The 71448-nt window shown below is 42.7% G+C and overlaps 2 protein-coding genes and 1 long non-coding RNA gene across 16 annotated transcripts; 2 read left to right on the forward strand and 1 right to left on the reverse strand.

Moving 5' to 3' along the window:
• The first annotated feature begins 3659 nt into the window (after nucleotides 1-3659).
• On the forward strand, nucleotides 3660-40617 carry LOC111092745. 4 transcript variants are annotated; one of them, XR_005380090.1, is made up of 5 exons: nucleotides 3660-3970; nucleotides 15757-16015; nucleotides 22603-25374; nucleotides 26858-29315; nucleotides 40457-40617. It is a non-coding gene; the product is annotated as an uncharacterized LOC111092745 (long non-coding RNA). The 4 variants fall into 4 exon arrangements; XR_005380091.1 differs by lacking the exon at nucleotides 22603-25374 and having other exon boundaries at nucleotides 3673-3970; XR_005380092.1 differs by lacking the exons at nucleotides 22603-25374; nucleotides 26858-29315; nucleotides 40457-40617 and adding an exon at nucleotides 20100-21932 and having other exon boundaries at nucleotides 3696-3970.
• Nucleotides 40618-50028: 9411 nt separating this feature from the next.
• On the forward strand, nucleotides 50029-65060 carry PCED1B (PC-esterase domain containing 1B). 11 transcript variants are annotated; one of them, XM_038577443.1, is made up of 5 exons: nucleotides 50030-50162; nucleotides 52595-52799; nucleotides 56861-57031; nucleotides 60126-60225; nucleotides 63451-65060. In XM_038577443.1, exon 5 carries the CDS (start codon nucleotides 63505-63507, stop codon nucleotides 64753-64755), a length of 1251 nt encoding a protein of 416 aa, XP_038433371.1. In that variant the 5' UTR covers nucleotides 50030-50162; nucleotides 52595-52799; nucleotides 56861-57031; nucleotides 60126-60225; nucleotides 63451-63504; the 3' UTR covers nucleotides 64756-65060. The 11 variants fall into 11 exon arrangements, with proteins under 11 accessions (XP_038433375.1, XP_038433380.1, XP_038433379.1 ...); XM_038577448.1 differs by lacking the exons at nucleotides 50030-50162; nucleotides 52595-52799 and adding exons at nucleotides 56301-56743; nucleotides 58601-58801 and having other exon boundaries at nucleotides 63448-65060; XM_038577446.1 differs by lacking the exons at nucleotides 50030-50162; nucleotides 52595-52799 and adding exons at nucleotides 56303-56743; nucleotides 58601-58801.
• Nucleotides 52297-63506, reverse strand: LOC119877669. Its single transcript, XM_038577920.1, has 5 exons — nucleotides 63125-63506; nucleotides 60589-60688; nucleotides 56515-56884; nucleotides 53673-53793; nucleotides 52297-52551 (listed from the first exon to the last, which is right to left on the reverse strand). The coding sequence occupies exons 1-5, from the start codon at nucleotides 63504-63506 to the stop codon at nucleotides 52352-52354; spliced, it is 1173 nt and encodes a 390-aa protein (XP_038433848.1). The 3' UTR covers nucleotides 52297-52351.
• Nucleotides 65061-71448: the final 6388 nt, after the last annotated feature.

Raw genomic sequence — 71448 nt, forward strand, 5'->3', positions numbered from 1 at the left:
ACATCCTTGACAGTTTGGGACAGTTGTTTTAACTTGCCAACCACAGGTACTAATTTCAGGCGTGAGAGTTTAAGACTGGTGGTCAATCCGGTAACTGCGCTATATGACTTGCCAATAAGCACCACACAAACACTCAACTTGAAACAGGAAGTTTAGCACTTATAGGAAGTTTTGGTTTATTTGCTTATCTATGTGCTTTTAACTATTTCTCCTGGAGGTCAGTGTGTCATTTAGGGGAGCAGCACCAACCTGTGTGTCTTCCAGCCGGCCCCCAGGTGGAGAAGTGACTTTCAGAAACCTGACTTCGCTGGTTACCGTGGTTCCAATCCATGGCAATGACATTTTAGCCCCCTTACCCATTGGGTCCCCAAGCAAGGGCCACCTAAGCTGCTTCATAATCTGGTTCTGCTTCTCACAAGAGCAAGTGCATCAGTCGTGTGTGTGTATGTGTGTGTGTGTTTGCACGAGCACCTTCCCACTTTCCCCCCCTCGCAGTAGGCCTGACATCTGTGATCAACATGTTTCCACAGGCCCAGAAAATTCCATTCATTACATTCCTGGTTCCATTTTAGAAACTGCTCTGAAAATCTCCCCGTCTGTTGTGTTCCGTTTGGGGGTAGCACGTGCGGCTGGGAGGACAGTCGAGGAGACCGGGAAAGGCGGCGCCAGATGGTATGGAGCACGTAGGGAGGCTGAGTACAGGGAGGCCTCGGACGTGTGTGTTCTTAGGAGCAGATGTGTGGCCAGGTTGCGGAGGCTCAGAAAGACCAGATGAGGCCTTGGCCACGGATCTTATCTTTTCTGTCTGAGATCTACCGAAGAGGAGCAGGCTAGGGCTCTTCCTTTTATCTGTTGGCTGGTGACCAAACTAAAAGCGCTCCCTGTGCCAGGAGAGACTACCCTATTTCGTTTGTTGTAAGGTGTCGCCCACTGTAAGATGCTCCAGTATTTTATGATCCAGTAAAAAAGAAAAACCATTGTCAGGTAGCCGTGACACAGGGCCTAGGATAAGACACATTCCAGTTTCAGAGATGTTAAAACCTGAAAAGCAGGGATGCCTGGATGGCTCAGTGGTTGAGCGGCTGCCTTTGGCTCAGGGTGTGATCCCGGGTTCCTGGGATCGAATCCCACATCGGGCTCCCTGCATGGAGCCTGCTTCTCCCTCTGCCTGTGTCTCTGCCTCTCTCTCTCTCTCTCTCTGTCTCTCATGAATAAGTTAATACAAATCTTAAAACAACAACAGCATGAAAGCAGTGTGTGGCTAAGGATGAATGACCTATGGTGACAGGGGTGCAGACTGTTTGCCTAGGCCACTTCAGGGCTTTATTGTTTGACTTAGCATGTGACTTTGTGTCCCTGAATAAATAATGACAGCTAGGAATTTCTGAATACCAGTATGTGCCTGTCCCATTTACCTTCTGGTCCTCTGGGCTACACTGGAGGGGGTGGATCCCATTTGACAGAGCAGGAAACTGAGCTAGTGAGGTTAGGTGAGGTGTGGAGGGGAAGCTGCTGGGGGGAGGAGGGAGGGGAGGGATTCCAGATTCAGTCCCAGCCTAGTCTCCGATCCACACGGAGAAGCTTGCAGTTCCTCTGAGGAGCTGTCACTTTGAAGAAGCTGCATGACTTGAGAGTGCCTTCGAGAAGGGTACCAAATCTAAATATTTGTGGATTTGTTTTAGAAACAAGTCCCACCCGCCACACAGCTGTCACACAGCAGTCATTGTGAGACTGCCGGGCTCTCTTGAAGCTCCAGTTAAAAGTGCAAGGAGGGGGTGGCGCGCGCCCCAGAGCAACCATTACTAGAGACACAATGGGGCTGATGCTTCTGGAAGCTGCAGAGTGCAGCGTCATTGTTTACCTCCTGTCAAGTCTTTATTCCTAAGGAGAAAGCCCTTTCAGGACTCTGCCTTGATAAGTAAGGCTTCTGGCCTTTTCAAGGGGCTGGGAGGTTAAAGCGTTTGAATTCTTCAAGCATATGCATAAAGCATTTCTAGCACATTCTTTAAAATATACCTTTCTCTCCCCCACCCCCTCCTCTTTCAGCTGGGATTTGAAGAAGCCTTCACCACACAGAATTTTAACTGATGGCAAAAATATAAAGCCTTGAGGTAATGTTTTATCACTGTTTATGATTGTAGCCAAAGAAGAGGCCTTGACAAGTGTTGGCTGCTGCTGGGTTGCCATGGCACTAATCAGTCAAGCAGGGATGGGATTTTGTAAAGCCTGCTTAACCCTTTTTCTTACCCATTAGTGCAACACTGAAAGAAAGACTCATTTCATGCAGTACTGGCAGATGAAGCAAATATGTCCCCTTGTAATGAAGCCTCGGCCCCGCTGCCCGGGTCATCCTGCCCCCTCTCCCCCTGGAGTTGCTCCAGCCCCGTGGGCGGCCACCTCTGGGGCCTCCGAGCACAGACACATGTGGCTTCCTCTGCCTGGAACACCCCTTTGCACCTGTCCTAGCCCCCAACTCCTATTTATGTTCTATTGAGTGAAGTAGCACCTCCTCCAGGTAGCCTTCCCATCCTTTCCTCCGCTCACTCTGGGTTAGAGACGCGTCCCAAGTGCTCTAATAACGCTCTGTATTTACCTCCACCTCAGCACACTTCACCTTGAGTATAATTATTTGAGACACTCCTGGTGAAGGGCATCTAGACTGGGTGTGGCCGTGTTTGAAGTTCTCCTTCACTACTTGAAAGTTGTGATCTTGGCCAAGTCACTGGACCTCTCTAAGCCTCAGCCTCCCCCTATGTGAAAGGAGGATAATAGTAGTGTTTACTTCCCAGAACAGTTGTGGGGGTTAAACGAGATAATCTAAACAAAATGCCTAGCACAAGGGGAAGTTGAGTAAACGGTAGAGTAGAAACTCATCTCCTCCACCAAAACTCCACCAGGGCAGGGGCCATGTCTTTAATTTTTGAATATTCAGGACCTGACATCGTAGGCGCTTCCTAAAAGTCGAACACAGAATGGTCAAGGCGTGAGTTTCTCTACGTAAATGAATGTTTCAAATAGCTACAGCTTACCCCTGAACACGCACAAAGAAAATCTTTTCTTGTTCCTTATTAAATTAATTCGCGTAGATTGGTGAAAATTTTGGAAAACACGGCATCGTAAAAAAAACAAAATAAAAACCATCTGCGATCCTACCATCCACTGTTAATATGTTAGCGTACGTCCTTCTCTTTAATGAGCGTGTATACGTTTATATTACATTGAAATATTCTAATTTAATTTTCAAAATATTTGTTGACTGGTTCTTTATTGATGGACAATTTTTCATAGCGCCGATCCTGCAGGGAACAGCCCTGTGTCATATGTCTTTGCAAACATACAGCACTGTCCTTAAAATGTTTTTCTTGAACTGTTTGTGCCTTCCAGCAGTGTATAAGCATATCCAGATCTTGTGCCCTTATGGCACTGGCTCTATCTTAAAAATATCCTTGCCAAATCCATAGAGGAAAAATATCTCATTCCCCCCACCCCTTCTATAAATTGATCACACAGCTCCTCATTTAGATCTGATGACTCAGCGTGGTCATTTCCAGCATCAAGTGCTCATCCCTCGGAATCTCCTTGCAATTCCTAGGGGCTAATGAGGTGTGTGAAGCTCTTTGTCCCTACATTGAATGGCCCCAGATGGCTGGGCTTTTCTTCTGCGATTTTAGTTTCTTCCTACACCGTAACCACCATATGTGACTTCTTGCTGCTTCCAACAGAACATCAACACTTCTAATTCTCTATTTTTGATTCATTGTGTTTAACAAGCATTCATTGGACGCTGACAGTGCAGGAGGTTTTTGGAAAGACTTTGAAGGAGAAGGGAATATAAATAGCAATAGAACATATTAAGTACCTACCCCAAAAGAGGAAATGGAGTTGTAAACAACTATACAATGGAGTCAACTGGAGAGAGACAAAGAGTCCTAAAATTAGGACTAAGGACAAAAGGCAACAAGATTCCAAGGTAGGATCCAGCATTTCTTGAAACATGCTTTCAAATGCTACCCTCAGGAAACTAGCACTGAGTAAAAACCCTTCTAACCTTTGGCATAGAAACTACATAAAAGTATTTAAATCCTGTGCTAAATGAGATTAGGTAAACTTGATTTGGGGCTCTGGGTGCTTCTGGGTGCTTCTTTAAGGACTCTAAACCTGTTGGCTCTGACTACAGGAGTGTCAGCTGGCTCTTCAGAGAACATTCTTGCGTCTTTCTTTGGTCTCAGCTGTTTCTTACCGGGGAGATTTGGTCCCAGGATATTCCAATCAAATGCTTCTGTGTAATAGAAATAGTGAGAAGGGTGATAATAATGTGGTTTCTTTGTAACTGAACAATCGGAGCTTCTTGCCTTTTTATCCTCTCTTTGAAAAAGATGCTTATACAGCAGTGATCCAACTGGCTGAGACGTAAATATTACTCAAAATCTAAGATATTTTATTTACATGTGGCCAAAATACACATTTTGAAAACTTTACCTAACATATATTTCCTGATGTCCACAGGGTGCCGGGCACTGCATATTGGACTATTGGTTTGCAAATTCGTAAACAGAATTGTTTTGTTCAATTTTCACCCGGATCTACTGGCATCACCTAAGGCCAAATGTGATCAGCAATAAGATGACTTTTTTTTTTTTCCTGTAGGACCTTCAGCCTATAGCATAGAACCAATCTCACCAGGGGAATATCTGATTTAGTGAAACATGTATTCCATTTCCCTATAACATATTATCCCATATAATGTTCTTGTGATTGCAAAGATGAAACAATTTTACAACCGATAATGAATGGTGGCCAATTTTTCTAGAATTGTGTTTCATCTTTGTCAGCTTCACGAAGGTGTTCACATTTTCACATACATATTTCCAAAGAGTGTCTGTGCTTTGGGAAAATGTTCTGATAACTAATCTGACATGTATCCTTTTCGCAACTCTAAGAGAGAACATAGATCCTTTATTGCCAGTTGTTTCAATAATTTTTCTACAATGAAAGGATTCATGAGGTTAAAAACTTCCATCCTGTATGACTAACTCCTTGATTTTCTAGCACCACTTAAAACTGGTAGGCAAAAGCTGACTTGTTTGACTTATGTCCCCACAAAACCTTGCTTCTTAAAAAAAAAAAAAACAAAAACTAACAGTTGTTCCAGATAGCTGACTCAGGGCTCTCCTTTAGAGCTGGTTATGGACATATGTATTATGCTGCTACTCAGCAATATCTTCAGGGGCTACTGAGGCATAATATTTGATTGGTCCTCTACTCAATTAAAAAGTTCAGTGTGGTTGGGCACCTGGTGGCTCAGTGGTTGAGCATCTGCCTTTGGTTCAAGTCATGATCCTGGGGTCCTAGGATCAAGTCCTGCATCAGGCTCCCCATAGGGAGCCTGCTTCTCCCTCTGCCTGTGCCTTTGCCTCTCTCTGTGTGTCTCTTATGAATAAATAAATAAAACCTTTTTAAAAAGTAAAAAAGTTCAATGTAGAGTATTAATTTGATTTTGTGTTAGTAAACAAAATTATAAATTCAGTGACAAAGGGAAATCCTATGGTAACAGCTGTACACATTAAGATCATTATCATAGCGTAACTTCTTTTTTTTTAAATATTTTATTTATTTATTGATGAGAGACACAGAGAGAGAGAGAAAGAGAGAAAGAGAGAGAGAGAGGGAGAGAGGCAGAGACACAGGCAGAGGAAGAAGCAGGCTCCATGCAGGGAGCCTGACATGGGACTTAATCCTGGGTCTCCAGGATCACGCCCTGGGCTGCAGGCAGCGCTAAACTACTGAGCCACCTAGGCTGCCCATAGCATAACTTCTTTAGGTTATATCTGAAAACTGTCCTTTACTCTCATCACCAGCAATTTCTTGCAACCCTTCCCTCCCACACACATGCACACACATAGATCTTACACACTAATATGGCTTCTTACAGGTCAAAGCCGCATCTATGGTTGAGCAACTAGCTGGGAAAACTCAAGGTTGACAAAATAATTTACTATTTGTTCCAGTGAATGCCTAAAGTCAGGAACCCTATTCCCCAGTCTCTAGGGGGCAGCAGAAACCCCACTTCCATAACAGGCGGTTAACAAATCCTGAAGGCCTAATCATGTTGACCAACACCCCCTCCCCCCGCCGCCACCCCCCACCCCAAATACACACCTGCTCTTTGTGATTCCACTTTTCTGGCTCCCACTGGGTCTCCACACCTCTGCGCAGGACAGCATTGAGCTCAGTCCTACATTCAAGCTCTTTTTCTCTAAAGCAGTAGTTACTCAAGAAAGTCTTAAGTTGTTACTGGCTTTAACTAGTGTCCAGCTTTTTTTTTTTTTTTAACACATTCCACTGAAAAAAAACCCTCCAACTAAGCCTGTTAGATACTTTTAGTTCACCTCAAAAACATGTCAATAGCAGTAGTCTATGGATTAACTCTAGTAGAATGGCAACTGGCCAGAGTCATGACAACAGGTGACTTGCAATCCATTCTAGGAAGAGCATTTGAAATAATGTTCTGCTCATCTCAATCATCCCTCCCATAAAATGAAAGAATCCAAGAGGGAAGTCTTGACAAACAAGTAGTGAGGATGAACTATAGTCAAACTTAAGAACATCACCCTTATCCCAAGGGTTAATTTTTCTGTCGGTGATGACTCTTATTTCCAGTGGGCATTCCTGGGATGTTCATGCTGAATTCCCTCACCAACCAACTGGGGATAGGAGGTGGAACTCAAACGGGCATTGTGGCTGCCTTTCTAAGTCACAGATGATTCATCAAAAGCCAACCATGCCACTTACCTGTGATTGGGCTGAGATGTTAGGTGAGGTTTGCTGGAGTTGTCTGGGGAAAGAGCCCGTTGTCTTTGCATCCTGCACATGAACAAGGATGAAGTTAGTGCCATAGAGGGCAGAAATAGAAAGAAGCTGGATTCCAGATGATATTGTTCAGCCCCTGAATCAACCACCCTTACAGGCTGCCTCGACGTAAAGTTATCTAAGAGAACGCACTTATTGTTTATGACATTTGGGGTTGGTATTCTGTTACTTGAAGCCATAGACATCTTACTTGAGACAGGAATCCGCACAGTGTTTTATAAGGTTTTCTCTCCACCAACAGTAGCAGAGCCCACAAGAGGGAGGCAGTGCTCTCCCAGGAAGAAGGAGGGGCCTTCCAGTTCCAACAAGCCCCCCAGGGGCAATATTGTCTGTTTGATCTGAGCAGGGAAAGTGGGTACCCTAAAACTCAGCCTGACCACCTGCCCTGGGGACACAGACTTTTTGATGAGGGAGGGGGCAAGGAGAAATAATTTTGAATCCAGCAAGTCTGTAAAGGCAGCTAAATGTGTATGTGTATTGGGGTTGGAGGATAAGACAGCTCTGGGTGAGCTTGAAGGGGAGCTGAACATTAAAGAGAGGAAAGATAATGAAGAGAGTTATGTGAGAGGATACTAAAGATTTCTTTTTCTTTTTTCTGCAAAAGTATGTTACATTTGGATCACCTGATTTATCTGTTTATTTTTAAAGATTAGCTAGAACTTAGTTCTGAATCCATCTGGTCCTGGTGATTTTTTTTTTTTTTTCAAATAATAAGACTTTTAAGCAGAGCACCAAAAGGAAGCCATCTTCATCCTGATGGTGCCCTTGGCCACTAGCCTTTCAGCCTCAGGATAGAACAGACTTGGCCCCTTTATTCAGCTCTCCTGAAAGGCCAGGGACACTAGTACACATCTCAGGAGCACCTCCATGAGCTAGTACTATCTCTCTTCTCTTTGGGTTGATTGATACTAGTCCCAGGGCTAGTTGAATTTGGATTAGTTGGGTTGATCGATACTAGTTCCAGGGCTCTTTGCAGCAGGTCTCCAGGCTCTGATTCAGTCTAGAGGGTAGAAGTCCTTCTCTATCTAACCCAGCTCAGGCCAAGGCCATGCTTCCACCCTCAAGCTTCAGCTTGCCTGCTAGCTGCAGGACCCAGTCCTCTCCGGGGGAGAAGCAGATGGATTGGTGTGGTGGAGAAAAGACAAGGGGCATCAACTTCCAAACTCATCAAATGTTTAAGAGGAGAAAAGCTGAAGCTGGAAGAAGTAGATCCTCTGGAAGACGAACATAGTCAGCCTTGAAGAAGGTGTAAAGTTAGGACAGGAGGAGGAGAAGGTTATTCCAGGTCAGAAGGTACATCCTACCTTAAGACATAAAACCAGGAAAGCCATATGGTAGGTAGCTTGGATGAAGTTTGGGGCTAATATAAAACTGATTGGATAAAATCAGAACTTGATCAAGGAAATCTATGAGTGCTAGATGGAGTTTGGTCCTGGAAGTGGTAGAGAACAAGATGACATAGTGAAACAGCATGAACTTTGTGGTCAGGAAGACCTGGGTATAAATCTCTGTTCTTCAAATGCTGACTTTGTGAACTTGGGCAAATTGCTTAAATTCTCTGACCCTCGTGGGGATAGCAATACTTTCTCAGAGCTCTTGCTAGGAGATCATGGCTGTAAAAGAGAAGGACTGGGATATCGTGAACTCTTTTTCCTCTTCTGGTGGTTTTAAGGAAGGAGGATACGGTCTCCTGAGACCCCAGAGGAAACAGAAATGTCACTGGGGGAATGAGGTTGAGGAAATGGCAAGAGGATATCAGTTTGAAACAGACAAGGCTGGGAAGGTACCAAACCGTACCTGTGTGTTTGTGGGGGCAGTTTTCTGGGAGACAAGTTGTTGAAAGAGCTGGTGGAGAAGACAAGACAATAGAAGAGGAAGAGGAACTAGGAGAGTGAAGTAAGAAGACTAAGATTTCCTCTGCATGTCTGACTCTGGGTCAGACACATAGAAGACACATCAAAGCATTGAATTGGATGATTTAAACTATGACAAGTCATAGAAAAAAGAAACTAGCCATCAGAAGAGTTGTGAATAGAGTTCCCCCAAAGCTAATACATAACTTACAGTACCCTTTGGGGAGTTCAGAATTATATATTATTTTTTTAGCTTTGTACACAAACACATAGATTTTTTTCCCCCTTGAACATGGGGTGGAGGAAGGAGAGACATATAATGTCTGTGATATTTATGATGGCATTTGAGGCATCCTGCCAAAGAAGATACACAATTACTAATTTTAGGATGAATGTGATTAATCTCTAAGATACTGGAAGAAAAATACAATGCCCAAATAAGAGACACTATTTTTTATCAGTTGTTTAACTATTATTCATCTAAAAGATTTCAGATCTTAGAAACATGATCATAAGAACCTCACAGATACTTCTCAGGTTTTTCGCATGTTTTGAAACACTGAGGAAACCATCTGCAGGAAATGTGGCAGATGCATTAAAGAATATTCTTATTAGGACAAATTAAAATAAATAGATGTGTGAAAAGTGTCTAGCATGATGTCCAGCAAACAATACAAACTCAATTAATGTTAGGGGAATCCAATTAAATCCTTTAATCCAAATTCAATCCAAAATACTGTCAGACAGACCTTTGCTGTAGAACAGATTTGGGTCCAAAAATGTGGCTGGAGTAAGCCTCAAAGGTAACCATGGCTATTGAAAGTTCCCAGAGACAGGTTGAGGATTATTTGAAATTCACTCCATTTTTCAATATTTAATATAGTGGGTTACAAGGAGAACATTTCTGTTGAGGTTTTCAAAAGTCCATTGATTACCTAACGGCACAGTTGACCAGAAGGCTGTTGGGATTAAGGTGCTATTTCTGGTCATAGAAGAGTGCAGTGATCCACAGAAGAGGGGGTTCTACACATACATTCCTTCCCTCTTAAATCTTGGGTGGCTATCAGATGTATTAATTAGAGATTTTTTTGTGTGTGTGGACGCATTCTCATTCATTGAATTCTCATTACTTCCCACATACTTGCAGACATTCTCTTACTTAATTCTCATAACAACCCTATGAGATAAGTATGATTATTTCATCTTCATTTTGCATATGGGAGAACACAGTCTGGGGTAAAACCAGCGCTGGGTGGGTAGACCAGCAGAATTTGAAATCAGATGGATCTCAGTTTAAATCTTGGCCCATGACTTTGGCATTTCCTACCCATGATGGGCCTCCATTTATTAATTCCAGCTTTGATAGAATAATTCTTAGAGAACTACAATCAGAGGTTCAGGTTAACAATTAGCTAACAAATATTTTTTAAATGACCGCTAAGAGCAGGTTGTGGACGTCAGATGCCCAACATGCAATGTTTGGGAATAACTGGCTCATATTTGTTTTATTCATCAGGATGTTTAACATTGTGAAGACCCCGTCTGAATTTACTCTGCACCATGGCACCAAGCCAGAACTAAATTTTTAGGAGTTAGTAATCCCTAATTGATTTGGTGACTTTCTCTTTGTTTCTTAACAAATCCCCTCCCACCACCTTCCCCCTCCATAATGTAGGTGTTTTATATCCTGTTTGCCTCCACCTGCACATATATGAAGGGAAAACTGAATAAACACATAGTTATATTTATCGTCTCCAGTGCACTTGCTTCCTTCTTGTACATCCAGGTTCCCATGTGGTAACATTTCTTAGCTAAGGTCATCTGGCAGTGAATTCTCTTAATTTCCCTTGATCTGAAAATGTTTCTCTTTCACCCTCATTTTTTAAGCACTTTAATCAAGAAACAGTTTACCTTCAGTTAAACGCACAAATTTCAATGTTCAGCTTGGTGAATTTTTATGTAGGTATATACTCATGCAACCACTATCCCAATAAAGATATAAAGATTTCTGTCACCCCTCCCCTGTGCCTCCTTGCAGTCAATTTCCTTTCCTGTCCCCCAAGACTCGGTAATCACTAATTCGTTGTCAGGCACTATAGTTTTGCCTTTTCCAAAATGTTGTATAAATAGACTCATAGAATACGTGCCCTTTTGAGTCTGGCTTTCTTCACACAGAATGCATTTGAGGTTCACCCAAGTCATTGCCTGGATCCATAATTCATTTCTTTTCATTGCTGAGTAGTATTCCATTGTATGGTAGGACCACGGTTTGTCTATCCACTCCCCCATAGGGACACCTGGGTTGTTTTCACTTTCTGGCAATTTTGGATAGAGCCAGAGTATAATAATTGGAAATGAGTTTTTGTCTGAATATGATTTTCAACTATCTGTTAAATAGAGGAACCCCAAGTTATAAACCGAGTGTGTGTTTAATATCATAAAAAGCTGCTTTTCAAAGTACCATCCCACCAAAAATGTGTGAGTTTTGGTTTCTTTTTATTTTTTATTTTATTTTATTTTATTTTATTTTATTTTATTTTATTTTGGTTTGGTTTCTTTGTAACCTAGTTCTTGGTATTAGCAGTTTCATTAACTGTTAGCCATTATCATTATGGCTTTTTTTTTATGTCATTATGGCTTTAATTTGCAATCCCTTAATCACTAACAATCTTGCGCTTCTTTGCATGTGATCATTTACCATCTATATATCACCTACGGTGAAGGGTCTTTAAATCTTTTTTCTACTTTTTTTTTCCTGGGTTGTTTGTTTCCTTATTGTGGAGCTTTGCAAGTTCTTCATATACTCTAGCTACAGGTATTTTATTAGATATGCATTGCCCTGCAATCGTTTTCTCTCCATCTGTAGCTAGTCTTCATTTTCTTAACACTGTCTTTCAAAGAGAAGCTTTCAGTTGTGGTAATGTCTAATTGATTATTTTCTGTTTTATGGTTTGTGCTTTTGTGCCATATCTAAGAAATCTTTGACTAACCCAAGGTCACAAGGAATTTTTCCTATGTTTTATTCTAGAACTTTTACAGTTTTACATTATATATTCAGGTCTATGGACTTTTTGAGTTCGTTTTTATATATGGTTCAAGGTACTGTTGATGTGTTCTCTCTTTCTTTTTTGCATATGAATGTCCAACACCTTTTATTCACTTCCTGAGTCCATTGGCTCCCTTGATTCTCTTAACATTTATTTCATGTTTATTATATCTTTCTAGAATCTTATTTCATATTCACTTTGGCTAACGACTGAGTTTTGAGCTTTAGTAATAAAACATTTGAATGATTCAGGAAGGAAGAATGAGAGGGAGGGAAGGAAGTAAAGAGCAAAACAAACAGAATGTCCATTGAAAATATTTGGGCTGTCAGTCGTGGTGTGCCTGAATGGAGAGAGCCTGCCGTCCTGCCTGGAGAAGTTGTAATCGGGTGCCTGTCTCAGAACCAGGGCCCTTGGACAACCCCCACTGCCTAAAGTGCTCCAAGGATAAAGGGTGTCAAGAGAGAAAAGTATGCTCTGAATGGGAGCTAGAGGCTATGAAAGAATCATTTCAGTTTTACCTAGTTATATCCAGGTTTGAATCATTGTTTTCAGTGTGAAATGCCAAGAACCCCCACACCTGAGTAGGTAATCTTTTGTTCTTGCTAAGATTCAAATTAATAAATGTGAATCAGGCACACGGATGTCAGTCTGGCAGCCTAGTAAAAACCCTGGGCAGGAAGGTTTCCTCCTCCTCTCCCTCCTCCTCCCTCTAGCAGGAAGGCAACATGAAGGAACAATTAGTCAACCACCCAAATAATTATTTGGGCTTCAGCTCCCAAAACTTGTGTGGTCAGAGTGGCTGCCTACAAAATGCAGAGATGTGGCACATCTGAACTATTATTGAGACTGTAAAATAGTTAATGGACACCCTGCCATTATTATACTCATCCTTGCAGATGGAGGTCCCTTTGTTCCCTATTGCTTCCTAGTTATCTTTGAATTCTGGAAGGACAGCATGTGAGATGACTCCACTTTATAGATTGTCTTTCACATTGTTGTTGTCTTACAGTTAAAGTCACAGAAAGTGCTAGTAGGATGAGATATTTGGGGGGTTTTTTGTTTGTTTTTTTAAGATTTTGTTTATTTATTCATGAGAGACACAAATAGAGAGAGAGGCAGAGACACAAGCAGGGTCCATGCAAGAAACCTGATGCAGAACTCGATCTCGGGACTCCAGGATCATGCCCTGAGCCAAAGGCAGACACTCAACCGCTGAGCCACCCAGGTGTCCCAGGATGAGATATTTGTATATATCTAACATACTGGTCCTGGCCATCGACATTCTTAATCAAATCGAATTCACACATTCTGTTGCGATTTGCACATGTGGTATGAAGTCCTCAGTCAACCAGTTGGTCTAGTTGCTCTAGGCAGACCTAGCTTCAGGTTGAACTGATACCATGCCAACCAGCTGGAAATTTGAAACAGAGAAGTTTAGTGAGGATCACATATATAAGAAACTTAAACGACTGCTAAAGCAATTCAGTAAGGTGCTGCATTTTCTAGGCTTTCATAAGACTTGATTCATATGGTGTCCTACTTGGCCATTTTCACACCCATTTCCCCCCCGGGCCACCAGACCCTTGTCTAGTTTATCCACACTTCATGACTATCTCTCAATCATCCTTGCATTTAGGAGAGTAACTAATTCAATATGTGTTCCATAAATATGTGTTGACTTTGGTTGAAAATTGTTTAATTTACTGAAGACATAGAAGGCAGTTTATCTTATGTTGTGGGTATTACAGAGCTTGAAGAGTTTGGCACTGTTGGTGTCGATGACATGATCAGCTGGCTGGAATTCAACCTGACGTCAGCCGGGTTGACATTTGGAATGTTAGGTCGCTAAAGCCACAAAGAAATTAATAGGAATACAGGCAAAGACCCATGTAAAATTTATTCGTAACTGGGTTTTCCTACGTCTAGGATGGATACCTGGTTTGCTAGGCGCTGTTTAAGTGCAAAAGATCCAGCAGTTTTCAGTGGCCCACACTCGGGGCAGGTGTGATGGTGGCGGCCTGAAATGCTAAGGCAATTTAAATGACAGGTGCCAAAAGCTTGAGATGTGGCTCAGGGAAGTAGCACACGCACTATACTCTGCTGCTGAAGCTTCAGGTAGGATGAAACATGAGTTTCCAGCACTACTTTCTAAGGGTACAGTTGGCAGATCGGGCATGTTCTGCAAGATGGGAACAGATGACGGTTAACCTGTGGCAGGCACAGGGCTCTGAATCATTTGGGAATCACTGAGTTCGGGGAGTGAGAGGGAGATTTACAACGTAGCTAGGAAAAGGTTTTCTGTATGGGCTTGGACTGAACTGTCTCTGTGAACCGATTTTTGCCCTTGGGAGGGAGGCATGTGGGCAATAATCTAGTAGAGCTCTGCTAAGTGCAGGGACTATCGGAGACTCGGGGAGCAAAGCATCCTGAACATCCGGCTTCCTGGTACTTCATCTACCTGGTGCCCTCTAATCACAGGCTTTCCCCAGGATTTTCTCCTGCACAGATGATGAGGCTCCTCCTTCTGCCTCAGTTTCGTGCCTCACACTGCCTGTTCCCACTCCAAAGCCGGCAGCCTAGACTGATTCTGCTGGGACTGGCTACTGACGTGGGGAACTCTTAGAAACCAGGGATGCAGGGACAGGAGAGCCGCAATCAGCCTTCCTTGGCTCGTGCTTCTGCTTTGGATGCTCCTCGTGCCCTCTTGTCTCTTGAAACCCTGCTCTCCCCGGATCTTGTGTGTGCTCGTCCTGTAGAAGCATCTCTGCCCTCTTCCCCCTCTTGCACGGACTCCTGACTCCTTCAGACTTCCACCTCCTCTGTTCTGGTAGGTTGCTCAATGGCATACTCCACCCACCGGGTTTGCCATCCATCAGCCCCATTTGCTCTCAGCTCATCCTCTTTTCCTGCATTTGCTTTTTCAGAGCTTTATCTAATTTGTACGATTGTAACAATTTTATAAGGAGAAAGAAAAGTAATTCATATATATACTTTGCACACCTGAGCATTAATCTTTTTTAAGTGGCTTCCTGGCCTGCCTGTCTCGTAGCATATTGGTTAAGTGCATAATCTCTGAGGTCAGACATGCACAGGTTCAAATCCTGGGCCCGCCACTAATAGACTGTATTAACTTGGGCAAGTTACTCAATATTGCTGAGCATTCGTTTCCTTGTCTGTAAAATGGGAATTATAACTATCTAATGCATAGATTAAATGAGATACTGTAAGTAAAGTTCTGGTAAAGTATGGTACATAGTAAGCCTAAGTGACATTTATTGTTACTTGTAACACTTCTAAATATATACCTGTTTATACCTTATATACAAAATTAGTATAACTAGATACTATAAGACTTATAAGTCTTTTAAAATATCCCTTTACCATCTCTGCTCAAATTTCTCCTATTCTGTATTTTTCGTGTTTAGTAGAGGATATTGAATCATAAATGATGAGAAATTGAATTGCTAGTTGAATAGAATATTTGCAGTTAACATATGGTATTGGCTTTATCTTAGAAAACTGGTCTTAGAAATTTAATTTTCCTTTTCTTTCTTATTTATTTATTTATTTATTTATTTATTTATTTATTTATAGCATTACATTATCCTCGAAGCAAAGTGGCCAAGTGCCCATAATATCTGGGCAACAAAACTAAGTTCAATGTAAAAGTATTTACTCACTCTGGGGCTCTCGTATTACTTGAGTTGGTAAATCAATATTAACTTGCACAATATCCTCACATCCATGAATTAAATTAGTTCAAGCCTTTTTTTTTTTCCAAAGGAGCCAAACCTCATAATTAATTTTATTTGGTCATTATCTAGAACATCGTAATAGTTTTTGGATGTCAGGCCAGACATTTCTTATGTATAGAAATCCCATTTGGGAATTTCAAAACCGGTTTGCTCCTTTTAATATTGGTGTGTCCTGGCTGATGGTTCTTATAATAATAATGTTATTGCTGAGCACTTTTTCTTCTTAAAAAGCATCTAGGTTTCAAACTGGCTAAAATCAGGAAAACTTGAGGAGGAGAAGTCAAAGTCATCCATGTTGGGATAGCAAGAAGATACAGTTGAGGAAGAGAAGTCAAAGCCATCCACGCTGGGATAGCAAGAAGATACAGTTGATGCTGAGTACAGAAGGGAGTGGAGGAGAGAAGACAAATAGGAGACCATCCCCTGGGAGCAGACTGAGCAGTCCCAGATGGAGCATCAGCTATGAACTCAGAGAAGCCTCTGAGCAGGGGTGAGAGGCTTAGCCTGCATGCTCTTCGGGGCTCTGGGGAAGAGGAAAAGGGATGCTACTAGGTACAAGACACCTAACAAACACAAATACGCATCTGGGGGGGGGGGGGCGTGAGGAAACTCTGTGTCCCTAGGAAAAATTTCCACAGAGACTCTTAATATTCAACAAGGGGATGTCTGACCCCTACACACTGGCAGTGCCCACCTAAATGATGTGCGGAGGAAATTATGTTGTGTGCACAGCCCAATGTTGTTAGATTTTTCGCCTACCTGCGGAAATGCGAGAAAAAGATTTCCTTCTGTAGGAGAGCAAGCAGCCAACTGATTGCTCATGGACCCACTCACCCCGTCTCCTCACTGTGTTCCCATCACCCTCACGTTAAATTCTCACGTGCATGAGGAGCTTCTGCTCCATGACTGAGTCTGGTTGGAGTGGGAGTGCCAAAGGTGAGGGTGTCTGTGCTCCAAATGATGCCTCAGCCCAGCCTCAGGAGGTTGGGGTGGCAACTGGAAAGTTAGGGAATGTTTCCAAAAGAATGTTTGAGACTCTGGCCAAGGAACGAGTGCCAGATCCTGACAGAAGTATTTCCATGAGACAACTGGGAAGATTATGAGTGAGGGTACAGTACAGAAGCTGGAGGAGTACAAAGTACCCTGGATATCGTCAGATCTGCACAAGGACCCACGTAAGCCAGCGTAGCAGGGAATTAGAGAAAGGGCCTTTCTTCTCTTCTCTGCACTAAACCCAGTACCACACTCACACCCAGGAACATGGCACCCTTGGCATGAACACTGACATCCTTAGCTCAGACCATGGCGGTTGGCAGTGGTAGGTAAGTCAAATGGCAGCCAGCAGAAAGACATGGTGGATGCCATGTGGTAACCATCTGACAGGTCTGTGAGCAAATGTGAAGCATCTCTTTGGGGAGTCCCCAAAACAAATAGGAGCCAGTTGGTGGTGGGGTGGGGAGAGATACTGAGTTACTATTTGAGGAAACAGAGTGTTGCCACAGGAAATCTCATAGGCTGGTGAGGCCAGGTAACACTGGGTTTATGGGTCCAAATATTGGAAAGGCAATCGTCACATATCCCATATAGCTCTTGCCATCATCTCAAAAAATAAAAAGAAGAAAAAAATAGAAAAGAGGAAGGCACCTCAAATCTGAATGAATTTGGTATAAGAGTGAATTTGGTATAAGAGTGAATCTCTTCATGCTGAATGATATAAAAATGCATTACATTTTTTTTATAAAGTGTTTACAAAAGCTCACAAAAGCAATAGCTAACCATTTTTAGTTTTGAAAAGTAAAGCAGGATTAATGATCCAAATTTGTATCTAGCTGATACAAATCACAAACGGAAGCACGGCCATAATTTGTTTTAAGAGGTGCCCGCTTACTAACCATACAGCCACAACCACAACTAATCTCCCATCTTCCCCTCTGTGCTTCTGATCCTCTACATCTCCGAAAGGTCACACAGGACCTTCTGTGCCAATGTTAGTCTCAATTAAGAGCAAGAAAATTAATACGGAGTTTAAATTGGGGTGACCTCTTCTCAAAGATGAAATAAGGGACTATCAAAGTTCATCAGAACATCTGGCGATGCTAGCTGAGGGAGAAATTTCCATAAGGTTTTATTATCAAATCAAAGTTTGTACCAATTAAAATAATTCATAACCTCCGAGTCAGCACTTTTATTCTTAAACTTGAGGCCTCAATTAATGGAAATTGGTGGACCATTCTGATGAAATAATATTTCTGGTTCATCAACCCTTTTTTTTTTAAAAAAAGCTCAGTACTTTGTCAGCATCTTTCTAAATACTTTATAAGTCAACTGTTCTGCTTTAAGAGGTCCAGTTCCTTTCCATATAACTGATACCGTGTCGATGATTACAAACATTATAATGCCTCTGCTTCGTAATTCGGAACTCTCACGTCTCATTTTTTCAGTATCATTCATTCATTCATTCATTCATCATTTTGACAAATATTACTGAGTGCCTACTATGTGCCAAGTGCTCTTCTAGAGGCTAAGGGTATAACAGAGAATGAAACAGGCAAAAATTGCTTCCATGGAGATTAACTTCTAGTATAATGTTCTATGTATAAGAAATAATAAGCTGGACTGACTTAGGTTATACTCGGGCATGCCCTTATACTTGGTTATTGATTAATCATGGAAGTCAACTAGCTTGATGTTATATGATGCTTTCTCCTGAAATATATATTTCCAATTTATTTTACATATAGTTTCAGGGAGTTGGGTCCTGGCTAGTGAAGGTATTTTCCATTGTATTTCTCTTAATTATGGGCAATAAGAGAGAAAAACCATGTATAGTAGAAAGAACACTGAATCTTTAAATCCTTTTAAATCTAGAACTATTTTCACCTCTTCAGTCTAAGCTATCTCCTCTACAGGAAAAAAAAATGTTTTAAGTAAAGCAGCTCCATTTTTTCCAGTGCTGAACAGAGGACGGAACATCATTACCAACCAATCACAACCCTTCTGCAATCTTAGTCCTGTCAAGGAACATCCTGTAATTCCCCACTCCCCCCTTCAAAATCAGAACTGAATCCAAGATCAGTGCAGAACTGGGGAGCTAATAATAGTCCACTCCCACTGATAACAGAAAGGCTGAGGTCTTCACAAACCTTTTCAAAGAACAGTTTGATGTAACTTTAAAGTCACAAATGGAAAAAAAATAAATAAATAAAGTCACAAATGGTTCTGCGTCTCCAAGCCATCATTTTGCAGAGGGCTGAGCTCAGAAATCTGAAAACTGAAAAGAGCCAGTGAAGCCTGAAGCTAGCTCATAAAAGAGCAGCTGAAATGACCGATAGCTTGGGAGGCGCTCCTGGTGAGGAGATGCTAGGATCAAAAATATTGTTCTGAGCTGGCCGGGTAATGGAGTGCATCTAGAGGAATTCGAAGATGCGTGGCAGCGAGGCAATGCAAGCAATAGACCGAAATGCTGAGAGAACTAAACTTATAATAATAGTGCATTGAGTGCTTGATGTGCATTATCCTTTTGAAGCCGTCCAATAATTCAGAAGGCAGAGATTATTGCTATTATTCCCACTGCACAGTTGAGGAAAACTGAGGTTTTCCTAACTTGCACAAGGCCCATAGCTAATAATGGAAGAACTGGGCTGTGAACCCAAGCTGACTCCAGAGTCCTCAGATCTTAATTGCTACACCATATAGCCTTAAGAGCAGAAATAGCCAGCTGTCCATAAGATATAAATAAATGAGGACATATAAACAAACAAGAATTCAAAACTCATCACCCCAAAGATTGTAAATGGAATAGAATGTCTTATTGAGATGGATGGGGTTCAGGTCTGCCTGAAAGCTAAAAGGGAAATAACTAAAATGGCTTAGCAGGGGTCTCTTTTTTTTCTGGTAATTATTGAAAGATGATTTTTACTTATTATACCATTTGGAGAACACAGGTGACAGGAGGAAAATTAACACTTTGATTAAATAACGTAACTGATATCCCGGAATGTTAAATACCTAATTAGAGAGTGAACTTTTGTCAATTAGGGAAAACTGGAGTACTTACAATTCAGGTACTTTAACATTATAATGTCAGGTAAGTGTTCTAGTCTGGGTGATTCTGTATGGGTAAAGAGGTAGGCAGAAAGCACGTAGAAAATTTTGGAACTATCTCTGCTATGTCTGAGGGTGGAATTCCCAAATATATTTTACCTTAATGCCTTAGAGAAAAGAGCCTTAAAGAAATTGGCATAAATCTTTTTGACATCTAAGATGATGATATGTGCTTGTGTTTCCTGTGATAAAGTTAATTTGTATGTTGGGGACCCACAAAATGGAGGCCACCCTAGTGCCCAGCTCATGTCACAGATCTAAACATAAGTCAGCCTGCATTTACGGGAAATACTTGTCAAGGGAACTGAACACACACCAATTACAGTCCTCCAGTCTAGCTTTTGATACCTTACTTATCCTAGAAAATAGGGCCTGCTAGCTTTCCAAAGAAATCCCCGACCTCCTGGACAAGAAGCAGGTGTGTGCCAGTAAACAACTGAGGGGAAGGAGGTTTGATTTATTATTTTCAGATTCCCAGGATGGAATTACTCCCACCATGTCGGATTTCAAGCTACCAAGGTGACATCAAGCCACCTCCTAGAAATTTAACCATCTGCTTCCACAAGCCAGTACCAGAGACTCTAGCACATCATCGGTTTTAGATCTTCAAGGCAAGTTTTAGATCTTCCAGCCAACATTCTTCTTGACATAGACTTTTGGATTTCACAAGCAAAAATAAAAAATTTTGAAAATTCAAGGAAGAATAAACTAAAACCGCTTCCTCCCCCTTATCCCCCTCTCTCCTTCCTTCCCTTCTTTGACAAGGACTAAAAAAGTCCTTGTCATACAAGACATTCATCATTTCATACAAGAAAGGATGTTTTAATAACAGAGTGAAAGCAACATAATTTTGGAATAAAGAATAGCCCTTTAAATTTAATGAATCTAGATCTACGGAAATTTTATTACCTTATTTTTCTAATTTTGTTATTATAAACTAGTGGAATTTGGGGATGTCCATTAGAATATTTTTGGCTACAAGTGACAAAAAAAAAAAAAAAAACTGGCAGTGGCTTAAATACCTCAGGTCATTCTCTTGCGTATCAAGAGGTCTAATGGTTAGTAGTTGCTGGCAGTAATTCAACTGCGCTGTGATACTGTCAGATACCTTCCCTCACTCCTGCTCCTCTTCCCATCATCTTCAGCCTACTTCTGTTTTCTCATGCTTGTAACCTCATAGTCATTAGATGGCTTCTGTACTTCCAGGAAGGCAAAAGGAAAAGTGCACAAGGCCTTGTTGGAGGTTGAATTTTGTCCCCCCAAAAAGGTATGTTGAGGTACCTATAAATGTGACCCTATTTTGGAAATAGTCTTTGCAAATATAATTGGTTAATATGAGGTCATACTGCATCAGGGCAGGCTCTGGACTGGTATCCTTTGAAGAAGAGAAAACAGACACAGAGGGTAGGACCCCTTGAGAAGGCACAGAGGAGACACAGAGGGAAAATGGCCACATGAAGACGGAGGCTGAAATTGGAGCGATACAGCTGGCCAGCCGAGCAACATCGAGGACTGCTGGCAACCATCAGAGGGAAAGAAGAGGCAAAGGATTCTTCCTTAGAGCTTTCAGAGGGAACAACACCTTGATGTCAGACGTTAACCTCAGAACTGTGAGGGAATAATTTATGTTGTTTCAGGGGCCCCAGTTTGTGGTACGTTATGGAAACTAACACGAGCCTCTCCAGTGAAAAGCCTATTCTTGGGAAGTACCCAGATTTCCCTGTAGAGCCCATTGGTGAGAACTGGGTCAGATACCCAAACTTAGAAAAATTAAGGGCCAAGAAGAGGACATTTCCATGACCTGTCCTGATTCATCCTTGAGCCTGGGTAGGGCATACTCTCCGTGATCCAGGGATCTCTCCCCACCATCTGAACACACTGGAAGAAGGGGAAATGGCCTCGAGGAGGCAATGGCCAGTGACTGTTATTCATGAAGATAGATTGTTTTTGCTGCTTTCTGGGCAACACGTTAAAAATGCTGCCTGATAGAACAGTGCTTGAGATTCACCCCAGAACAGATCTTCACATTCTCCAGAAGGACTCAGAGATTTAGGTGAAGATCCAGGTTGGTGGTTCCCGTGTAAGAATTTAGAAAAATGAGGGTATCTGAGAGATAGTATTCACAGGAAGAGACCACGTGATCTCATCTAAAACCAGGAGAGAAGTCATGGAAGCAGCCAGTGCCTGTTGATAGATGAATGGATAGAGATGGTATGTGTGTACAATGGAATATTATCTAGCCATAAAAAGGAAGGAAATCTTGCCATTTGCAATGACATGGATGGAGCTGGAATATAATGCTAAGTGAAATAAGCCAGTCAGAGAAAGACAAACACTATATGACTGCATTCATATGTGGAATTTAAGAAACAAAATAAATGATCATGATGGGGGAAGAGAGAGAGAGAGAGAGAGAGAGAGAAATCAAGAAACAGACTCAACTATAGAGGACAAACTGGTGGTTACCAGAGGGGAGATGGGTGGGGAGATGGGGGAAATAGGTGATGGGAATTAAGGAGGGCACTTGTGATGAGCACAGGGCAATGTATGGAAGTGCTGAATCACCAAATTGTATGCCTGAAACTAATATTACACTGTACATTAACTAACTGGAATTAAAATTAAAAACTTAATTTAAAGAAGTTTTACTTAGCTAATAATAGCTAAAGTATCATTTCAGATGAAGTAACAACCTTTGCAAGACTACTTGCAAAAATGGAGGTGGGAGGATGTCAAATATCCATTCAGTATGATCCAGCGTTCCTTAGCTAAAAATCCAGGGAAGAAAACAGCAAAATGTTAATAGTGATTACCCGCAGGTAGTGAGATTTTTTTTTGATGGCTTAGAGGTTTCCCTTTGATTTTTCTTTTTCAAATTTTCTACAATGAGCATGGACAATAATGACGATGATAGCGAACAGTTATTAAATGAACACGTGCTAAGAACGTTACTTGGATTTCTTTTTCTTTTAGTTTTCACAAGTCTTTGCAGTAGGCACTATCGTTCTCCCCATTGCACAGATGAGAAGACTGAGGCACGGAGACATCACTCAAAAAAGAAAGTGAGAGAGAGAGAGAGAAAACCAAGAGAGAGATGGCAAATTTAGAGGAAATGTAGTGTCAGAAAACTGGAAATCGGTGAAACGATCTAGTGCTGATGAAAATCCTCCATCCTAAAAAAAGTAAAAAAAAAAAAAAAAAAAAAAAGAAAGAAGGAAAATCCTCCATCCTTACTCCAAGGGAATTGTCACCCTAGTTTAACTATAGGCAGCAACACATAGTAAGACATGCATTTTGAATCTTCACTCAGTTACAGGCCTAAATAGTTGAACCTGGCACCAAATAGTAAATGTATCAGTGTTGTTCAACCTATTTTTTTTAATAGCTAAGACAGAGACTAAACATGCTCAAGGATTTAGCTCTAAAGATCAGAGGTGACAAGGCGAGTAGCTGCCCAAGCATCCCATCTGCTAGGCAACTCCGGCTCTGCACATTCTGGAATTCCTCTCCAACATTATAAAGTCATCGAATGCCTATCTGGGCACTACATTGTCTGGAGGCCAAGTCTTGTAAAGACTGTTAACTTGCACTGGAATCTTCCTAGACGTGCCAGTCAAAGCCCGTTCTGCTGCATCCTCTACTGGGACCTATCCTTTATCCCACCGGCTCCGAGAGTAGGGTTTTTACTGGCCCAGTGATCTAACTGCCTTTTCCTGACTGCACCAGTTCTTTGACCGTGGGTGCTTTATTCTCAGTTTGCTCTGCCCAGGAGTACCTCCTCTTCCTTGGGGTCCCCTCTGCTCCCCAGACATACATCTGTCATAGCCCCGAGGCCCACTGTGGCATTTATTACCTGTCTGTCTCACGTTACTAAGGACTTTGGAGGCCGCAGCCATGCCTTCCTTACCTTTATATTCCCAGCATCTGACACAGTTGAGGGCCTATTATATATTGGATGAATAAATAATTGAAGGCCAACCCCAAGGGAGGCGGATCACCTCATCCATGCCTCAGCTAAAGCACGGTGGCTTTCTGCAGCCATAACCTCAGGTGTACAGAAGCCAGACAAGGGAAAGAGTCCAGGAAGGGTGTGGGCCACACCGTGGAAAAGCACGAGACCTACCGGGAGCCATGGGCCCAGCATCCTTGGAAGTGGTCTGACTTATTTCTGCAAAAGTCAATGCTGAGAGGTTGTGATCTGTTTCTAAGGTGCGACTTCTGCTCTCCTGAGAAATTGAAAGGAACCTGAGCGGTGTCTTAGGATGTTTCAAGGCCACACTACTTCTCAGGGCTAAGCACTTCCTTTTTTGAACGCCCATGTGAACACTAGCAGTCGGAAGGCCGGGAGGGCAGAGCCTTGCAGCCATGAGCGTGGCGTGGAAGCTCAGGTCATCCAAGTAGAGATGCCACACAGGGGGCCTGTGGCCACAGGGCTCTGCTGTGGTGACACAGTGGCCAGAGGACCCAAGGGCTCTGGCTGCAAGTGAAGAGAAGTCCAGAGACTGTTGGAAACATGCTCATTTTCTGTGTTCCCCCTAAAACCAGACTTGCTGCTGGTATATGAACTATTTCCAGCCCGATTTACACAATTGCTGGACTCAGGAGTCCCAGAGTCCTGTTGCTTCTTACCTCGAAGTGCCCCTGCGTGGCATTTTGCCCTGTTTTCCTTTCTGCCATTTGTGAGGTCACCATGAACTTCCTGTCCACGTTTCCTCACACCCCAAGTGTGCAGGGGGGGCTCCTCCACCTGTGTTGAGACCACCTACCATTTCTCCTGATTCACCTGGCTGTGCTACTTCTTCATTTCTTGTACCTTATGTTCTGATCATGTTTATTTTCTTCCACTTTATTGTTCACATCATTGGTTTCCTACCTGGAAGTGACCCGAAGAAGCCCCCTCTGCAGAAGAGATGCGTTGTGTTTTCAGACCTTGAGAGGACTGCCGTGGCCCCGTGGGGGGCCTTTTGTGAACCGGAGAAAGACATTCCTTCTGGGCAGATGCAGCCCTGCACCAGGGTACAGGCTTAGTGAGCAGGGGGCAGAGTGATCTCAGGACCCACTCCAGTGTGCACTCTGGTGCCATGAACAACCTGCCCAACCGGAAGGCACAGTCCTGCTCAGAAGAGTCCGTAATCTTGCTTAAATAAATGGTGACAGTGACCGTTTTTTCTCATAATGAAAATATTCTTCAAAGGCCATTCGGCGGATGAGTGGCCTTGAACACACATTTATTTCTTCAAGCTTTCAGAACGTACAGGTCCTTAAACATTAACTCAAGGCTGCACGGTGGCTTTCTGCAGCCCTAACATCAAGTGCAAGCACCATGGACTTAGTTGCTAAGCCGTCTCTTCTCGGTGCTATATTGCCATCACGCATATTGTCTTCATCTCAGCAGACAATTGATGGGCGGAGATGATGAGCCAGACATTTTAATCCGTGTTCTCTTGTGTCTCTCCAGCTTGGCATTTTCGCTTCAACTAGCCTTATGACGAAGTGAGCGTCCTTGAAATTTCCAACCAGAAAGCTCCTGAGGTGTTTGGCAAGCCCTTGGCATAGCTTTGCCGCTGCTCCAGGCCTGGGAGCCACAGAAGAGAGCCCTTGGGTTGGCTCCTCCAGCCCCACCTGGCACTTGTCGTGGCCACTGGGCACCCTGCTCCCCGCCCACATGCCCGCTTCATGACCATGTGCTCGGAAACCCGCTTGAAGTGCACAGACTAGTTCAGTACCATTTGAGAGACTCTCCAGGTATAGACTCCACACGGAAAAAAACATGATAAGGCTTTATTCACATAGTATTTTGTCCTTTGGAAAATACTTTCCTATGCATTAGTTGAAGTGGTCGGGAGCTGGAATTATCATCCAAAAAAGCAGAAATGCATAAACTCAGACTACTTTCTTTCAAGCTGTCAGTCCCAGCCCACCCTTTTTTTTTTTTTTTTTTTAAAGATCTTATTTATTTATTCATGAGAGACACAGAGAGAGAGAGGCAGAGACACAGGCAGAGGGAGAAGCAGGCTCCATGCAGGAAGCCTGATGCGGAACTCGATCCTGGGACTCCAGGATCATGCCCTGGGCCGAAGGCAGGTGATAAACCACTGAGCCACCCAGGGATCCCCCCCAGTCCGCCCTTTTCTATGGCTCAGGTTGGTTCATAAAAGGCACAAGTGACAGCCCCGCCCCATGTGGCCTCATTTCAGTCTCCAAAATGGGTGCAGGTCTCACCCCGGTTTGTCTGTTCTGACCCACTTCTTCTGGGCCTGGAACTCACACCTGTGACCTCTGCACCTTCACTCTGACTCCCACCCTCCCCACAGGCTGAGGGTGCACTGCTTCCTCTCAATTCCCTTTGTACTAGAAACCTTTAGATCGATGCCAGTTTCCAAGGGAAACCTTCTTTACCCGCAGCCACCTAAATCCTGAGTCTGGGACGCATGAGTCATTCACACAGAATCTTTATCTTTTGGAAACAACAGTAATATTAACTAATGCTTATTCCTGTCTGTAGGCCAGGCATGGCACTCTGTGCTCCCATTTGATCTCACAACAAACACGGAAGGGTGCTACTAAGAGTAACAAGTGAGGAAGCTAGGCTAAATTTATGCCACTTTTATCAAAAAGACCTAGCTGGCCTCACAGCCATGTGCTGTCTGTTTTCAGGCTTGTTTCACCTCTCTATCTTCTGACAGCTTCACAATTCCGTATATTTCACTAAATCCATCTTCAGAGACGCACAGTTTTTGCTTAAATTCCCCAGGTTTCTCCCAAATTCCGTAGCCCAGCATTAACCATTCAACAACCTACCAGATCTCAGAGGGTCGCTGCCCCCAAATCCTCAGCTTGAGCTTCCCCAGACAAACCAGCATTGCTCACAGCCCAAGGCATTCCCTTTACTCTCACCCCAGGCAAAGTGGAGGAAAGCACATTTTCATTACAACCCAAAAGAAGAAACATTCACCCCAGGCCTGCAGCTCTCCACACAAGACTTGGAAATATTCATCAGCTAATCTTTGCCCTAAGCCACAGGTTTTCAGCCCTGGATGCATGTTCTAATCATAGGGAGCTCCCCTAAAGCTTGGATGCTTGGGCTCTCAGACTCAGGGTAACTGCTGCGGGATCTCTCTAGGTGGGTCCTGGGGGTAGCTGGTTTTCACTAGTTCCAGGTGATTGTGATGAGAACCCCTACTTGCCCTTCTTTTTATTAAGCCATATTCATTACCGTTTTCTACAGCTGACTCAGAACCATCCAGAGGCTACTTGGACCACCTAGCCCTGGCCAAAGAGATGGCTGTTCCTTCTCCATACCTCCTCATTACCTCCCGACCAACAGAACATCATCAATTTATGTTGTCTCCTCTGTGTGACTCTCTCCAATCTATCCCCAAATCACCGTGGAATATCCACACGTTGTTCTAGAACTACTGTTTTCTCATTGCATATAGATTTGCTCTACTTAAACGAACTGGTAACTATCTCGAAGACGTAGGCTATACTTTTTCTTCTTTGCCTCTTTCCGTGGTTCCGCAAATAGCTTCTAAACCACCACGGACAGTAAATGGATGCTGATTTTAAGAAAACCTATTCTTTTTGCTTTCATTTCCCTTTGTAATGAAAGTCGATTAAATAGACTGCAGAGAACAGGGTGTTTAGAGGCTGAAATAAGAGAAGTATGTAGCCTGGAAAAAACCTGAAGATGTCCAGTAAGCAAAAGTGAATCTATAAATACCGCAGAATGATGACCTGTTCAAGGGGGTAATTCTTCTAGCTATGAACTCACCGAAATGTTAAATGATCTCATTCAAAACTTCCCTTTGGGACAAGTTGCTGGAGTCCCCACCTTACCCAAAAGGCTCCAACACTCTCTTTAGAATCTCCAGTAGAAGAATTTGAATTGGATGAGGCCACAGGTCTACGTTCATGTTGGGGCATAAAATTGGTAGCCTGTATCCTAGTCTAGGCCCTGCTATGAACTAGCTGTGACCTTGATATGTCATTGAGGCCATCAGAGCTCACAGACTCCCAGAGTCTCTACAGTAATAATGTTAATAAAAATAGCTAACCCCGATGGAGTACTTGCAGCGTACCAGGTCCTGTGCTGAGCATTTTTCATGCATTATTTCACTTAGTCCTCACAACCGCTCCTGGAGATAGGTACTATCATTATCCCCAATTGAGGAAACCGAAGCTCACAGAGATTAATTTGTTCAGAATCATGGGGAAATGCATTTTGGTGAAACCATATTCAGTCAACCCGAGCTCAAATGCCCTTTTTCCTCACATGTGCAGCAGAGTGCATGATTCTGCACTCCTCGAACACTTCACGTGCACTGATATTTCAGTGCTTCTTCCCTTTGGTGTGTGTGGATTGTACCCCCAGCACCCTGAGAGTGCTTTGAACGCCTGGCTTGGCAATTAGAGACAATAAATGCGCCAATTTAGCGGTATAAACTCTTTAGTCCTCACAACATATCTGTACGTGGAACTATTCTTGCTTTTACAGATAAAGGCTCTGAGAGGCTAAGTAATGGCTCAACTTGGCATAGAAAATAAAAAAGCAGAGTCAGGTGTTGTATCCAGGGGTTAGAAGGTCCCTATTCTGTACTGGCATCACCATCCATTCAGTTGTCCAAGCCAATCCAGATACCCCTGTTAAATGAGCCAAACTAGGAGGCCATTCGATTGAAACAGCTCTGATGCCATGGCAGCCTAGGTAAGCAAACCATAACCTAAGCCCAGATTACAAAATTGAAATTAAGGATAGTTGATCACAATGGGCCAGCTGGGCTTTAAGCCAGAGCCCATCAGTGACATGTTCCCTTGGCTTCTACCTTTTTACTATAAGTTAAATCTCTATGGGAACTCCTGTTGGCAGAGTCCCCTTAACCACTTCTGATTTGACACCACCCCATGAGAACTGAGTTTTGCTCAAATAAACTCTTAACATTTTGGATGCTTCAGTTTATCTTTTAACACCAGGGAAATGTCCTCTGCAATTCTTCCTCGGCTGTGATTCTTGGGCTCTTCTCTACTCCATTCACCGTGTGGTTCATCATTTTGTCCCCCCCCCCCACTGTAATTCAGATTCCTGCCTCCACTTACCCAGATTACCATGACAGCTTGGAGGAGAAGACTGGCTGACCTCCAAAACAAAAAGATATAAAGAATTGGGAATGACTTTGATAAACTCTAAGCATTTCTTATTGTCTCTCTTAGAGACAAAGACACTTCCACACCCTCGGTCCTGAATCGCTTAAATCATGATTTACTGGGAAGTTAGAGTTGTATTTTCACCCACTGACATAAATTTTGGTATGAGGATCAGCACACTGCTCTAGTCCTATAAATCATAGGAGGCAGCCGGATAGTCTCCAGGATTCTAATCTCGTTTGCCCATCGCATTTCACCAGTTTATGTCATTGCCATTTAGGACCTAATTGTGATAACTGCACTTGTTTTCTGGAGTTGTGGTTGCTTTTAACCCATTTCATTGCTTGAGTTCCTACAAGGCTGGAGCCTTGTATTGCTCCACAGGTGGAATTCCTGGTGTCCTGCCTGCCTACCATTGAATAAATGCCACAAGGAGGTGCTTTGCCTGTGCTTTGCCACCCAGAAGGGGGACACTTGGTCACGCTGCCCTGAGACGTCCCTGCAGTGCTGACAGCTTGCCCTTTGCTGCCATCATCCCTCAGGTAACCTTCTCACATGGCCCTGAAACAGATCTGTCTCCCCGCTGCCTGCCTCATCTCAGAGGTGGGTCCCCTTCCAAGCATGAGAACAAGTTCAGATCCGTAAATGTCCCATTGATATCTACTTATTGCAAACACAAGAGAAACTTCTTCAGAGCAAAAGGAGTTGGTCATTCTTGGCAGACTGCTCAGACTGTTGCAACAATGAAGCTTCTCCGAATATTATGGTCTCCTGCTCTTCTGGGAACCGTGGAACAAAGTAGTCTAGTTAATATTCTCAGATGACCTGCCAGGAAGGAAGGTCACACTGGTAGGAGTTCCATACGCTATTTAAAGAACAGATGTTCCTTAGATGGGGGAGCAGGAATAGATGGCCAGGGTTTTAATGAGGCAGGGAAAGGTGTGATGTGGCAATATGAGATAGTGAATGAAACTGTGCTCTTCAAAAATAACACTGGCCATTTATTCTGTTTTGTAATTCCATTTAAACTTATTGTCTTCATTTTGAGTACTGTGAATTATTTATTAGCCTTATGTATTTCACTTGTTAAATGAAGAAATTTGTTCTTATGTGAAAGGAAAAGAAGCCTGCTTTCGTCTTTTGGAATTAGTGTTTAGGAATATTTCTAAAAGTTGGAGCTGTCTCAAGGGAGTAAATGAGGGTCATGAGGAGAGGACACGATCTCTCTCCATATTCATTATGTTTACATTTCTTTTTTTTCTTAAGATTTTATTTATTTATTCCTGAGAGAGAGAGAGAGAGAGAGAGAGAGAGAGAGAGAGGGAGAGGGAGAGATAGGCAGAGGGAGAAGCACACCTCGCACAGGGAGCCCCATGAGGGACTCAGTCCCTAACTTGGGATAACACCCTGAGCCAAAGGCAGATGCTTAACCACTGATCCACCCAGGTGCCCTTATTACATTTCAATTCCATCTAATAATTGATGACTGTAAAGCTATTCCTTCTCCCTCTACCTACCCTTCTTCCTCCTCTGATTGTCCAAATTCATTTAGAAGCAGCAAATCCCAAAAGACTACATGGTGGTAGATGGAGGAGGGGTGAGCATTATTCTCTAGAAGGTGTAGTTGCCATAAGTAACATGGTGCAGGGAGAGTCAAAAACAAGGTGGCTCAGAGCAGCCCAGTCCAGTTTCATAACAGACACGAGGCAAGTCAGGAAGATCTAAGAAAATCTTACCTGAGTCCATCAGAGATATCTCCTCTACTTTTTCTATTCTCCACTTCCTCACCTTCCATTCTATTTTTTTTGTGTGTGTGTAGTTAAATATTTATTTTTTCACTCTATTATGCCCATGCAAATAGCATTCATAACTTAATATTGAGTGCACAGTGATTATTAAATTTTCTTACCATTTTCTTTTTTCCTGTAAGTAATAATTGCCATTAAAAAATATTGCTGTTTTCTTTGTCTCCATTACAATTCTTCCCACACCTTCCAAGATTCTATTAGACCAGTTTTCCACAAGATCTGTCAAACTAGGAAATGTGTCAATTCTGATTCCAAATTAATAAATTATTTTAGGGGTGCCTGGGTGGCTCAGTCAGTTAAGCATCTGATTCCTGGTTTCAGCTCAAGGCTGTGATCTCAGGGTTTGAGATTGAGCCCCACAGGAGGCTCTATGCTTGAGACTCTCTCCCTCTGCTCCTCCCCTGTCTCTACCATGCACTCTCTCTCTCTCTCTCAAATAAATAAATTAATATTAAAAATAAAATGAATTATTTTAGATTTATGAAGGCTATGACATATAGTTCTGTTATGAAATTTGAAAATATTGCCATTTTTGAAATAGAATATTTATGAGTGTCCTTTTAAAAAAATAGGCAAACCATAAAAAATATAGGTAAACCATATCATCTTTCAGTGGGAGCACTTTACTAGGAGTCAGTAGAGTTCAGGGATTAAGTTTCTGGCATTAGAGCACCTGTCTTCAAATCCTGGCTCTGCTCACCTAAAACAAGATGCTGACCTATTTGCTCCTCAGTTTTCTTTCTTTCTTTCTTTCTTTCTTTCTTTCTTTCTTTCTTTCTTTCTTTCTTTCTTCTTTCTTTCTTTCTTTCTTTTTTTTTATTTTTAAATTTATTTATTCATGAGAGACACAGAGAGAGAGGTAGAGACACAGGCAGAGGGAGAAGCAGGCTCTATGCAGGGAGCCTGGTGTGGGACTCGATCCCCGGACCCCAGGATCATGTCCTGAGCTGAAGGCAGACACTTAACTGCTGAGCTACCCAGGTGTCCCTGTTTTCTCAGTTTTCTCATCCATAAAATGGAAATAATAGTACCTACCATCAGGACTGCTTGAAGTTGAACTTCAATAATACTTGTAAATCACTTTATAAGATGCTTGACACATAGTAAATTGTCAGAAAATGTGAGGTATTGTTTAGCATAATAACACAGGAAGAAATAGTCAAAAATAAAAGATTTTATGTAAACCTTATGTAAGAAAAAATATGAACACTCAATTAAATGGAAGATAATAAGCCGGGGCACCAGTTTAAATATATTTAAAAATATATATTTACAGTGGGGCACCTGGGTGGCTCAGTGGTTGAGCATCTGCCTTCGGCTCAGGTCCTGATACTGGCATGTCGGGATTGAGTCCCACATCAGGCTCCCTGCAGGGAGCCTTCTTCTCCCTGCCTGTCTCTCTATCTCTCATGAATAACTAAAGTCTTAAAAAAAAAAAATTTACAGCTTGTATGACAGAACAAAAGGTTAAATTGTATTTATTTCATTAGTATTTTTTATTTTTTATTTTTTTTTTAGATTTTACTTATTTACTTGACAGAGTGAGAGAGAGAGTGCACAAGCAGGGGGAATGGCAGGCAGAGGGAGAGGGAGAAGCAGAGTCTCCTCGGAGCAGGGAGCCAATGCAGCATTTGATCCCAGGATCCTGGGTTCAGGGCCCAGTAGAGCTCAGGGATTAAGTTTCTGGCATTAGAGCATCTGTTTTCAAATCCTGGCTCTGCTGAAGGCATACACTTAACCACCTGAGCCACCCAGGCACTCAAAAGGTTAACATTTAATATATCATAGGCCTTAGATAAAGTAGAAAAACAAGCAAAGGTACATGCCTTGGTAGTTTATTAAAGAAATAAAACTGGCTATATGGAAATATATCTGCCCTCACTTGTAATAGAATTACATATTAAAATGTAATCACATACAAAAAATGAGAGAAAAAATTACTAATATCAGAAATGAAATAAGGGCCATTGCTATGGATCTCATGGACTTTAAAAGAATAACAAATGAAAATTATGAATAACTCTGTGCCCACAAATATAATTCAGGTGAAATAGACTATTTCTTTGAAAGACACAATCTATGAAAACATACCAAGGAGAAATAGACAGTCTTACTAGGCCCATATCCATTAAAGAAATTGAATCAGTAATTAATAATCTTTCAAAACAGAAAGTACCAGGCCTGGATGGGTTCAATGGTGAATTCTAGTAGACATTTAAGGAAGAAATGATATCAATTCTTTACAGTCTCTTCCAGAAATAGAAGCTGAGGAAATACCTCCTAACTCATTCTATGAATTCACTGTTACCTAGTAGCAAAACCAGACAAAAATATTAAAGAAAGAAAACTACAGACCAATGTATCTCATAAACGTAGATGTAAAATGCCTCAACAGAATATTAGCAAATCAAATTTAACAATATATAAAATGAATTACACACCATGACAAGATGGGTTTTATTCCAGGTATGTGAGGCTGCTTCAACGTTTGAAAGCAATTAATGTAACTCATCACATCAACAACCAATAAAAAGAAATTATATAATATCAATAAATGCATAAAATCATTTGAAAAAAATCCAACACCAATTCATGATACAAACAAACAAACAAACAAAAAACACCTTACCAAACTAGGAATAGAGGGAAATAGAGAACTTCCTCAACTTGATAAAGAATATATGCAAGACACACAAAAAGATGCTCAACCTCATTACTCATAATTAGGGAAATGCAAATCAAATCTACAATGAGATATCACCTCACACTTGTCAGAATCAAAACAAATCAAACACCACAACAAGTGTTGGCGAGGATGTAGAGAAAAAGGAATCCCCGTGCACTGTTGGTGGAAATGCAAACTGGTTTGGCCACTCTGGAAAACTGTATAGAGATTCCTCAAAAAGTTGAAAATAGAGGCGCCTGGGTGGTTCAGTCAGTTAAGTGTCTGCCTTTGGCTCAGGTCATGATTCCAGGATCCTGGGATCAAACCCCACATCGGGCTCCCTGTTCCCCTGTGAGCCTGCTTCTCCCCCTTCCTCTGCCTGCTGCTACCCTTGCTTGTGCTCTCCCTCCCTCCACCCTGTCAAATAAATAAATAAATAAATAAATAAATAAATAAATAAAATCTTTTAAAAAAAGTTAAAAACAGAACTGCCATATGATCCAGTAATTCCACTACTGAATATTTACCCAAACAAAAGGAAAGCACTAATTCAAAAAGATACATGCACCCCTATGTTTATTGCAGCATTATTTACAATAACCAAATTATGGATGCAGCCCAAGTGTCAATTGACAGATGAATGGATAAAGAAGATGTGGTAAATATATATATATATATAATATATATATATATATTATATATATATATATATAATGGAATATTACTCGGCCATAAAAAAGAATGAAATCTTGCCATTTGTAACAACATAGATAGATCGAGAGGGTATAATGCTCAGTGAAAGAAATCAGTCAGAGAAAGACAAAGAGCATATGATTTCACTCATATGTAAATTTAAGAAACAAAACAAATGAACAAAGAAAAAAGACATAAACAAAAAACAGATTCTTAACTATAAAGGACAAACATAGTTACCAGATGGGAGGTGGAAAGGAGGATAGGGGAAATAGGTGAAAGGGATTAAGAGTACACGATGAGCACTGAGTAATGCATGCGACTATTGAATCACTACATTGGACATCTGAAACTAATATAATACTGTATAATCATTATACTGGAATTTAAATAAATAAATAAATAAATAAATAAATAAATAAATAAATAAATAAATAAATACTAACTACAAAATATCTGCATCTAACATCCTACGTAATGGAAACTAGATGCTTTCTCCCTAAAATTAGAAATAAGGCAAGAGTATGTCCTCTCATCACTTCTTTTCAATATTGTACTGGAAGTCCTAAGTTATGCAGTTATAATTTTTTATAAAGGAAGTAAATGGTATACAGACTAAGAAGGAAGAAATAAGCTGTCTTTGCTTACAAACAGCATGACACTTCGTGTAGAAAAATCCCAAAGAATCAACAACAATGACAACACAACCCTGTGACTATAGCAAGTGATGATAGCAAGGTCACAAGATACAAGTTAATACACTTAAGTAATGGCTTTTCTATATAGAAGCAATGAACAATTGGAGTTTGACATTTAAAACCAAACATCATTTATGTTAACACCAAAAAATCCTTAATTAGAGATGTAAAAAAGATCTATATGATGAAAACTATAAAACTCTGATGAAAGATATCAAAGATTTAAATAAATGGAGAGGTATTCATGGATAAGAAGACTCAATATTGTCAAGATACCACTTCTTTCCAATTTGATCAGCAGATCAACTCTGTGCTAACAAAAATCCTAGCAAGTTATTTTTTGGCTATTGATAAATTTATTCTAAAGTTTATATGGAAAGGGAAAAACACCCAGAATAGCCAACTTAATATTTTTAAAAAAAGAACAAATTCAGAGAACTGACACTATCTTTAAATTTTTCTATAAAGCTGTAGTGATGTGGTATTGGAGAAAAAATACAGATCAATGGCACAAAATAAGGAGCCCAGAAATAGACCCATATCAACTTATCTTTCACAGAGGAGCAAAGGCAATTCAGTGAAGTAAGGATAGTATTCTCAATAAATATTTCAGGAAGAAAGTTACATCCACAGGCAAAAAGAAAAAGAAAGAATTGATATAGAACTTACGCCTTTCACAAAAATTCACTGAAAATGGATTGCAGACCTAAATGCAAAATACAAAACTATAAAACTCTTAGAAGATAAAATAGGAGAAAATCTAGGTGACTTTGTATTTGGCAATACGTTTTTAGATTCAACATCAAAAGCATAATCCATGAAAGAAAAATTGGTAAGTGGGGCCTCATTAAAATTTAAAAATTTCTGCTCTACAAAAGACATCATTAAGAGAAGGAAAAAAACAATCCACAGACTAGGAGAAAATATCTTTTAAAAAAGATTTTATTTATTTATTTATTTATTTATTTATTTATTTATTTATTTGAGAGAGAGAAAGGGTGGGGAGGTACAGAGGGGAAGGGAGAGGGACAGAGAATCTCAAGCAGACTCCCCATTGTGTGCAGAGGCCATCCTGGAGCTGGATCTCATGACACTGAGATTATGACCTGAGCTGAAAGCAACAGTCAGACGCCCCTAGGAAAAATTGTTTATAAACCGTATAATTGATTAAATTCTTATATACAAAATGTACAAAGAACTCTCAAAACTCAATAGTAAGAAAACCACCTAATTTTTAAAGTAGGCAAAAGATGTGAACGCTACCAAAGAAGATATAAATGAGAAATAAGCATGTGAAAAGATGTTCAATATCATATGTCATTGGGGAATTACAAACAAAACAAAAATGGCACACCTCTTAGAATGGCCAACGTCCAAAACAATGACAACACCAAATGCTGACGAAGATGGGGAGCAACGGGAGCTCATCAGTGCTGGTGAGAATGCAAAATAGCCACAGCCTCTTCAAAGTTTCTTACAAAGCTAAGATTTCTACCAAGTCTCTATTTTTTTTTTTTTTTTTTGGTTTTTGAACTTTAAATGCATGCTGCTAAGTGAAAGAAGCCAGTAAGAAAAGGCTACCTACTATACGACTCCAACTATATGACACTCTGGAAAAGGCAAACTATAGAGACAATAGAAAAATCAGTGGTTGCCAAGGTTCCTGGGGGAAAGGAGGATGAGTAGGTGAAGCAGGCAGGATTTTTAGGGTAATAAAATTATTCCGTATGATACTCTAATAGTGGATACATGATATGGTGATACATGATGACTTGTGACACCAGGAAACAGGGTGGATACAAACATACATTTGTCCAAACTCACAGAATGTACAACAGAGTGAACCCTGATGTAAACAGAGAACTTTAGTTAAAATGAGATATCAAGATTGGTTCATCATACACAATATTTGTGTAACAAATATACCCTAATGTAAAATTTAATAGGGGAAACTTTGGGGGTCGGGGTGAGGAGAGTGTATATGGGAATCTGTACTTCCTACTCAATTTTTCTTTCTTTATTTTTTTTAAGATTTTATTTATTTATTCATAGAGATGCAGAGAGAGAGAGAGAAAGAGAGAGAGAGGCAGAGACAAAGGCAGAGGGAGAAGCAGGCTCCACACAGAGAGCCTGAAGTGGGACTCGATCCAGGGTCTCCAGGATCACGCCCCAGACTGCAGGCGGCGCTAAACCGCTGCACCACCGGGGCTGCCCTCAATTTTTCTATAAACATAAAACTACTCTAAAAATAGTCGATTAATATATATTTTATACATCATTATATATAATGATATAACATGTTTTACTTATGACATTTTAAAATTATTTTTATATTACAATAGTGAGGATGAATATTACTGTTAGGATGAAATTTACTCTCCACTCAAATACAGTATACATTTACACTTATGTATTTATATATATAATTGTGTGTATGTATTTACTTTATTATTTTAAGATTTTATTTATTTATGTGAAAGAGTGCACACAAGAGTGGGGGGAGGGGCAGAGCAAGAGGGAGAGAGAAACAAGCAGACTCCACGCTGAGCCTGGAGCCCCTAGGCAGGGCTCAATATCACAACTCATGAGGTCATGACCTGAACCAAAACCAAGAGTCAGATGCTCAACCAACTGAGCCACCCAGGCGCCCCTGTGTGTACCTACTTTAAAATTTCTATTTGCTTCTCAGTGCCCTCTACAAAAAAATCCTTATTGACTCCTATGCTTGTAGAACCTACTGCACTACTTAGTGCATAGCAGATACCCAATAAATATTTGCTAACTCAATGTTTGTTGAATGATAGTCGAATATTGAACGCACTAAAGTGCGTCATCATGTAGCACAGACATATTTCTCCTTCTTATTTATAAGGTCTTAATAACAGGGGTTTCCAAAGGCCTTGATCAGGACACAATGTGCCTATAGCATTCTCCTGGTATGTCAGATAAATAACTCTGATCTCAGTCCAGCTTGTCAGAATAGGCGGAAAAATAATGATGGCAGTTAAACAGTAAGGGATGCATGAGATGTGGATTAAAAGGCACAGTTGCTCATTTAAATTTTACTTCCCAGGATACCTGAGTGGCTCAGCGGTTTAGCGCCTGCCTTTAGCCGGGGCATGATCCTGGAGTCCCAGGATCGAGTCCCACGTCGGGCTCCTTGCATGGAGCCTGCTTCTCTCTCTCATTGTGTCTCTGCCTCTCTTGCTCTTTCTCTGTGTCTCTCATGAATAAATAAATAAAATCTTAAAAAATTAAAATAAATAAATAAATAAATTCTACTTCCCCAGTGTTTTACAAACAGAATAGAGAATTGCTGGAAGTTATTTAGAAGGCTTTTTAAAGTTCTCCATAGTATGGTTATCAATATTGCCCTAACAATATTATTATTATTATTATTATTATTATTATTATTATTATTATTCCCTAGCAAAGAAAACAAGTATTTTTCAGTTTGTCTTTGAGTAAACCTGAGCTTCTATCTGAAAACAGGCCATTGAGCTCTGCCCGATTGTGAAGAAATATTAAAAGCCATTTGGATCAACTACACTATCAATATATTGGTGTTACAAATATCTCATTATCTATCTTCATTGTTAGCACCACAAATTAAATAAAAACAAAACCTAAAAGATGCTTATGATGGATTCAGGCTTTGAGAATCTGATTTCAATGAACTGCAAAGACAAATGAGTATTCCTGAAAAACTCTATACTTAATGGAAAGGTTAAAATTTGCCATGACAGGGACTTGCTACTCAATAGCACATCTCAGCTTCCTTCCTTCGGCTTGTAAGACTCCAAAACTGTGCCCAAATTTGCCTATCAAGAAATGTCGCTGCATTGCAGAAGCACGTGGGTTTCCAGGCTAGAGCCAGACTGGATGTTGCCTAGGAAACCATTACTGGTTTCTGCTACAGCTAAAAGGGAAAATGTCTGTTCCTGAGGCAGGAATGGCATCAGAATTCTGTCTCCGGCCCTTTTGTAGTTTCTGCGGTTTTCCCTGCTTACCTGTTTTCTATCCCAGATCCCATTTGACTTGATTCTGTGTGGTCCGTGATTCCCAGATGTTCCCTTGAATTGGACTCTCTCACTATCTAGACAGAAGTAAAAACCTAATGGCTGCAAAGTTGTTTGGTTTTGCCTGCACAGTACTTTCATTTATTTATTTGGACCAATGTTTAAAAATCAGGATATATCTCTTAAAAACTTTTATGGCTTTCTTCTTTTTGAAACATTGGAATATCTGTCAATAACTGAAACCATATTCTCTTATGGAGCAATCTGCTAGGACAGAATGGCTAATGGCTACTTGAATGACGTGCGTTTTCCAGTTTGCCACAATCCCCGCGACTCCCTACTGTCCCCTACAATGAGGCTGAGAATAAGTTGTCGTTTACCACTCTACTTTCACTTTTGTTTTTTCTTTGTGGTAGAGGGGTTTCTCTCTTCCCACGTTTTTAGAAGAAGTGGAGGAACAAGATATGAGAGGTTTTAAGAATTTCAAGGAGGAAAATACTTTCTTGGAGGAAACAAAGACTACTTCTAAATATTTAATATGAAAAATGAGTATACACACAAAGAACAGACCTTGCCCATGTACTCTCTTATATCTCATGTCTATGCCTACAGCCATTGGAGTTTATGACTCCTGGTCTAGTTCTTAGACATCTGGATTTTCTTGGAGTGGTTACTATGTTCTGGATTTATTCCCAATCCTAACTTGCTGCCTCGTTTCCTTAACTTGCCCCTGCCTACAGACCAGGAGAGACAAATCATACATCTAATAGTAAAGGTTCTGGGTGCCTCCAATTGCTTCTCCTCATCGTCTACATATAAGCTGATTTCTGCAGATGGGCCATAACATTTCCTTCTAATTTAGTGATAAATGGTAGATAATCCATGATTCTTAGTATAAAAGAATCTGGATATCCTAGCTCACTTACCTCCCTACTCATTTAATCTTATAACTGTGGTTGTGTGTAGATTATACTATAACCACCAAGGAATTTAGCCAATAGTTTTTTGTTGTTGTTGTTTTGGTTATGTTTGTTTGTTTGTTTGTTTGTTTATAAAAAAAGAAAAGTTAGGAAGGAGGGAGAAGAAAGGAAACAGAACACAAATTGTTCAGCAAACCGTTATATTATCATTAGTTGGCATCAGGCCTAGGGGGTTGTGCTCAATTTCCTCTCCCCTTGGTAATTCCTTCAGCTTCCAGGAGACAAGGCAAAAGTTCACTTCTGTTTTCTGCACTCTCTCTTTAATGAGTTGGCACTTGAAAAAAAAAAAAAAATCCCAGTTTTTAAGGACCTTGTATTTTGGAAAGGAAAGCGAGGAACAGATCCGCATGCACTCAGAGGATGTTAGCAAACGACAAGATACAGCAAAATCTCATCAGGAGAAGGTGTAGACCGAGGTTACCCTGGTGTGGGCTCCGACTGAAGGCCTCCCAGGGTACATCTTTTCAGGTTCTAGGTGGCCTCCCGTGGTCAAAGCACCAAGGAAGTAAAGAGGCCTTAGCCTAAAGTGGCCAGACTGAGGGTTTAAGTCTTTGTCTCCAGAATGTAAAAGAAATGATTAGGATAGTCCGTGCTGGTTTGAGTAAGTGCGCTGGTCTGGTCACGATGAAGCTGGACCTGGCAGCTGGGCTCATCCGCTACCACAGAGGAGTCCAAAGTAGCTGTAATTAGTGCCATCAAAGAGGAAGCCCTGAGCCACCTCCTCAGGGAGGTCAGGTTGGGGGGGGCATGCCCTCCAGCCGGCTGATGCTGCTGCCTCCCCCCAAGCCTGCTGACAGGAGTGCTGTTTCTCTCCTCATAGGACAACCATGACCAGGCACAGTGGCAAGTGGCCAAGGGGAGCTCCCGACTGCCTTTTGCTGCACAGGTGACAGTGTGGCATGCCCCCCCCCCTTTTTCCTTCCTCCTCTGGACCAAGTGATAAAAGGACAGGACAGTAAGGAAATCTTCCTTGCATAAGCAGGTAAGTATGGGTCCCTCATCAGACACAACCACAATGTAAAGAATTTGCATCAGCCTTGGGAGCTGGGTCCTGGCCCACAGGTTGTGTTTTCTTAAGAGGTCCACTGAGAACCTACCCAGATGAAACATTTTAGTATTTTTCCCCTGCTTGGGGCTTTCCCATTTGAAGAAATAATAAGCTCCCTCTCTAGTTTCCTTTAACGAACTAAGCATATGATGGGCAAGGTCTCAGATTTTTTTCTTTGCCTATTTCCTCCTAAAATTTAAGTTTGTGGTTGGGTAAGCTCTGTAAGACAGTTCCTCCTTCAGACTGTGGGCTAATGAATAATACTCCACATTTGGTTCTTTGATTTTTCCCCGAGGAGCATCAGCAATCAGAATAACAAAACTGTAAATAAGTGAGGAACAAGAAATTCTCCCAGGGTCTTGCATCTGCAACTCCACCCAGTGTCAAGGACTTGTGAACCTGCTGTCACCAAACATGCATGCCTGAAACCAGAGCTGTGACAGGTTAGGTGGTAAACTAGGTGCTGCTGTCCGCTCGGGGCCAGCCTCTCTGCCCCCACAGGAAATAATTAAGCAGTCTGCTCATCTTTGCCACAATATTTTATTTTATTTTATTTTATTTTATTTATTTTTGGCCACAATATTTTAATCCTGCATGTCACCGTTCTCTATGGGGCACCCTGTGGGCATGGAAGCAGCCTCAGAACAGGAGGTGTGCAGTGCCTGATTAGGGGGAGGGAGGGGTGTAGGGGGAGGCTGAGGCAGGCTGGAACTGCAAAGTTGCTACTTCCTAGGGAACTGGCCTGGGCTGGCACTCTGTAGGGTGGTTTAAAAAGTAACGGCTAATGAACATGTTATGCCTGGAATGTAAAGGAGACGCCCAGTAAATGGCCGGAGTAATTATTGTTGCAGACTCTGTAAAATGAGTTAATATAAATTATTAACATTCAGTCCATGATATACTCAGTGTGTGTTCAGAAGGATATACTCGGGATATATTTGTAATTTATTATCATGATCTAAGATGCCTTGTCAGTTTGGGATCTTCGGGCCTCACACTAAGGTAATGCTCTGGAGGTATTTGACTAATACGCCTGATTAAGAAAAGGCAAAAGGCTGGGTGTTTTCAGAGAAATCTTGACATGATTTAGCAGGTTGTATTCAGCCTCTGAAAGGGAAATGAAATGAGAAGATGCACATCCAGAAAGAGCAAAGGCTGCAGGTTAGAGAATGGGGTAGGGGAAGAAAAGAACACACGTGGGAAGATAAATTAGGAAGCCACAGCCGGATTTCAGATTTGAACGAAGGTAGAGGCTCTAAGGGAGAGAAGTGGACTGACCACAGAATGGTCTAGAAAGGAGCATCTACTCTACTCCTGGTGGATGAAGGCAAGGAAGGAATTCCAGATGATCCTGCAATTTCTGTCATGGAGCAATTAGGTAAATATTGACTTCACTTACTGAGAGGAGGAACAAGCTTGGGGAGTAACATAATTAGTTTAGAATTTACTTTAAATTGGATCCTTACACCATCACAGAGTCTATTCAACCGGGAACAAGGAGACATTTCTTTCTTCTTAGCTATTTTTGTCATGCATTTTAACACTGCCCCATGATTTAACTAGCATGCATCACCAAGAGTAAATGCCTATCTAGAAAATAAACAGTCTTTTGTTCTCACACAAATATATAAGGTGACTGAGTCGACAGTTAAGCAACACCTAGAAATCATGACTAAGAAAATGGGATATTGACATATGACTCAAAGATTTATAGGCAGAGGTCAGTGAAACTGGTAAACATCAGAGTCAGAGAAGTGAAAGTAATTTATAGTTCTCCATTTTTTAAAGATTTATTTATTTTAGAGAAAAGAGCGCGAGAGCAAGAGAGCATGAGTGGTGGGAGGGGCAGGGGGAGAGGGAGGGGGAGAGGGAGATGGAGAATCTCGAGCAGGCTCTGTGCTGAGCCAGAGCCAGACATAGGGCTCGATCCCATGACCCTGAGATCATGACCTGAGCCAAAATCAAGAGTCGGATGCTTAACCGACTGAACCACCCAGCTGCCCTTTTATTCTCCATTTTCATTGATTCGAATATTTCAGAGATTCAACAACAAAATTTTAAGAAAAAGAATATCCTAAAGGAGAAAGAGGGGAAAGTAAAAAACATACACAGTGACATTAGTTTTGTAAATTGTAATTTGGAAAAATATTTAAAAGCCTACTGTTTATTGATAGAATGGAATAGTGACACACAGTTGATATATAAAACAATATATATAATGCAGTTTGGGTCAATCATAATTACAAAGCAAAAACATCCATGTGTAAAGAGTCTGACCAGAGACCACTTTTCCCAGTGCTATTTTCATATATTTAGTAAAATTTTTAAAAACCCTTTTCAATAATAGAAGTGATACTCTCACATAAGGCCATAACTGCATTTCCAACAATGAATTATAATCATCAACTTCTCTGTTTTTTTTCCTCTCTGAACACAGAGACCATGCCTTAGTCAACCTTCTAGCGGGGGGCCAAGCACTGTGCCTGGCCCCAGAGCCCCCCAGCCAGAGTTTATCCAGTGAAGGAGAAAAGGGAAATTAGCATGCGTCAAAAATACTAAGCAATGTCTACCTTCCTGGACAAAGAAACAAAGAAACCTCATGTTCAGCAAGTTAGCAGTTAATATCTCTGAAAATATTGGAACTTTTTCTTTATAAATGTAGTTTGGCCAAGTTTCAGATAGCTCTGAAAATAAAATTCCCGCATCCACATCCCATCATGTAAATATAGGAAGAGGAAGAGTTTTATATATATATAGCATTTTGATTCAGGAAAAAATAATATTAGCCCTGTTAGAATTAATTTAAAATGCACTTACCAGCATGCATTTTTTTGAAATATCCAGGTTTTTAAAAAATTCACAGTGTTGTGGATAGCCTCTTCCAATATGACGACTTGAAGGAAAAGACAGTTTAAAAATAACCTTTTTAAAAATGCAAATCACGGGGACACCTGGGTGGCTCAGCGGTTGAGCACCTGACTTTGGCTCAGGTCATGATCCCAGGGCCTTGGGATCGAGTCCCACAACGAGCTCCCTGCATGGAGATGCTTCTCCCTCTGCCTATGTCTCTGCCTCTCTCTTTGTGTCTCTCATGACTAAGTAAATAAATAAATAAATCTTTAAAAAAATGCAGATCATAAATGTGAAAGGTGAAGAAAGATTGTTTGCCAGCCTCTTTGATTGGGAGAGGGATGATGCTCCCAGCATTTTTTGAGTCTAGGTTGGAGCTTCTTGTTTTGCATAGTTTATGCGAACATGGATCAAGGACAGGAAGTGTTGTTGTAGCTCATAAATAGCTAAATCAACTGACCTGTAACATAAAACAGCCCAAGTAGAGGATCTGAAAGCTTCTGGCCTGGGATTTGACATAGCTATGTTCTTATGCAGATGGTATCCCAGGAAACTGTAGTGAACTTGGCAGTGGAAAATTATTCAGCCTTTAAAAAGGAAATCTTGTCACATACAACATGGATGAACCTCAATGACATGGTGTTAAGTGAGCTAAACCGGTCAGAAAAGGCAAATACAAAAAAAATTTAAAAATATATATATATAAATAAATAAATAAATAAATATCATGTGATTCCACTTGGGTGGAGTCTCTAAAGCAATCACGTTCAGAGAAACAGAGGATGGAACGGGTGGTTGCTGGAGGCTTTGGAGATCAGCAAAGTAGAGTGGTGGCTTAGTGGATATAGGGTTTCAGATTTATGACATGAAAATCTTCACGAGGTGTGCTGCATGATACTGTCGTATTGTGAATACACTCAACACTACCAAACGGCACACTTACACATGGTTTAGTTGGTAAAAAAAAAAAAAAAAAAAAAAAACAAGACAAAAGAGAGAGACAATTGGAATCAGAAGACTAAGTCAGTAGTTAGGAGTCCTCTAAAAAAAATTTAATATTATTTAGAGGTAAGGGACTTTGCTAAATAATTCAAGGCCCAATTCTCCTAGGATGTTAAATTATTCTTTATGAAAAGGTTAACCATCTTTTTGTGTTTTGTTTTGTTTGTTTTTTGCCCCTCTGGAATTTATGAACTGTGGCTCTGGAACTGAGACTGAGACTCAGGAGGCCTGGTCCTTAGTCCAAGCTCAGCAGCTAGCCTGGCTGTGATTCAGGCAGTTGCTTGACCTTCTTAGAATCTCAGCTTGGCCTAAGGTGCCATCATCTTACCCACTTGTCAAGTCTGTTCCTGCATGGATCAGGGCACACCAGTCCAGAGCTGTGCCACCGAACGGGGTACTTGTCAGTGTTTACATTTTATTCAGTGGTAGTCATTTAAAGCCTATTTTTATATTACTAAAGCATGGATATATGTATACTAATTTCTAGAACAAATTGAGCATTTACTAAGTGCCAACTGCTCTGCTTAGCGCTTGGCATATTCAATCTCCACTGCTGGATTTGGGCCAGGGAAGTTAAGGAACTTTCCTCAAATCAGCCAGCTTGGAGGATTCAGACCTGAACTCAACTTTTCTGCCTGCAAAGGCCATGCTCTGAACCCCTAAGCAATACTGGACCTGGACAGAAAATTTGCATAAAACATCAGAATTCTAAGAAAGTTCGTAGAAAATTTTAAGAAGTCCTGACAGAATGAGGTCTTCTATAAATTCACCTCTCACTCCATGCATCCTGGTGAAACCACCAATTTGGCTCTTCTCAACCTATAACCTCCCAAACTCCAACTCTAGCCTCCCTCCTCGACAACACAGAAGTTTGCAGGGATTGGCTTTGTGCAGAACTTAATTCAATCACTACACTGAACGCATGATAAGTTTTAATCCAGTCTCAAAATTCTTAGTATACTATCAGAGAAGACTTTGTGCCTCAGTAGAAACAAATTACTCACATGTGCTTAAAAGTTCAAAATGCAAGTGCTTTGAAGAGAAATTATCGAGAACATGCAGACTGTTTCAAGTCATACAAGCAAAGAAAACACATAGTGTTTTGTGATTTGCCAAACTTGATCCTTTTTTTTAAGGTAGCCACTCACAGATTTGCACATAAACACACAGCAGCTTGCTGAAATAAGTATATTATAAGTACATATGTCATAGGTTGATTTCTGGCCTGCTTGAAGCACTCCGTTCCAAGAAGATAAGAAAAATAAGTGTTCTTGGAAACAGGAAATGTGAATAAAATGATATTAGCTCATATAAAGATCAACTTAAACTAATCTGTGGCTGAAACTACTAAAAGAGTTGTTAATGTTAAAGGAACATCATTTTTTTGTCCCGATACTCATAATATTTTTCACTGTCTAAAATATTTGGCTTTTATGGGTTTGCTTCTAAATAAATCAGAGTGTAAAACACATTATGAATTTGTAATGACATTTAACATACATCAGTAGAGACCAAAAGTCCTAACTAAATACAATTTTTGCCTAATCTCCTATCTGCCTTCCATGTGGTTAAAACAGACTAGAGAAGGGACACCTTTGTGGCTCAGTGGTTGAGCGCCTGCCTTCGGCTCAGGGCATGATCCTGGAGTCCTGGAGTCCTGGGATTGAGTCCCATATGAGGACTGAGCCTGCTTCCCCCTCGGCCTGTGTCTCTGCCCCTCTCTCTCTCTCTCTCTCTGTCTCTCATGAATAAATCAATAAAATCTTAAAAACAACAACAACAACAAAAGATAGACTAGAGAAAATCAAGCATCCATGCTGAACACTCCCAGTTTGACCAGGGGCTCCCAGCCTGAAGTGGGCCTCCAAGCTGCTCAGTAATGACAGCCCCCTTCATCTCCCAGAGGACAATTTCATACCTTCTCCTCCATCCCCAAACCTCTAATAGGGCCTGAGGCAGGATCACTCTCAACTGGTGACCTTGCCTTTGCTGCCTATTTCACTGAGAACATAGCAGTCAGCAAAAACTCCACAAGCTGGCGCCCCCACACCTAGCCATACACCAGCCTCAGGCCCCAGTACCCAGCCTTTACCTGTGTGTCCTCCTGTCCAAGGTCAACCCCTCCACTTAGGCATAGATCCCAACCCTTTCACCGGCATTCCTCCTGCATCACCTGGTTTTCCCCACTCACTGACTTATTCCTGTAAGTATACAAACATACTATTATTGTTCCCATCTCTTTCATTCATTCATTTAAAGATTTTATTTATTTATTCATGAGAGACACAGAGAGAGAAGCAGAGACAGGCAGAGGGAGCCTGATGTGGGACTTGATCCCAGGACTCCGGGATCATGACCTGAGGCGAAGGCAGATGCTCAACCACTGAGCCACCCAGAAGCCCCCGTTCCTATTTTATTTTTATTTTTTATTTTTTTAAGATTTTGTTTATTTATTCATGAGAGACACAGAGAGAGGCAGAGACACGGGCAGAGGGAGAAGCAGGCTCCATGCAGGGAGCCTGATGCGGGACTCGATCCCGGGTCTCCAGGATCAGGCCCTGGGCTGAAGGCGGCGCTAAATTGCTGAGCCACCTGGGCTGCCCCCTATCCCAACCCCGTTCCTATTTTAAAAGAAAATAAAATTCTCTTGGCCTCCCTTCCCCCTTGTGGAGGAAGAAAAATTTTCCTCTGCCCTTCAAGATTCTTCTGGGTGGTATAAGAATTAAATTAACATGAAACAGATTAACGGGGCAAAAAAATTAATTCATACACACAGAGGTCTCATAGATATGGGACCTCAGAAGTGACCAAGGCAGCAGTTTTTATACTTTCTAGACAAAGGGACACAGGTTTATGAGGAACTGACAGGACAAAGAATACTTTATGTTTGGGACCGTCAATTAGTAAGGAATCTAAGCAGAATTTGGGCTGTGGTGGTGAATTAGCAAAATTAACAAGGTTTGTTTATGTGGCTTCTTCAGCCCCGGATTCCCTGTCTCTGATGATAAGAATGCCTCTCTTCCTCCTGGTTGTAGGGAGGGGACCTTTCACAGGGGAGATTTATGATCTGCTTTCTAGAGACCTAAGAGGGTCAGAGTGTTTTTGTTATACTGGCTGTTTCCTAAATAATGTTAATTAAAAATAATCATTATGCCATTGGGGGCATCCTACCCTGGGCTCCCCCACTTTCCAGCTGACTTCTCCTCCACTTTCCAGCTTTATTCATAGTAAAACTCCTCCAGGGTGGTACCATTTCCCATTCTCCTCTTATTCTTTTTTTTTTTTTTTAAGATTTTATTTATTTATTCATGAGACACACACACACACACACACACACACACACACACACAGAGGCAGAGACACAGGCAGTGGGAGAAGCAGGCTCCATGCAGGGAGCCCGACGTGGGACTCGATCCCGGGTCTCCAGGATCCTGCCCTGGGCTGAAGGTGGCGCTAAACCGCTGAGCCACCCGGGCTGCCCCTTCTTATTCTTTCTTACCACTCTAAGCAGCCTTTGTCTCTACCACTCAGTCAAGGTCACCAATGTCCTGCAAAGCCAATGGCCAAATATCCCACTTGACTTATCAACTATCTCTGAGACAGACAACGTCTCTTGAGTCCTCCCTTGAAACTCTTTCCCCTCGGCTTCTAGGACCTCCCACTCTCCTAGTTTTCTTCCTTGAGAAGGACTAAGAGTCCTTCCTGTAGGACTTCCTTCTCGACTTCCTGGCTTCCTCTACCTGTAGTGCCCCATGGTTCAATTCTCAGACCTCTTTTCCTCTCTAGCTTCACCTATTCCTGTGGTGAGAGCATCCAAGCCAAACTGAAACCTCAGGCCTGGCCCTCTCCCCCCAGCTCCAGACCTATATATTCAAATCTCCATTCAACAACTCAATTTAGATATCTATAAGGAATCTCAAATATAACAAGCCCCATATCAGACTCTTGACTCCCCCCCCCCAAATCTGTTTCTCCTAAATTTTCTCCATCTCAGTAAATGGCAACTCCATCCTTTCTGTTGTTCAGGCCAGAAAACCACAGAGCTAGGCTTGCCTTCCCTCCTTGTTCTCCATGGGCGAGAATGGCCCAAAAGCTGACCACTCCTCACTCCTCAGCTAATGTGACTCTGGTTCAACTCTTGAATTACTCAATAACTTCTGAGGTAGTCTCCTTGCTTCCACTCCTGCTCCACACAGTCTGTAGTAAGGTGGTGGAAATTTTCTGCTCAGGCCCCTCACAGTGGCTCCCAGAATAAAAGCCCAAGTTCTTTCAGTGGTCCACAACCTACCGCCCTTTCTCCTCTGACTCCATCTCCTGTGTCTGCCTCTCTTAGTTCACTTCAAGCTAGTCAGACTCACCTCTTTATTGTTCACTTTGCCTGGAGCTTCCTCCCCCCTCCGATTTCTACACAGTGTTTCCATCACCTCCCTCTGGATTCTGCTCAAATGTCATCCTCTCTGGGAGGCCTTCTCCAGACCACTATTGGTTCCTTCTAACCTTTCTAGGTTCCCAGCTGGGTCTCTAACAAAAGACAGATCAACAAGAGAAAAGCATGCAAATTAGCCTATAAGCAGAGGGGCACTTGGGTGGCTCAGTGGGTTAAGTGCCTGACTCTTGATTTCAGCTCAGGTCAGGATCACCTGGTCATGAGATCAAGCCCCACATTAGGCTCCACACTTAGTGGGGAGTTCCTTGAGATTCTCTCTCTCTCTCCTCCTGCCCCCACTTGCTTGCTCTCTTCCCTCAAATAAATAAATCTTAAAAAAACAAACAAACAAACAAAAAAAAAAACGGAAGACACAAAGCAAGGTTAAGCCTAAGTGTTTTTCACTCTGGTAGAACACAGGGTACCAGCTAAGGCTGATAAACTGGGGGAATTTAACAAAACTTGTTTGTTTGGATTCCTCTCTGAGTCCTGGTGTCTTCAGAGATAAGGATGCTACTTTGTTCCAGGTAAGGGGAGGGCACCTTTCACAAGAGGGCCTTGTGACCTGCTTCAGGGGAGGTCAGAGTCACTCTAGCACCTGCTGTTTCTCAAGTCCCTTGGTCTTAAAATATTCAGCATGCTGAGGTGCCATATTCTGGGGTAATGGGTCTCAAACCCCGTCACTACACCATTTAAAATTCCAACCCACAGCCCCTGCATCTTCTTCATCCAACAATCATGTTCCTCTTCTACCTAACATATTATTTTACTTATCAGGTTTTATTTTTTTTATTTTTTTATTTTTTTAGTTGTCTGACTCCCCCAACCCAAATATCAACTCTATAAGGGAAAGGTTTTTTTGTTTATTTTTTTCTTAATGTGTCATTCACAGCTGTATCTCTTATACCTCGAACAGTGTCTGCCACATTATTTATTGAATGAATGAAAGAACTAATGGCCTCAGTTAATGATGTGGATATATTTTATAATACACTAGTATATACCTGGTGCTCGAAGTCGATTTTCTCATCTAACCCTTGCCTCTATGTAGTGATTGTTATTGTCATTATTTTGCAGATGAGAAAAATCAAGCCACAAGGAGTTCAGTGACGACCAACGTCATGCAGCCATAAATGACATAATTCGTGATCAAACTCAAGTCTGTGTGGCCCCAAAGCTACTTGATTCACAGCATCATAGGTCTGGTTTCAATTCACACCATCAGTAGTCATGCAGTCACCATACCTCAAATCCATATCAAGGTTTAAGTGGTCTCCAGAGTACGAGGGTCTGGGTCAATTATAGTACCGCACCATAGGGACAGCTTCACCTAACTCCTTTTATATTATTTATTTATTTATTTATTTATTTATTTATTTATTTATTTATTCACCTAACTCCTTTTAGTGGCTGTCATGAGTCATGAGTTCTCTGATCCATTTCAAACAACTGAATATTCAGAACAATCTGGATGGTCAGTTTACCGAAGACTTTCTGCAGTTGAACATCTCTTCTAAGTGGTATTTGTATTCTTCTTTCCAGACATCTGCCTTAAATAAAAAGGGAAGTTGACTCTTAAGAAGGAAGAAGGAGAATAAAATATTTCAGAGAGATATAGGTTATCTGCATAGAATATTTCTGATGGAATAGATGAGAAGCCCATGACCGTACCACTTCTGTAAGAACAAATGAAGAATTAGGAAACAAAAAAGGGAGAGGGACCCCTCACTCTTACTTGTAAATTTGGAAGTTCTGTGCCCTAGTATTAAATACCTTCCAAAAATAAGCAAAATAATAATGGCTGTGTGCCCTGCCTGGCCTCCCACTGAGAGGGCAGAAAAGAGGACACACTGCTGTCTACGTGTGCCCAAGCCCTGGGTACTCCATCAAGGTCACAGGCATTCGAGGTCATTCCCAGCCTCAGTTTTACCAACTGCAATGTGAAAATAATGATTAGAGCTGGCCTGACCTTATGAGCGGGTTCTATTGTGAGACTCTGAGTATAAAACCTTATACATGCATCAGTGTTCATTATCATTTAGGAAAAGTTTGGTGGATAAGAAAGAAAGCCAGCTCACTAAGCTATGGAACACAAAACGAGGCCAGAAGAACAGCAGTAACTGTCTCCATATACCATTATAAGTTCTTAGACGTAAGAAAATGGGTAGAAAATCTGTTGTTTGGTCTTAAACAATTTTATTTTAAATTCAAAGAGTATAACCAAGATTATCATCTGCATGATTCCAGCTCCTCTAGTGTCTGGTCTTGGAATTATGCCAATTTTGTTCATGCTTCCTCAGACCTGGCAAGGCCTTTTACCTTCACAATGCACAGACTAGCTGGAACCTAGAGAACTGGAGAGATATGAAACTCATTCCTAGAATCAAATAAAGGCAAATTCTCCGTTGTGTAATATACTACTCTGAATTTTAAAATATTGAAGTTATCAGTTCGGTTCTAGATGCACCCTTGCCTTGGGAACATAATGATAATCTGAAAAATCATGGGGAAAAATGCAAAATAACTTGACTTATGGATACTTATATGAGAATAAAAGCAATATGTAATGAGTGGAATCTTTGAGCCACAAACTGAGTAGTCAATGAAGTAACATCAAATGACATTTCTTAAGAAAAGGTAGTTGGGTTTCCTTATAGGCCAATTTACCTAAATAGCATAGTATTAAAGAAAAAAAAAAAGAACAAAAATTAAGTGCACAGGGCATGTATTTCCGGACTGTTCTGGAGCCTTTTACTCTTGTAAAATAAATAAAATAACTCTTGTTATTTTATGCCATTAGACGGGATGGAGAAATGCCCTACTTAATGCATTGAAGACACCTATAAAAGGTTCACAGTTTAGGGAAAACTGTTTTGGAGCATCATTTCCTCATTTTTCCTGTTTTTTTTTTTTTTCTCATTCATTTCCTCCTCCTCGTTGATCTTGGCATCTGTAGGGAAGGGTACTCCTGGGCCTCCAAGTCACATCCTTCCAAACCCAAGAAAAGGGAGCACTGCACACACCTAACCAGTCCAAAGACCCCGCCCTCTGGCCCCCAGTTCCCTGCCTGGTTCGTGGGGAACAGCAGAGGCCGCATGGGGGGGGGTCCTCATGGGTCTGCCACTTGCTGGGCTCACCTAGGCCCCTGGTTCTCCGTGGCTGCTCCTCCACCCACAGGGCCGCGGGAAGGTCAAGGGAAAGGATTCGAAAGCACTAAGGCAAGCTGATGCTGCACACCAAAATGCAGGATCACGACTCTGAAAAATTAATTAGAAAAGGGAGCAGTCCTCTTATCATTTCCTTATTTCTCTTTCTCACTTCCCCTTCACCTCCCCTCCCCGCCTGTCCTTCTCCCCTTCCCCACTCCGCGCACCCAAGCTCCAAGACAGTTAAGACCCCGGGGTCTGAATTGTGCAAACAGGACCAAGTTGAAGAGTCCATGGGGCCTCCACCCCGATTACTGAGAAATGCCAACTGCAAACCAGCTCAGCGCCCAATTCCAGGAAGATGCTACACGCGGGATTTCCTTGCCACTTTGCGCTTTCACATTTGTCAGGCCTTAAAGCTCTGGTCATTAGTCTTCCGCTTCCTAATGCAGAGAAGTAAATGCTGACTCATGTCATTTGCCTCAGATACCACCGGAAATGGCATCTTCACCCCAGCCGCTGGCTCACAAACCCAGCAGCACCCAGACCTGAGCTTATCTGCCGAGCAGCGCGGGGCCCTGGGCTCTCCACCCCGGCCTCTCTGATCTCCGGCCGAGAAAGGACCCTGTCTGGGGAAGAGACCTAGAGTCCACCGAGAGGTACACGTTTTAATCACCAGGTATTTTAATGAGTAAGTACTTTCCAGTTTTTTCCACTTTATTTTAAGTGACAGTTTCCCATCTCTGACCAGCCTTTCTTAGGATCCTCCTTTCTTGGGCCTAGAGCAGTCAGCACCCTAACCCCTTGCACCCCCCACCTAACTGGACAGCCCGCAAGGGACAACTGTTACTTTGTCATACGAAGGATTCGTGCTGGATGAACTCTGCTCTCTCTCTCTCTCTCTTTCTCTCTCTCTCAAAACGTACAGAAGTGTGACAGACAGTAGTGAACAGGAGAAAGGACGAGAAGCATCTGTTTTCTGTGCAATCGTGTATGTTGTGGTTGACCACAAAGGCTTGGCATCAGTTTTGACTCCCAGCTCTGCTTTTTCTGAAATAGATGACCTTGGGCGGATGACTCAATCTTCCAAACTTTTTTCGAATGTGTAAAATGGAGAAAAAGAAACTACCAATGTCACAGGGTTCTTAAGAGGAATGGATAGGTAAGACACTTACCGCGCTGATGGAGTGGATACTAAATGTCACTGAATAACAAGTTAAATCAGGGTTTCTAAATGATAAATTAAGTCCTTCATTCAACTGGAAAGCTCTCTGAACTAGTAAAGCCCATCCCTCGAATGTGCTGAGGCGGCTCAGAAGAACAATAATTAACATTTGTAAAGTTTACAGAGCATTCATCTGATTTCCACAATTAACCCTAAGGTAGGCAGCTTGAGAGCTGCTGACGTATTTTTGTTACCGAGGGGTAGGGGAGGAGCTGAAAGGCCTGCTGAACCCAGCTGGAGGAAGACAGGCTCATGGGTTCAAAAGGGAGACAACGGGACTGGGGAAAAGCCAGTGTCAGAGTGAGTCCCCACGTTCCTTTCTCCCGCAGAGCTCCTCACCTCTTGGACCTTGCCTCTCTTCTGATTCCAAGCCACAGGGTCTCACACTGGAGAAATCCTCAGTCCTGCTGCCAGCACACTGAGCAGTAGCCACATAGGCCTTCCAGATCCTTCTACAACACTGCATGGGCAGGGAGGAGGAGGCAGACAGGGACCGACTCTTAGCATCCCATTCTTAAATTCAAAACCTTTTTCTCCCCCATAGAAACACTATTGTACTTGGCATTCAGACACTACACTGTTAATAATAATAATAACAACGATCATAAAAGAATTTCCATTTTAAAAGCTCTTCCATGCAATCTCCTTGGAAGAGCATTGGAGGCCACCTCTCCTGGTGAAATGCTGAAGACACAGAGATGAAGTGAGCTCTGGGGGTGGCGAAACCCCAACCTGCTGACTCAGCCGAATGTTCACATCACAGGTGAAACTGCCTTTTGTGGTCGTTCCCGGAGATAGAATTTTCTGAACCCAACCTGTCCATCGGTCGAAAGCCACTTAGTCATTATTGGCTCTTTTGCAACCATGGGAACTTGTGATTCAGCCACTGGTTAGGATCTGGAGTAGTCAGCATAAATAAATATAAAAAAACTCTGAAGCACAAATAGAGCTTTAGCACAGCACTGGCTTTTCCACTGACCCACGAGGGGGAACAGTTAACCATCAGGGATGCAGGCCGAACCAAGTGAACTTCATCTCTGCTCGGTTTCTTCCAGGGGGAAAAAACAAAAAACAAAAAAACCCTTAAAGCTGTGTACAAAACATGGCTTCATTTGGGTTTTCAACAGAGAATGAGAAGGAAAATGATATGCAAATATATTTTTTTCTAGATAAGACTATTTTTTTCCTCTCAACCTCAACTAATATTTATAGCTGGGTTGTTGAAAAGCTCAGGCGCTGGAGCCTTATTTCCTCCCAAAAAAAAACAACAACAACAAAACAGTATCTTAAGCTGATCTAATCAATCAGAAGATTCAGTGGCAATGACAGACCAGTTCTGCTCTTTGCTAGCTTGGACAGCCTTGGGGGAGGTCCATAACCTCCCCAGGCCTCAGTTTCCTTATCCATAAAATGGAGACAATAATTGTTTCTCCCTCAGCAGGCTGGGGGCAGAGAGCAGCAGGCCTGGCACATAGTAACTGCTCAGTGAACACTAACCATTATGCAGAAGGCAGTGGGCTGCGAAGGCTCTAGAAGGATGGGTGAGACCTACTTCTGCCGTCCAGGACTAGGATATACAGGGGTGGGATCACATGAGGGGTTAATCATAGTACAAAATAGAATCAAGGACTAAAATCAGAAGAACGAGACTTTTCTGTTGAGGGGGCAGAGGGGGAGGTCTTCAGACAGCTGTGCGTTTGAAACTGGATCTTAAGGCAGAAACAGAATTCAGTATTGGAAGGGTTGGGGGGACACTGATGCTGAGTCACAGGGTAAACACGAAGAGGTGAGAAAAGGCTCACCGGGTATACACGGGCTCTAAAAAAAAATCCATCCTCGGGTGTTGGGGAGCTGCACACGAGGCAGGATCCTATCCTAGGGTAAAAAAACCTAAGTTTCCTAATACAGAATGTTGGAGCTAGGCTAGCATTATCAAATCAAAGTGAAGTCACAACATTCAAAACCCTAGATGACCGCGTTTGAGATGAAGAAAACCCAACATAGAAACCATACCATTCTGGAAGGCTTTCAAAGTGAAGACGTACTTCCTCAAGAATTAAAAATAATTGAGGGCAAGTAAAAAAGTTCATCATAAAATCCACAACAGAGGTGACATTGGTCAACTGCGCTCAAAACACACTGCCACATCCTCCTCCCTAAAGCATAACCCTGAGAATTACACCTTATTATGATGATGATGATTATTTTTAATGCCAAGAAGCAGTTGAACTGTTCTCCATCTGGGCTATCATTCAAGGATTTTTGAGGTTTTGGGGCATACAGTGGCAACAGCCACCGGTCACGAACCGTAAACAATGACTTGATCCAAGCATTTGAGAAGCAGAGGTTACTTGCACCAGGTTATCCCGACCGACGTTGCCGGAGAACATTCTCTAGCAGCTCTCAGAAAACGCCCAGCAAGGACCTGCGGCCGTCCTTCCAACAGATGATCCATTTTTTACCTCTAGGAGGATGATCCAAAGGTCACAGGAGAATTATCTTAGGAATTCAGTCCCAGGTTGATGGCAGGATAAATGGGCCTCTGGAGAATTTGAAAGTGATAAGAGGCCCACCCAGGCGGTTGGGCCCCCACCCCTCCCCGGCCCCTGGGAGCACCGGCCTGCGCACCTGAATGTCGCCTGGAGCTCGAGGGACAAGCTTGGGCTGGCTACGTTTATTGAGCACTTAAAAAATGCTCGGTTACGAAATTCATAGTATTGTTCTCAATTTGTTGATGAGGCTTCTCAAGTGCAAAAAACCCCCAAATGCGCTGAAACTGGAAGGGGCCACAGGGGCTAGCCAGCGGTGGAACCGGATATAAACCCAGGGGGCTGCCTCCAGGCCCCCCTAGGGGCCCCTGGGCCGGGCCTCAATTCAGGAGGCATCTGCATACAAATGGTGATTGATAAGGAGACCGAATAATTTGTTTTCATCCCAAAGGAGGGGGGGCTTGCTTTAGGTGATGGGGGGGAGGGGTGCCCTTAATTACTGCTCTGGGAAAACAGGGGGTAAGCCCGGACTGTTTGGGGGCAGACTGAGAAGCAGGATCGCCGTCTTGGAGCCAAGAGCTGGAGGGATTTACCCGAGGGAAGAAGGTTGAAGAAAAGAAGGAAGGAGCCCATTCGTGGGGTTCCTGAGAAAGCCCAACAATTGGGGGATTGCCCGAGAACGAGAAACTCACCCAGGATCGCGGGGCAGGTGAGCCAGGGGCCAAGGGTGTCAGTTCTCGGAAGGAGGTGACCCCGGGCGCCCCGGCCCGAGGACCTGGGGATGCTGCTGCCCGGGGTAAGGACCACGAGGTGGCCCTGGACAGGAGCGGCCGGGAAATCGCTGCTGATTTACTGCCCGACGTCTCCCCGCTTTGGTGGAGCTGGAAGCCGAATAAAAGTCCAAGGAGGAGTGAGTGGGAGGTGAGGACCCGGCCACAGGCCGTGCAAACTACTCCTTGAAAGTGGCCTTGAAGGGGAAGCAAAAGATAGGACTGTCCTGGAGGTGGAGTCAAAGAAGTTTCCTTTCTTTTTTTAAAGCAAGAAACTAGAGTGTGTCTAGTGCTAAAAGGAAGGAACCAGCCCAAGGAGGGTGAAGAAAAAGCAGAATGCATAATTATCCCCTCTCCAGGGGACATTCTGGAGCAAAGTTCCTGAGGAGGTGGAAGGGCGAGCCACCTGGGCTGAGGAATTACCTTTACACCTGAGGAGGTACCGGGCTGCCCCCCAGGGAGGGAGGAGCAGGGTGGGGGGGGCGTGGGCTGGAAGGTTCCACGGGGGCAACGGGAGAGAGGTGCCGTCTGCAGGCTCCAGCGGGGAGGGGGCGCCGGGCCCCAGGTTTAAAGGTCCCTGACCTGGGCCAGGCTCCGTACTAGGCTCTGGCAGGACGTAGTGGTGATCTCTTTGCATCCTCACTGCTGTCCAGGGAGGTAGGTGATCCCCCCCCCCCCCCGTGTGACAGCGGAGGGAACGGTGGCCTGGCAGTGGGCCCTGGGCCCAGGAGCACACAGTTGTGTGGGGTCAGAGTCCACGTGTGACTTCCCCGCCTCCCGGCAGGGGGACCGGCCCGCTGCCTCCCCGTTATCTCTCAGTCTTAGAGCAGTAACGGGTAGCAAGTTAGCGGATGTAGTTTAAATAATGGTCTGAGACCAGAATGTGGAAGTTCGTCAGAGGCTGTACAGGATTTGAAATCCTATTTTGCTTCATGTGAATTGCTTTGATTTGTTTTTACTTTAGGAGATCCAACAAGCGTTGTGTGGGCTTGTTTTGTTTTGTTTTTTTAAATGGGGGCTATTTGGATAAAGGCTTTCATTTTTAAGAGTTTTATTTTATTTATTTATTCATGAGAGTCACAGAGAGGCAGAGGGAGAAGCAGGCTCCGTGCAGGGAGCCTGATGGGGGGACTCGATCCTGGGACTCCAGGGTCACGTCCTGAGCCGAAGGCAGATGCTTAACCACTGTGCCACCCAGGCGTCCCTCGTTTTTATGGTAGTGACCCACTTATCAGGTATTATGAACCCTCCCCCCTTCATTTGTAAGGGATGTCACCTGCATTTTTTTCTAAAGTCCCCAGGAAGAACTTTTGGTTAGATTATCACTAGGGGAAAATGATGCCGCCTTGCAGATTTTTAAACTTGGTAATTTTCAGACCCTGAAAATGCGTGAAATTCTCCCGTGGATCTTTTATTTGCCAAAGAATCACAGATTTAAGAGTGTGTGGCCCCGGAGGGATGGAGATAATGCAAATTGCCTAGGCCTGCAGTGATTCCTGCCTCCACCGGGAAGACTTGTGGTTACGTGAAGCCCACTTTGAAGATTATGATTCTAGTTTCAGTTTTCCATTTACATCACGTGTGTTTGAGATGTTAGATGTGGTGTGTGAGGACCCACTGAAGAGCCAAGTTAGAAATGTGGGCCATATGGTAGGGTTGGGTGACCCAGGAACGGGGTAGAGGAACCCTGACAGTGGTTGTGGGGCGGGCATGGGTCACATTTGCAGAATGACAACTGTCACAGTGCCAGGTAGACACAGGTGTGTTCTCTAAATTTTTACTGACTTAATGGGCCAAATGGCTCTCAGAGCTGAGGCCTTTTTTAGAGGCCAGGTTACTTGGAGTGGGGGATTAGAATGGGACTTTCTAGTAGCTGATATTTGCAAATAGTTTGCATTATTTACCATAGCATCTCACAGTACTTTTCTGTGTTTTTGTAAATTTACCCCTAAAAGCACTTTTTAAAATAGTAGGCCTGCATTATTTTCCCCTTTTCTGTGTTATATAGGAGAGTGTGTGTTACCTGAGTTGGCCCAGAGCAAAAAGATGAATCTCTTGAGAATCCGCAAACCTCAGGCCATTCGTAAAGCTTTCCCAAAGGAGAAGTTTGAATTGTTTTTCTTCTTTGAAAATTTTATAGGACGCGCGATTTAATTTGTGACAGGTTTAAAGCCCACTTCGAAAACTAAGCAAATGCCAAGACATTGAGGTGAATTCATGGAAAATAATTTTATTTTGTATCATCTTTTCTGTTAAAACCTAGGGGGATCCTGGAAAGTTCAAAACATTGCTTTGATTATCAAAAATGCAGTTAGAAGGAAATGAACTGTTTGTATTCCCAGTATAATGTTGCATTCAGATGGTTAGTCTTATGCAAGAAACTTTTAAACTAGTTACAAGTACTTCCTACAACTAATCAAAACAACATCCTAATCGTTAGCCATTACCTCTGATTTAAGATTTCACTGCAGGGTCTCTAGAGCAACCGACCTATTTCTGTGTCCGTCTTCCTGTAACTAAAGATCAGTAAGAAAAGAAAAAAAAAAAAACCTAATTTCTACAACACATTGGTTAATGAAGAACAAATGTTACGTGTTTGGTTTGTGATAGTCACACAGCAATAGTCTGTGATTTATAGGTCATGGCTTATGAAGCTCTTGAAAAATTAATTACCCCCAACAAAGAAATGTAAGCAAAGTGCTCGAAAGTCATTTATTATAGCAGTAGCCATTATTAATGCACATTTCTGTCAAAGTCCAAATAGAAAGCATGGAACTAACTTAGGATTTTAGGAATCATCATGCAATCCTTTTTTTTTTTTTTTTTAAGGGGAAGGGGTTTTAATTTGAGGTTGAAATCACAAGACTGCCAGGATCACGCGTATACATACCTCCTCCTTCCCTCTTTCCTCCTCCCGCTGGCTTTGGCACTTGATTTGCATACATCCTTTGTAGCTGCTAGCACCTTCTTCTGTATTTGCCTTTTACTCGTCCTTTTCCTTGCTGCTCTTGAAAGAAGAGACTACCTTTTTATGCTAGGCTCTCCATGTGGCATAGTGTCAGGTTTGCAATGATGTTGAATGAATGAATGAATGAGTCACTCTTATCTCTAAAATATTTATGAAAACTAATAAGTGAGTTAAGCAAATTTGAAGAAAGAAGCCTAGGCTTAAAAGACCAGTAATCTGTTTTTCAAAGCCCTTTTTTGTTTCATTTTTTGGGAAATAAAAAGCTTTGAAAATGGAACTTACCAACCTTTTTTTTTTTTTAAGCAGCTCTAGCTCTCAATTAGTCTTCATTCACCACCCCACCCCTGCAAAAAAGTCACTTCGTTTTTGTTAGGTTTTGATTTTAGCGCATGGTATCTTAGTCTAAATGATTCTCAGGGCGATAGTCCTGGGGGTGGGTGTCTGATTTGTTAATCCTGTTACAGTCTCCGGTGCTCTTTATCAAGAATTTCATGAATTTCCTTTCAGTTTAACTTCTAACTAGAGGGCTCTTTCCAGTCATTTCCTCCTCCCTTCTTTTCCACAGTCTGATCCGCTCTCCTGTTCCATCCCAGAAGAACAATGAGAGATTCCCAGGGAGACGTTCTTGCCTAGTGTGGACTCTGAGCTCTTGGAGCAGCATCTGGGTAGGTTAAGTGCACTGGTGGGGATACAGGGCAGCCAGGATTTCTCAAACCCTGAGGGGCCTGGGAGTCTGCAGAGTTGTGTTTTGGTTATTTTAAAATCCAGGTCACTTAATTTTTGTATGTGTCTTGGTTGAGATCAAGGTATGGGATGAAATATGTATACTGTCACTCAAAGCACACACATACACACACACACACACACACACACACACACACCCCAGCCTGCTAAATACACATAAACCACCTCTTCTGGGCAGGCAGAGGAAATGGTTGCCCGCCTGTGGGGAGAGACACATTGAGGCACTCCCCTTCTATCTTGTCTCCGATATCTCCCCTACTGGAGCCAAGCATTTGGATTCAGACCCAGCCCGCAGGGCATCTGCTGTAAAGGACGTCTCCCTACAGAGACAGACTTCAGCGTCTGTGGTTTTAAATTTTAGCTCCATCCCATCAATATCCTTCCCTATAAAACAGAAATCATAAAAGTCATCTCATAAATAGGATTTCATTCATGAAGCAACTGGCATCCCATAGCCATTCAACAAACATTAATTTTGCTCTATCCTTTCCCTTGGATCATCTCTGCTCTTCACAGAACCCTGCTAGACGCACAGGACAAACACTGTAAGCCCTCCTCCCCCTTTTATAGATCATTAACCTGGTGTTTTGAAACTTGCTCAGTCATATAATAACTAACCCTTATCCGTGCCTACTACTTGTCAAGCGTTGTTCTAACCGTTTTACACTTAGTCCTCACATCAAGTTGTGTTGCTCCGAAAGCAGTGCTCTTCACCACTGCACTTCAGTGCCTCTCTTTCCCACAGCTTTTAAGTAGTGGATCGGACTCCCACCTGTGAGTCCCAGTCTAGAGCGCTTCACACCCAGAGGAGGGATGCATTAGGCCCAGGAAACAAAGTACCCTAATGGAGAGCCACCAGGTCATCAGAGCTGCCCGCCGCAGGGAGAGAACTCTAATGGCAGGGGACGGTGTTTGGTATCCTAGGGCACTAGGCACACGGTGACCAGAGTGCCAGCCCAGAGAGGGCACGCAGGTCGGGCGCCCCGTGAGGACCCAAGAAACCCCAGGAGGAGGTTTTCCCCCTTCACTTAGCACTTTGGAGACTGGGACCTAGAGCAGGGAAGTGCTGTTTGTTCAGAGACCCTGAAAGTCCAAAGCACCTATTTCCTTCTACGTTCAGGTACTTGGCACTCTGTGTTAGCCACCAGTCAATATTTCTGATCTGCTCCTGGCGGGTGACCAGGTTTTACTCATTTTTATATCCCCGACGGCGTGGAGCAATTGGTAGACACCTAACAAATGTGACAAATGACTGTCAACAAAGGAACATCCCAGAGCCCCAAAGGGATTTGGAGTTTGCTTAAGGTTTTATTTTATTGCACCACATTAAGCTATATATCCTCTTTTTAAGCCTTTTTTTTTTTTTTTTTTTGATAGCAAAAACATTTGAATGGAGATTCTTTTGGGAAAAAAATAAGCTAATATTTTCGACTATTCTCTTAGGGCAGCTCTTATATGCTACCCATTTTCATGGTTTCATTTTTGTACTTGTACCCATTTAAACACACACAATATAGCTTTTAAAAACTGAATGTGTAATTTCATCATAGCTATCCACCCGGCCCTATTAAAATGCTTACTGATGCATAAATGCCTACAAATATCAAGGCACAATGGATTTTATTGGCTTCTGTGTAAGTGTATCAAGTGAATGCCGTGGTCCTCCCCTTCTGAGATTTGTTGGTGATATCGAAGTGTACTTTTACCTTTTATTCATTAATGGATATGGTTACAAATGGCAGCTTTAAAATAAACCGAAGTTTTGAAGATGGCTTTCACAACTCTTAACATCTTAATGCAATGTGCTGAGGAGGAAAAACTTTCTACTCTCTTAGGTTCAATACCCAGGGCCCTGTGAATTAAACAAAGATGGGTTCAAAGGAAAAAAAAAAAAAGTACACAGTTGTTATTAATATTTGTGTGCACAAGAGTTCACAGAATGGAAATTCAAAGAAGCAGATTCAGGGGCTTATCATTTTAACAAAGGAAAAGGGGTTTGGGTTTCACGGGATGAAGAATTGTGGGGAAGAACTGGGAAATCTATGAGGGAACTAATGGGAGATGGGGGCTATTTTAGTAAAATCTGTTAATGCAAACTCATCTTGGTGTCGACAGCTCCCCGTCTTCTTCCTTGACTCTACTCTTCCTGGTGGGGGAAGGCGCACCTGCCTCAAAGGGAAATTTATACACCGCTTTTGGGCAGAGATGGGAAGTGCTGAGAACTCTTCCTGTGTCTTTTGATTCTTAGTTGCCTTGAGCTCAAAATAATCCTTATGCCAAAATGGCATATTTGGGGATGGCAGATTCTGATCTTCCTGTGGGAAGCAAAGAATATTACAGCTGCAACATGTGAACAATTTCCAGTGTTATTGCCCTTTTTTACAAGTCCTGTTGGCAAAAACCAGCTGCTTCCTTGTTAAATCTGTTTCTGTGTTTTCTGACCTGGCACACGTACTTGTTTTTTTAAAAAGATTTTTGTTTATTTGCAAGGGGATCCATGCCAGGACCCAAGCTGAAGGCGGACGCTTAACCCACTGAGCTACTCACCCGCCCCATACTTTTCCTTTCTGTTGTTTGTTGCATTTCATTGAATTCTTTGTAAGTTATTAAAAGAAATGTACGATTCTATAAAATACATTTGCAAAAAAAAGGAGGGAAGGCAAGTCCTCCGTAATCCTCGTTTTCTATGAAAAACTATGTTCTGGGATATTTTCTTCCAATGTTACTTATTCTTCTATAGTTTCAGCCGCACAGGGCACCCATGGGGCATGCAACTTCTTCAGCTTAACGTATCACAACACTCTGTGCTTTCTTGCTCACAGTCCCGGTTATTGAGCAGCTGCAGAGCCGGCCTCGCCCTTCTCCACTTCTCTGCACCCGAGCTGCCTTCCCAGGGGCAGTTCCGCCTCCAGCCAGGGGAGGGCCTGGGGGAAGCCGGGCCTCCACCAGCCTCGGGGCAGGAGTCTGCAGGTTCAAGGGGAGGCCCGGCAGAGCAGGCCAAGCAGGGCTCGGGGCTCCGGCTCCCTTCTTGCTCTTGGACTCCCCAGGCCCACCCTCCATCCCCTTCCCCGAGGCCTGGGCTTGCGGACGGCCTGCCCAGGGTGCGGGTGGGGCCCTCCCAGCCGCTCTCTCTTGTGTCCCAGCAGTCTGCAGACCCACCGCGTGTCAAGGACAGACCTAGGCCGCGCGCCCGGGGCGTCATGGTCCACCTGCAGGCCTCCGAAGTGCAGCAGCTGCTCCATAACAAGTTCGTGGTCATCCTGGGCGACTCCGTCCAGAGGGCCGTGTACAAGGACCTGGTGCTCCTGCTGCAGAAGGACTGCCTGCTCACGACCAACCAGCTCAAGGCCAAGGGGGAGGAGACGTTCGAGAAGGACGAGCTGGTGGACGGAGGCCAGATGGGCCCCATGCACAACGGCGTCCAGTACCGGGAGGTCCGCCAGTTCTGCGACGCCCACCACCTGGTGCGCTTCTACTTCCTCACGCGCGTGTACTCCAGCTACCTTGAGAGCGTCCTGCAAGAGCTGCAGGGCAGCGAGCACGGCCCCCCGGACGTGGTCATCATGAACTCCTGCCTCTGGGACCTCTCCAGGTATGGCCCTGACTCCTGGCGGAGCTACCGGGAGAACCTGGCGAGCCTGTTCCGGCGCCTGGGCCAGGTCCTGCCCGAGTCGTGCCTCCTGGTCTGGAACACGGCCATGCCCGTGGGCAAGCAGATCACTGCGGGCTTCCTGCCGCCCGACCACCAGCCCGGCGACGGCTCCCTCATCGAGCGCGTCATCGAAGCCAACTTCTACAGCTCCGCCGAGGCCAAGAGGCACGGCTTCGACGTGCTGGACTTGCACTTCCACTTCCGCCACGCGGGCCAGCACCTGCAGCGCGACGGGGTGCACTGGGACGAGCGCGCGCACCGCCACCTGTCGCAGCTGCTGCTGGCGCACTTGGCCGACGCCTGGGGGGTGGAGCTGCCCCGGCGCGACCACGTGAGCACGTGTGTCAGGGCCCGCCCCGGGTTCCCTGTGCGGGGACGCGCGCCCCCCCGCGCCAGGTGCTACCCCCTGCTGCCCACGCCCCCGCCGCCCCGGCCCTTTCCTCTCCCCCAGCCCAGGCCGCCGTACCTGTGCGGTCCCCAGGATGCTTACTTTTCCTCCGGCCCGTCTTTCCAGTCGGATGAGTTTTCCTCCAACTACTTCCATTCAGATGTCCCCTTCCCTGCCCAGATGGGCTTTTCCTTTGAGGATGACTTTATGATGGATGCCCGGCCCCCTGGGCCTCCTGGGCCTCCTGGGCCTCCTGGGCCCCCTTTCCCCTTACCCTACCTGCAGCGAGCCCCTGTGGTCCACAGGGGTGTCCCCCGCTATGCACCGCGTGGCCCCTACGGGCCCTGGGGTGGGCGGCCCAGACCTTCCAGGAGGCGGGCCCATTCCCGCCCACAGCCAAGGCCTCAGTAACCTGCCCGCGGCCTTTCTCCCCCTGGTGTCCGTGGACTGGACACATCCCCCCGCCACCCCGAAAACAGACTGATCCGGTTAACTCAAGCCCACAGTGCGTGCCTGGACTTCTTTCTGGTCTTTGCGGTCGCTGATAACTGCAGGGAAGGGCAGGCAGTCTCACACACCCAGGTTTGTTGACTACCCCCCTCTTCCCCTACTCTCTGGGGGGTGACCAAGCATTATTCCCGCCTCCCCACTCCCTGTCCTCTTTTGTCTTTTTGTAAACAGAACTTTGAAATAAAGAAGTTGTTTCACTAAAAGTATCCGTGGGTGTTGGGTGTGTCTATATTTAGTGGTGTCTCTCCCTTCCATTAAGAGTTAGCTTCTTAAAAAGCGAGGATACTGTCTGCTGTTCATCTGCTTGATAAACCACTCAAAGTAGAATTTGTCTGAAGTTGTTCTGAAGGTTTCCGTAAGATGGACCTGGTTCCTTACAAATAGACAGAAGAACTTTTCGCTTTTTGTGATCATATTTTCCAGAGATTCTCGAAGAATCGTTCAATTTTAAAACTGGGAAAACTATATAGTATTTAACTAAAAGGGAGAAACAAGGTAACAGACGTATATAACCTGTTCTAGGTCACACAAAATCCCTCTTCCACTAGTCTTTCCTAGTTTATACTCATTTCTGATCGACATTGACTTTTAAACCATAGGGACTGACGTATAATATCAAACCAAGAAGTACAGTTTACCAGACAGGGTCTTTCTGTGAAAATGTTGGCGAAAACCGCTATGGCTCCATAACTCCAGAAGTTCACTGGTTAGATGTACAAGGTATGCAGACTAGAGTGGATGGCATGCTTGGGACTTTGCGATTTGCTTGAATAGTCTTGAGGTTTGGATTTGAGAAAAATTAGGAAAAAGTAAGTTGCATTCAATGACAATGTCTATCACCCTTAGAGAATAAAAACTACCCTTCAGAAGGGACCACCCAGGGCACAACTCTGACAGACAGCCACAACCATCTCTTCACCGTTTTGTAGAAATGTTAACATCATGAAGACTTCATGTGCTAGGGCTTTTATCACCCAAGACTAGTGAAATGTTATTACTTGTATAAAATAGTCAAAACAGGACATAACTAACATTGAATTATAGATTATTTTATTGGATTGATTTGATTGGTTTGTAAGTCCTCAGTTGAACCCTTCCTAAAGTTGACAGTGTCAGGAAATGTTATCCTGCAAAAAACGAAATTCATGAAATCACAACAAATAGATGAGATCAGTTCTCTTGAGAAGAAATACACAGAAGCATTTAATCTACTAAGAAACCATAAAATTCATGAAGAATAAGACCTTCATCTTACTTTTGTGTCTCAAATCCTAGTGCAGTGTCTAGCACTTAGTACTGAATAGCGTTTTGTGAATGAATCCATGAGTCAATGAAGAGGTGATGTACGAGCGTTCCCGGGGACACTGACCCAAGTCTCGGAGGAGGCACTATATATGGACATTGAATCGTTGTAGCACATCTAAAGGAACATTGCTGAAACAGCATTCAAGGACTCTAGAAAGATGGTATCTGCAAGACAGAATTTGCCAGAACCTCCCAGCGAAGTCAGGAGAGAGAGAGCACCTGTCTAATGTAAATGTTCTAATCCCAAGGAGGAGGTGAATGCACCAGGCTGTGAGACTTGGTAACATCAGCCATCGAGATAAACTCATTGCCTCATTCTGACTTTGCATTTCCCAGACCAGACAGAGCAGTGCATTAGGGGCCCATCTGAGTAAGCAGAGTCATTTAGTATTTATATTTTCATGAATAAACCAACTAATCAGCGGTGTGGTTTATACACTCTTACGAGTGTATTATTCCTCCTTAATCTGATCATGCCCGATAAGGCTAGGAGAAAGTTCTTCAAGATCTAGGACTGAGGACCATACACTGAATCGATGAGGAATCCACTATATTATATTATAGATTCAGTTGATTGTACTAATCACCTAATGGTCCTGTTTCTCTCAGGTGGGTAGGGGTGCGGGTAGACGCGCACAGGACAGGGAAAATCTTTTCCTGCCGAAGTGTATTAATTTCCTAGGGCTGCTGTAATGATTACCACAATCCTGGTGACCTAAAACAACAGATACTGATTTTCTTAGCGGTTCTGGAGCTCAAAAGTCCAAAATCCACTATCACCACCCCCAGCAAAATCTGTGCAGGGTTTCCTTGTGTCCTACAGGATCAGGATTCTGTCTGCCCCTGCAAAGTCATCTTCTGGAACTCTCTTCGTTGATCCTTATACTTTCGACCACACTGGACTTCTTTCCGTTCATATGCAACCTGCCAAGCTCTTTCATAACGTGGGTCTTTCCACTTGCTATTATTCCCTTTGCCTAGAATGTTCCACATCCCCTACCCTGTATTTCTTTGGATATCTCACTTCTCATCCTTCCATTCACACTTTTCAAGTCCTCTCCTCAAAGGCCTTATAGGGTCATTTCATGTGAAAGTACTAGAATCTATCACTGTATGCATTCTTTCCTTGTATGGCTTACCACTCTCATTAGTGGCTTCAGTGGTTGCTCGCTTGTTAGCCACCCCCCCCCCCACTAGAAAGTAAGCTCCCCAAGTCTTGCTCACTGTTAAATTCACCGTGTCTCATTGCACAGTGCCTGGCTAGGAAGGTGTCCAAATGTACCTACTGCAGGTAAATGTTCAAGAACGTAATTAATTCACATTGTGTACTCACAAAGACATAATTTATATTAAAATTGAGCTGTATTTGATGCCTTTTTAAATAAAATGTCTCTAGAATTCTCTCCTAATTTGATCTGCAAGTCATCCTGGGTGTCTGACACCTCCAGAGTCTCTTCACCCCCAGAGGATTAACTTGATAGCACCTTCAGTGCTAATTGCATACATATCCTGGCCTTATCTTCCAGCCTCAAGCTTTCTTCTTTACCCATTTTTTGCTATTGCTACCTTTCTCCTTAAGTCAAGAAACCTAGCAAGGCAATCAAGCTATTGTCTGGTAAAAAAGACCCTAAATTATTCAACAATTATGGGAGAAATTGCTTTATTGTTAAGCCTTACAATGCAGGGTTCATTAGGCCTATTCTCCAGTGTCAAGAAATGACAGTGCTCAAAGCTTTTTATCCTTTGGATAAAGAAGAGAAAAAAGTAAAATTAATGATTAAATTAACACTATCCAAGCAGTATATGATTCTCACCTTATTCTAGAATAAGGTATACCGTTCTGTCGGAGGCCAAAACTTCAAAGCTGTAACTATTTTTCCCTAAGCACTAAGCAAGGCCCAGCATTTGAAAACAAATGGAATCTTCTATCCTGCCATAGGATGGGAGTCAGCTCCCTCTCCCTTGGTCAGTTGCAGAGCTCTTGTTTGTAGGGCCTCTGCACTGCATGATGCCTAGACCCAAAATTCATGTTATTTCCTTGAGTTGTTCACGGTGGCAGCTCCATCTCTTTACGTTCATGAATTCTGCAAAGTTAAGTTATTTTGAAAACTTGGATCTTTATCGAAAGGATCTGCCATTATTTTAAACTATTGTATGATTGTTTTTAAAACTCTAGAAACAATATCTCATTACTAGTACGTCAAAAAAAGGCCTCTTATCGCTGTTTCCTTAATTCGTAGAGTTTTTCGTAAGAGTTTACCCATTAAACTTTAAAGAAAGATTTCCTAAAACATGCCTCTCTGAGCCATAATCTGTACATGCATTCGACAGGCAAGGATACTTGTAAGGGTTTGTTGTACAGTTGCCCGGTGTGGAAATTTACAGTGGCTTTTAGTGGATTAGAGGCTCTGAGAAGTTCTGCATGAAATGCACTTGATTAAACATGGTTAGCCTAGTATTTTCCAGATTTACTGAGCCGCAGACCATTTTCATATGTATTAGCTCTTAGGAACATGTTAGGGGAAACATCATTCTAGAGAATGCCAAGGAAAATAGCTGGTGTAAGTGCAAAGAAGGCTTGTTAGTGACATGTGCTATATGAAGCCCTTTTTCAATGGAGCATTATAATCTGTGCCCAAATATGAGCTAATACTCGTTAGGTAAGCCTGTGACAAGTCGGAGATTGGTTAGTTAACTGAAGTAGGATGAAATGGACCAGGAATGATGGCCCTCTTCTTGCTCTGAGGTGGGAGGCTGGGGCTAAGACTGGGCCAGTCCAGTCGGACGAGTAAGGTGTGCAGGAGAGGTGACATTCATTCAACACAGCACCTTCTGTCAGCACGTAAGACTATTGGGAGCAGGCCCCAAATCTCTAAGAAGGGGCCTGTCTTGGAAGAATGAGAGCACCCACGGAAGCTGCTGTGGCAGAGCCAGACACCCTCAATGAAGAAGAGACCCCACCAGGCCATGTGGCCTGGGACATCAAGTACAGGCTGTAAACAGGTCCCCTCCATCATGCTGCAGTGATGCCTCAGACCTGGGAGGTACCTGGCTTCTTATCTTCCCTTCCCACTCCCATGTCTACGTCACATGGACTAATTTTTGATATTATATTTCATCTCAGTATTCCGTCGCACTGCCAGATGGATCCTTTCCCTACCATCCTCTCCTTCCTAACCGCACCATGCCAGAAGGCGCTGGATCTCAAACTTTATTTGGGTCTGTCAGAATATCTTGGAGGGCTTGTGAAGACACTTCTGTTGCCGTCTCCCCAGCAGAGTTTCTGATCAGTAGGTCCCTGGAATCTGCATTTCTAATAACTTCCACACTTAAAAAAAAAAACCACCAAAGGAACAAAAGTGTAGAGAGAAGCATGTAATCCCACTTCTGTAGCCATAACCTAAATTTATAACCATTGTTAACATTTTGCCATACTTTCTTTACCTTTTTTTCTGAAGTATTTTAAAGGAAATTGCTTCATAATATTTCATCCCTAAATATTTTGTATGTGGGAGAGAAGGACATTTTCCTACATAACCATACGTATTAAATCTAACAAAACTGACAATGACGATACCGTTATGGACTGTATGTTTGTGTCCCCTTCTCCCCAAATTCAAATGTTGAAATTCTATCCCCCACTGTGATGAGGGGGGCGGTCTTTGGGAGATAATTTGGATGAGATGAAGTTATAAGGTTGGAATCTTCATGGATGGGATTAGGGCCCTTATAAAAGTGACAAGAGAGCTTGCTTCCGCCTGACAATACAATGAAAGTTGGAAAATGAGTTCTCACCAAAATCCAACCATGCTGGCACCTCGATCTCGAGCATCTAGAGAAATTTGTTTATCAATTTTAATTTAATCAACGTAATCAATTTCTAAAGTTCTCTCTATACATTGTTTATAAATTTCATTCATTTTATTGCTGTAATAAATTTCTATTGTTCATAAGCCATTGGTTTATATATCAAAGTCTACAGTACTTTGTTACACTAGCCTGAACTAAAACAGATGCTCAATCCCAAAAATGTTTTCTAAGGCTATTCAAACTGGGAGCCACTAAAGAATCACACACTGAATCTCCTTTATTCTAGAAGAGAACCCAACCACGTGATTTTTTTTTTCTCATGATATTGACTCATTGAAGAGATGTCCCATAGAATGCTCCACTTTGAGTTTGTCTGATGTAATTTAATTTTTACTTTATCCCCTGTACTTCCTATAAAGTGAAAGTTAGCCTCAAAGTTTTGTTTAGATGCAAGTTAAACATTTTTGTTAGAATACTTCACAGGCAAGGCAATATATTTCACATTGTACCACAACAAGAAGCACATAGCAGGGTTCCTAGTATTCAGTACCAAGATTGATCACCAAATAAAAGGTGACAGCTTGAGCCTCCGTTTTTAGTTTTATTTTTCTACTTGCAGTCAGCAAGTGTCCTGTGGGCGATATGTTGGCACCACGTCAGTATTCCAGTTCCTCATCAATCTTTCACTTAACGGTGTTAGCAACCATTGATGGTTCTTGCTTGAAATGGTAACCTCATTAGGGATGGAAAAGCAGTGATTTTCTAGTTTTGCCATTCCTTATATAATTCTTACCCGACGTTCTTTTGTAAAAGAGAAATTTTTTCATCATTCAGAACTATTTGGTGACTCTGAGATACACTTCCTACAGAAAAACGTGGCCACTGTAAGACATGCCAATGGGTACAACTGGATTCTACTCTCAGACTCCCCCTCCCAATCGGCTGGGGCTTTATTGGCAAGGACCCAGACACAGAGGAAAAGAAATAACACTGATCATCTGAAGTGTGGTTCTAAGGAGAAGCTGGGTGTTTGAAACAACACAAGAAACCCGATATTGACATTGGGGAATAAGCTCAGAGCTGGACTGGCAGCAAGTAGACAGACCAGATGGGGATGACTGCAGATAGGATGAAGTGGTCTTGGTTTTAAAGATGAGAAGGAGGTAAAGTCTCCTGGAAAATTCTAGAAAGACTATAGAAAACCAACCCCATAGGCTAGTTAAAGTGAATGTTAAAAGTGGAAAATTCCCTTTGCCTGTAAGTCATCTTCATTTGGGGATTGTATCTTTCCTAATTGACCAATAAATAAATTATTGCATATCAGAGTGAGGGTATATATGTATCTATGCCAATTGGCAAATGAGAGACTAGTCTTTTATTAGTTTATTTTTTTTAATTTTTTTTTTTTTTTTTTTATCTATTTATGATAGTCACAGAGAGAGAGAGAGAGAGGCAGAGACACAGGCAGAGGAAGAAGCA

The sequence above is a fragment of the Canis lupus genome, chromosome 27 (assembly GCF_011100685.1).
Source record: "Canis lupus familiaris isolate Mischka breed German Shepherd chromosome 27, alternate assembly UU_Cfam_GSD_1.0, whole genome shotgun sequence".
NCBI classification, from domain to species: domain Eukaryota; kingdom Metazoa; phylum Chordata; class Mammalia; order Carnivora; family Canidae; genus Canis; species Canis lupus.

What these genes read in the sequence shown, in the direction of transcription:
- PCED1B (XM_038577447.1), top strand. Translation starts at nt 63,505, where the DNA reads ATGGTCCACCTGCAGGCCTCCGAAGTGCAGCAGCTGCTCCATAACAAG.
- LOC119877669 (XM_038577920.1), bottom strand. Translation starts at nt 63,506, where the DNA reads ATGACGCCCCGGGCGCGCGGCCTAGGTCTGTCCTTGACACGCGGTGGG. An exon ending in GCTGCTCAATAACCGGGACT is followed by an intron (nt 60,689 to 63,124) that starts GTGAGCAAGAAA and finishes TCTGTTTTATAG; the next exon opens with GGAAGGATATTGATGGGATG. An exon ending in GCAGATGCCCTGCGGGCTGG is followed by an intron (nt 56,885 to 60,588) that starts GTCTGAATCCAA and finishes CCTTCCTTTTAG; the next exon opens with CACTAGACACACTCTAGTTT.